The 60948-nt window shown below is 42.7% G+C and overlaps 1 protein-coding gene across 1 annotated transcript; it reads right to left on the bottom strand.

Moving 5' to 3' along the window:
• Positions 1 to 3280: 3280 nt before the first annotated feature.
• LOC126116695 (uncharacterized) lies at positions 3281 to 28586 on the bottom strand. The gene is made up of 3 exons (XM_049915037.1): positions 28485 to 28586; positions 6708 to 6914; positions 3281 to 3569 (listed from the first exon to the last, which is right to left on the bottom strand). The coding sequence occupies exons 1-3, from the start codon at positions 28584 to 28586 to the stop codon at positions 3354 to 3356; spliced, it is 525 nt and encodes a 174-aa protein (XP_049770994.1). The 3' UTR covers positions 3281 to 3353.
• Positions 28587 to 60948: the final 32362 nt, after the last annotated feature.

The raw sequence follows: 60948 nt of genomic DNA, 5'->3' as shown, positions 1-60948 counted from the left end.
GTGTGTCAGACCCACCATACTTGCTCCGGACACTGCGAGAGGACTGTACAAGCAATGATCACACGCACGGCACAGCGGACACACCAGGAACCGCGGGGTTGGCCGTCGAATGGCGCTAGCTGCGCAGCATTTGTGCACCGCCGCCGTCAGTGTCAGCCAGTTTGCCGTGGCATACGGAGCTCCATCGCAGTCTTTAACACTGGTAGCATGCCGCGACAGCGTGGACGTGAACTGTATGTGCAGTTGACGGACTTTGAGCGAGGGCGTATAGTGGGCATGCGGGAGGCCGGGTGGACGTACCGCCGAATTGCTCAACACGTGGCGCGTGAGGTCTCCACAGTACATCGATGTTGTCGCCAGTGGTCGGCGGAAGGTGCACGTGCCCGTCGACCTGGGACCGGACCGCAGCGACGCACGGATGCACGCCAAGACCGTAGGATCCTACGCAGTGCCGTAGGGGACCGCACCGCCACTTCCCAGCAAATTAGGGACACTGTTGCTCCTGGGGTATCGGCGAGGACCATTCGCAACCGTCTCCATGAAGCTGGGCTACGGTCCCGCACACCGTTAGGCCGTCTTCCGCTCACGCCCCAACATCGTGCAGCCCGCCTCCAGTGGTGTCGCGACAGGCGTGAATGGGGGGACGAATGGAGACCCGTCGTCTTCAGCGATGAGAGTCGCTTCTGCCTTGGTGTCAATGATGGTCGTATGCGTGTTTGGCGCCGTGCAGGTGAGCGCCACAATCAGGACTGCATACGACCGAGGCACACAGGGCCAACACCCGGCATCATGGTGTGGGGAGCGATCTCCTACACTGGCCGTACACCACTGGTGATCGTCGAGGGGACACTGAATAGTGCACGGTACATCCAAACCGTCACCGAACCCATCGTTCTACCATTCCTAGACCGGCAAGGGAACTTGCTGTTCCAACAGGACAATGCACGTCCGCATGTATCCCGTGCCACCCAACGTGCTCTAGAAGGTGTAAGTTAACTACCCTGGCCAGCAAGATCTCCGGATCTGTCCCCCATTGAGCATGTTTGGAACTGGATGAAGCGTCGTCTCACGCGGTCTGCACGTCCAGCACGAACGCTGGTCCAACTGAGGCGCCAGGTGGAAATGGCATGGCAAGCCGTTCCACAGGACTACATCCAGCATCTCTACGATCGTCTCCATGGGAGAATAGCAGCCTGTATTGCTGCGAAAGGTGGATATACACTGTACTAGTGCCGACATTGTGCATGCTCTGTTGCCTGTGTCTATGTGCCTGTGGTTCTGTCAGTGTGATCATGTGATGTATCTGACCCCAGGAATGTGTCAATAAAGTTTCCCCTTCCTGGGACAATGAATTCACGGTGTTCTTATTTCAATTTCCAGGAGTGTAATAACACTAACCAGAAGTTACCATTGTCAGAATTTGTCACTTGCATTTATTTATGAAGAAAACTCACAGGAGACAATCTTGCAGACGGAAATATGTATTGCTAAGGATTGTGAATCAGAGACATTATTTGCTATCCATTGACGTCTTATAATTTACTGACATCTTTACTCTGAAGAGCATATACTTTAAATATTGCAGTTCACCCAAAATGTACAAAGGTCCAAATTATTACTGGTTTAGCGATCGGACTGTTCCTGCTAAATCATGTATCTTCAACGTTACACAGTATGAGGTGGATCATAGGTCCGATTATCAACGTAAATGTTTACAGAACTGATATTGAAATCTGAGTTTCACGTAAGTAGTATTAACTTAAAAATGGGGTTGAAGAGCGTTTAACGGTAGTCGAGCAAAGACTTCTTGATAATTTCCGAGGAACTGCATAAATTAGTTGAAAATAAATTATGATATGCAAGAACAAATGATTTTATATCTTTGACGAAAACTGTAGCCATTTTGCAAGGCGCGTACATCATTGAGCCTTTTAATGTACAGCGCAAAGGATGTGCGATGTCAGGTGACAGAATGAAGCAAATATACTTTTATATTTATAAACAAGTTGCTATGTCCTGTCTGAAATGGTGAGGGTAATGTAGTTTTTTCCTTGATGCAGTATTGCCTTATGGTTAGCTCGAAAAAAAAATCGCACATGTTTACCCCTAAAATAGTTACGAAAGTGATGGCCTCGACCTGGTGATGAAGTACGTAATAGAAAAAGGAAAACATTTTGATTGGTACATAATTGTAACTTTTTCACTGTGATTAGCTGTCGTAATTCTCGTAACACAGTTCCTAAAATTTAATTATTGATAACATTTCTCGTGTAGAAACAGCGGTCTGGCTAACAGTAATTTAAAAATGGATGACAATAACCCCTGCTCTGTTCACCGCTACCACCTCCCATAAGGGTCTGAGAATGATCACATAGTGAGCGAAACGCGTAACCATTGAAACAAATGTTTTATTGCGGTCGAGACTGTTTGTAATCCATTGTACAGTACCTAATAAATGAAACTGTTAGATACAAAATCATATAATATGAATAAATTTTATCAGTACTGCATCTGTGCCAGTTTATATTGATAGAGTATGTTACACCAGGTCCACTTCAATGGGTGAAGTTGTTTGAAGATTGGTAAATGAACCGACATCGGTATACTACAATTATAGCACCTTGGACAGTTTTATTATTTTTATTACTCTCAATCGCAATGTAAGCATTATTTCTTAAACTGTTGATCTTCAGCAATATGTTATTAAGCGTTTTCATGTTACAAAGAGCAGCGGAGATAGGGTAATGAGCCTGTATAGATTCTGTAGTTCCCCACATTATATCTGTTTTTAAAATTTTCGCAGTTTCTTCTATGTACGAATACAAATTTACAGCAACCAAGAAAAAACTTCTATAGTGCTGAATGAACATCTCTTTGACGATATCTTTTATGTTAGAGCCCTGAATAACGAAAGTATCCATACTAGACGCCTTTTCTTCAGCGCCGTACACTGCCATATGAAATATTATAAGACATCGTCCTCGCCTTTAAGGGTGAAAGTTAACTATCTATGGAATACGTAGCCAAAGCTAAAGCTATTGTCCACTTTAAAATTGTACACGGAGAAAGTTTCGTGCTTCGGGACAAGTAAATCTTTAAGTGAAAATTATGTGCATAAAGAACAGATGTTACAGATGTTGGCGCTCAGATTTCTATAGACGAGGAAGAGCCAGATGGGCGCTAGTGCGAGGGAAAAAATATGCAGAAGATTAAGAATAAAAAATGCAGTAGGATTTATGAAAAGAAATGGTGTAGGATATTTCGTAACAGAAAACACCAGTGAGGCTACAGGCACTTTATTTAGGAACACGCAGTAAATATACACAGTCACAAAGTAATTAGCATGAAGCTGTTCAGCCGATGATGGGGTGACCCAGGCCGAGGCCCAGGGGGGCGTGGGCGATGGCGGGGGCGGCGACGAGGGGGGCGGCGGCTATGGCGGGGGCGGCGAGGATGCGCGGCGCCAGCACAGCGCCGGGGGCGGCCAGCACTCCCGCCCCCAGGAGGCCGCGCTTCTCTCGCGTCTCCTGGCAGCAGGCAACGGCCACGCAGGCGGCCAAGACAATCACCTGTGGAAATACATTCCTTTTTTAAATTCTAAGTCGCTAGGTTTTCTAATCATTTCGTTTCGTCCTGTGTACAAACGTTCTCTAGAATAATCTTTTCACCTTTAGATCTACCATCGCAAATAATCTCCCTTTCGAGTTCTTATCTTTGGCTGCCCTGATGGCTATTTCCCTTGACTGCTCTTTTCATCACGGTGTTACTTATTTCATAAAATCAAATAGCTCTGAGCACTATGCGACTTAACTTCTGAGGTCATCAGTCGCCTAGAACTTAGAACTACTTAAACCTAACTAACCTAAGGACAACATCCATGCCCGAGGCAGGATTTGAACCTGCGACGGTAGCGGTCGCTCGGCTCCAGGCTGTAGCGTCTAGAATCGCACGGCCACCCCGGCCAGCTGCATAAAATCGTCAAATAATTTATAAAACCTGCCTTTTTCTCTGTCAAATCATTTTTACAGAGCCCTCTTCTCTCACTTATTCCCACTAATTAACATAGTACTTCTTGTATCCCTGATTAACAACTTTTCTCTCGCCTGCAACTCTTGTGACTTACGGTATGCGATATAATTCATAAATACCCATATAGTATTCTGGAGCGGTATAAACGCGTTGAGTTATTAGTCAAATGAACCTGTAACGAGTCACTAAATTTTAAATTTATTAGTGTTGACGCATATCTGGAACATACGTTCATGTAGCATCCTTTAACGTTAGGTCTCCTGCTTAACTCTCATGCAACAACATCATCAAATATGTGTAGTGGTGACTCCCTTGTCAGGCGGCCTTCTATTATACTCGGGAGGAGTTGTTCTGTCCACCGCCCGACGTTTTTGAAACCTGAGGGGCTCTAGTTGTAATTACCGCCATGTGGGAACCAGCACAAACCAGGCGCCAAACTGAAACAATGTAAACCCGTGCACGAAAACGACAATTGTTAAACGTTTATAGGCTCCGACTTCACTTTTTCCCTTTTACTATGACTGATCAAAAGAAGTCAGCTGCAGAGCCTTCCTATCGTAATCACACGTGAGAAAAATTCAAAGAAGTCAAGTAATTATCAACTTGCTCAGAATCAGTGAAATACAACTCGCGAACTAATCTTTATTTTCGCCATTATTATATAATTCAAAAGAGCATAACCGAAAAATACATACGTAACACACCAGACTGCTCATCCATTCTAATCAATACCGTCTTAACTACTGAATTACGTCCAACAACAGTTAACAATAGTACGCTTACATTTTTCTCGTAAGTATTCCCTGACACTGAAGATCGGTAATCGCAGTCAAAGTTCAGTTGGCAAGCTTTCTAGGTGCTATTAAAACATTACAGTAGTAATGACGTAACAGTTCAGCTACTATTTTTTTATGTTTTATACACATTTTTAGCGGCGGCCAGCGATCTGACAGCTATGCCCACTTATATCCCATCACTCTGTAACATATTTTACATACTTTAATACATGGAAATTCTGTCTCATGTCTGTAGTCCCGGCTGTACATCCATCAACTACACCACCGTTCAAATTAGAAAGTCACCTGGAATGCAATAATATTACGGATATGGGCCGACCCTTAACGTGTTACGCTGTCGAAGTGACCTGAGAATGGAACTGAAGACCCTGAAAGATAAAGTGAATATAAATATAAAAATCTTGACCTCTTAAGAATTGTTTGATAAATAATGCCCTAAACCGAACAGCCTCTCTGATCGTAGACCAACATTCTTCCATACAGCGTTGTCAAAAAGAGTGCTTTATACCACAGCATGAGCTGATTATTTCACTCGTGTCTGATCCTCAGAAACGTTACAGCATTACGGTCACCACGATAAAAGTGACGGCGATTTTAAACTGGCTTGTAGTCGGCAAGGCGTAAGTGTTTCGATACTTCTTAAGTTGAATACATCTTTCCAGAATGAGATTTTCACTCTGCAGTGGAGTGTGCGCTAATATGAAACTTCCTGGCAGATTAAAACTGTGTGCCGGACCGAGACTCGAACTCGGGACCTTTGCCTTTCGCGGGAAAGTGTTCTACCAACTTTATCTTTATTTTTCTTTTCTTGTTTTTCTTTTTTTTTTTTCGTTGTTGATCGTTGTGTTTGGTCGTTGCGGACGTCACATGACATCCGGTCAAGTTCGTTTGTTGATCCTTCCACTCAGTTTTTTATTACAGAGGCCAACCAGCTCTCTGACCGAACACGCTGAGCTACCGTGCACGCGATCAACTGAGCTACCCAAGCACGACTCACGCTCCGTCCTCACAGCTTTACTTCTGCCAGTACCTCGTCTCCTACCTTGCAAACTTTACAGAAGCTCTCCTGCCAACCTTGCAGAACTAGAACTCCTGAATGAAAGGATAATGCGGAGACATGGCTTAGCCACAGCCTAGGGAATAAGCTCTTCTTAGTATGACATCATACAGTAGTAGAAAGCCGCAGTAACTATCGATGGTTAAACGTGCAGATATTGCTGCATGATCTATATAGACTATATTTCTTTTTAGATTGCATTATCATTCCCTGTAGTGAAATTTGCCGGTTGAATGTAACCCAAACGCAGACCATCACAAACTATGCAACGAAATTTGTCTTACTTTATTTTATTTTATTTCATTTTATTTTTAACAGGTATGTTACTGATCTCGGATCGTAGTACAGTTTAGATTCCAGTAATCTCCGAGTGTGTAACGTTTGATTTAGTAATTCAAAGTCACTAATACTTTTCACCCATTATTCATGCTAATACTCTTTACATCAAATGTTCGAAGCGCTCTGTTATGTAAATACCAGCGTCATTATAATACAATAATAATAATAATCTCCCGTTCTGCCCAGTCATAAAGAATTTGCCTGCTTTTTCTTGAATTAACTGTCCAGTATTTATGTATATCTCACTGAGTTACCAGTTTCTACAGTCGTTCGCAATTTGTTGTCCAGTCTCTTTATTGCTTCTTTACATGCTGTTGTTCCGGCACAACTACTGCAAAATTCAATTTTCATAAACTCACAGGCAGCATTAATAGTTATGCAAAGTACGTACACATTCGCTGACAAACGTACGGTGACTGAGGGCATTTAATAGATGGTACAGAGGCCGTCCTCTATTTAATGTGATATGAGAGACTGCAACTTACCAGAAATTTCATGTTGTGAGCTGAGAGAAAGAAGCAAGTCGAGTGACGGTGCTGCTGTGCACTGTGAGGGGCCAGGCCCGTGTTTATATACAGTAGCGGCGGCGGCGGCAGCGGCCACCACTCGGCGCAGGGCGTCGGCCGCCTGAGCTGTCGGCCTTCACCAGCTGACCGCGTGCCTGCCACGAGCAGCTGATCCGTGCCCGGAACCTGCCATTGTGCGCGAAACGGCGCGGTATGATGAAAGTAGTGTGTACTGATCAACAGTTTCATCTCGTTTGACTCTTGCTCTGATGATGGTCAATTTGACACTGCTTCCTAAGCACTCCTTTGCTGTTGATCCACGAGCTCGGCTGACGAGTGTTTCATACGAGACGTTTTCGATTCACCGAATTTCTTACGTATGAAAAACCGTATTTAAAATGTTTACTTCCCGATGCCGCACCATATGTCGCACTCCAGGAGACAGCGTCTGTCATGTCATCGGCTCCACGGACGACCATGCATTGGTAAGATCGGCCATCAATTAAGAGGCCTGTTGATTACTGCTGCGGGCCACACAGGAAAGATTCCAGTGCTAGAGCATTAGGCACCACAGATAAAGGACAAACTGGCGCCCCGAATGGTTACTGTGGAAGGTACCCGTCAATGGCCATTGACAAGTACTCCATGATGATGTACAGGCGCATGAACACAACAATAAAGGTATCTAGATACTGAGTACCGCGCAGCACTGCAGTGAGATAGGAGACGTCGACAGGATCGAACCATAACTAAAACGCGGTGAGGCGAATGTACGTGGGAGGCGCTGGATTCCAACTAGGGAGATTAAGTCAGTGTATTGGCACAGAGCAGACGTGATATTTTATAGAGAGTCTAGTGAAGTTTGATCCTTGGAGACGACATGGCGAATTAACCATCGCATGTGGTTTACCAGTAGCCATGTGAAAATTTTCGTGTCACTGTTAAGCACCGTCGAAGGTCTATAGTCTCGTATTCGGTTTCCACATTTAGGTTTGAATATTGATAGTAAGAGATCTTCGAAGAAAGCCTCAGGCAAGCACTTCTTGGTGAACAGTAATTATCTACAAATTTCGGTCCAAGATGGTATCAACAGCCGTTGAGAAGTTCTCTAAAACTCCAATAAGAGTCCATCAGGTCCTGATGATCTGTTAGCGTCTCTTTACAGATAACGTCGTGAACTTCATCCTCCGTCGCGTCCTGCAACAACTCCGTTGCCACGTCCAGTGGAGCTGCACCACGGAGTAATCTGGGAACGGTTGCTACCGGCACGGGATGTGCTCGCTGTGCCGTGTAGTCACTCGTATAGCGCGTGGAAGGCTCCAACAATGTCCCTTTGCACGGCTACACGTTGGCCGTCGTTAGTAACCAAATTAGAACGGTGAACCATAGGTCATTCCTGAGGTATCCCGTCATCACATCGCGCCTTTCTGCAGTTGATCATTGCCTGGCGATCTGGTGTGTTTCGTATGATATCAAACTCTCATTGGATGATACACTCCTGGAAATGGAAAAAAGAACACATTGACACCGGTGTGTCAGACCCACCATACTTGCTCCAGACACTGCGAGAGGGCTGTACAAGCAATGATCACACGCACGGCACAGCGGACACACCAGGAACCGCGGTGTTGGCCGTCGAATGGCGCTAGCTGCGCAGCATTTGTGCACCGCCGCCGTCAGTGTCAGCCAGTTTGCCGTGGCATACGGAGCTCCATCGCAGTCTTTAACACTGGTAGCATACCGCGACAGCGTGGACGTGAACCGTATGTGCAGTCTTCCGCTCACGCCCCAACATCGTGCAGCCCGCCTCCAGTGGTGTCGCGACAGGCGTGAATGGAGGGACGAATGGAGACGTGTCGTCTTCAGCGATGAGAGTCGCTTTTGCCTTGGTGCCAATGATGGTCGTATGCGTGTTTGGCGCCGTGCAGGTGAGCGCCACAATCAGGACTGCATACGACCGAGGCACACAGGGCCAACACCCGGCATCATGGTGTGGGGAGCGATCTCCTACACTGGCCGTACACCACTGGTGATCGTCGAGGGAACACTGAATAGTGCACGGTACATCCAAACCGTCATCGAACCCATCGTTCTACCATTCCTAGACCGGCAAGGGAACTTTCTGTTCCAACAGGACAATGCACGTCCGCATGTATCCCGTGCCACCCAACGTGCTCTAGAAGGTGTAAGTCAACTACCCTGGCCAGCAAGATCTCCGGATCTGTCCCCCATTGAGCATGTTTGGGACTGGATGAAGCGACGTCTCACGCGGTCTGCACGTCCAGCACGAATGCTGGTCCAACTGAGGCGCCAGGTGGAAATGGCATGGCAAGCCGTTCCACAGGACTACATCCAGCATCTCTACGATCGTCTCCATGGGAGAATAGCAGCCTGCATTGCTGCGAAAGGTGGATATACACTGTACTAGTGCCGACATTGTGCATGCTCTGTTGCCTGTGTCTATGTGCCTGTGGTTCTGTCAGTGTGATCATGTGATGTATCTGACCCCAGGAATGTGTCAATAAAGTTTCCTCTTCCTGGGACTATGAATTCACGGTGTTCTTATTTCAATTTCCAGGAGTGTATTATAAAAGTCGACCGTGTGTTTTCTCTGTGTTGCTGCATCCCTACTATACACCATCAGTGTCTGCCAGAGAGCAGGCTCTGCATATTTGATCCACCAAGTTAACGCTCATCCGAAGTGAGCGCGATGGTTGACGGCTTGGTACAACGTAGTCTCCACCCCTAACCTGCGTACCTGTGAGTCGAAATGGTCAGTGTTCATTTTACAAAGCATACCAGTAGCGGACGGAGGGTAGCAGCACAGATATATGTCATGTGGTCGTTGGAGGTCGGAGGTCGTATTTCCGCGCTATTTATAACCGCTTTAGGGTATGTGTGTCGTAAAACCAATCTATCCTCCTAGGTGGATGAATCCAGGTACATAACCGTATATACGTCGACAAGTGTCGACCAGATCAAGATACTGTACCAGACTTTCGAGTATTGGGCAAAGTGAATGGCACACGCCTGCCAACAACTGAAGTCACCAACTATCACCATGTCATCCAGTCGACCCTGGCAGAGTTGCACTACATCCTCCTTGGTGAAACCCAGGCATTCTCCCCATAGTACCGAGCCAGAAGGAGCACAGATATTAACGAGCTGCATAGTATTGACTGTAACAGCCACGCCACTCACATTCAGGAGGTATCGCAGGTTGGTGGCTGTCAAACCCTCACGGACAAGGATTGCAACTCCTCTGCCTGTGGGGGCGCTTGTGAGGCACAAGCCGTATATCAAAAGAAGTCTGGTAAACTGGCTACAGGGACTTGTTGTAAGAAGGAAGCTTCGACATTCGCTGCAGTGAGCATTTGTCGGAGCAAGATCAGCTTATGTTGCGTCCAGACTGTACAGATGATAGTTGTGGGTAGACAGAAGGTCTGTAGTCTACCGCCGCTGGCTGGAGGTGTCGTCATAGCAGACGGAGAGAGAGAATCGCTGAACTTCACAGCTCGCGATCTCAGTTAACAAGGCTGGTAAAATGGTTGGATATGGCAGACGAAATGCCACGGCTATCCACCACTCCCATCGCCACATCATTGACAACTTCAAGGGCATCAGCCTACGGAAAAAGAGCTGGTATTAATCTAATGGGTGACTCGCGATTTCCTTCATCTCAGGCTGCTGTGTCATTGATTGGCGCTCTAGGATGACCATCCTGTTCGTCTGACGCCGGTATCTGGCTCCGGATTGATGTGATATTTGTATCATGACCAACGTGGAGAACCGGACGTCTAGTATCGGCGTTCGGTGTATATTCAAATTCACATCATCATCGCCGTTCTCTTCTAGGCCAGATGTGTGAACGAGGCATCCTTCAGAAGGAGCTCACTGCCGTTTCTTGCTGTCCAAAGGTGAACATTGTTTATGCACACGTGTGTGGTGGAATTTCGTCGGTACCTCGTTATCTGTGAAGCAAGGCCGATTTTGGTACGATCCTTCGTCCATCTTCTCCTCAGGTACAACTACAGGCAGCTGGTGGTCTGTGGTCACAGTGGACATCGTCGGCGTCGTCAAGAGCTCTGCCGCTGTGGAATCCTGCCTTCCTGCAGCTACTGTTTCCTTCAGTATGTCGCTCCTCTCGTTGCTCAGAGAGGGAGATGTGGAAGGCTTGACAAAATGGACGGGGAGAATAGTAGTTTCTGCGGGTACGACAACATCCTGTGTTGGAGATTTCGTAAGATGATCTAACGTGGTTTCCTTGTCTACAGCCAGAACATGTTCCAGGTTGGCGCGTATGATGACGGTGCGACATCCACCTATGTTTAGGTATGATGAGATATATTTTAAGAGGTCGATTTTTACCTGACTTAGTCCACAGAAGGCTTCGAAAGTTTGCCATTTCTCCGCCATATGGCCGGTGACATTGCCATATGGTTGAAAAGCTGCCTTGATAGCACATTCTGGCACCTCAAGTGGAAGCTCAAATACTCGCAGAGTCTGCGGGCCAAGCCCAGCATGGTCCATGTTGACGGCTCCGACATGAGTTTCTGAACTTAGTGACGTTGGTGTACTTATTGGCCACGACAGTGCACGGAGCGACAGATGTCACCTTTATATAAACGATACTGGCTTCGATGGAAAAATGCATATCCACAATGAGGGACAGTTGCAGTCTGGGTTGGTCTCAGAGGTACTGCTCAACTTGGTAAGAAGGTGTCTTACGAAGTCCGGTTGGAAAGTGATCTTCAGTGCGTCCTGGCTATAGGATTTTGCCATAGCAAGCTGAACGTAAGAAGACAATTAACCTGTAAGAGATGAGGAAGTTAACAGAAACCACTCATACGCAGCTTTTCTGGTGGGACACAGCAAATGTCCTTGCGTCGCTACTGCTAAAAGTAGACGTACAATTAGGCTATCCAAACACATCTCCCATACGGGATGCTTATTTTAACTGGAAGTCGCTTGCCCTAGTTTGGCAGATAAATACGATATTCCACTGCTATTGCTGCTCAGAAATATTATGGAAGGTTCCTTAGGACATGCATGCATCCAGGTTTTAATGCCAGTCTGGCATAAATTTTGATTGTCATCATTCTATTACACATCTGACGGTTGTCCACATTTGCAACTACTAATATATTTCATGTATGATAAACAAGAGGTTGACAAAGGCAATACACTTGACACATTCTTCTACCAAAAAACGTAACAACATGGCAAAATTTGCTCACATTGGAGATAGTAAATACTATAGTAATAACAATAAGAGTAATAATGATAATAAAATAGTACATTGATGCACATATGCATTCAGTCTACCTTACTAATCATGTAAAGCCAACTCTGCTTCTATAATAATAGATACTTTGCAGGTAATGAAATCTACTGTATTACTGCTATGGATGATGATTTTTCGTGAAGCGAATTTAAAAGACTCCATATGCGAAACTTACTATTGCTTGATGGTGTTTGGCGCTAGAGTAAATTAAAGCGGGTGCATTACATTATCTTTCAAAGAAATTATGTTGAACGAAGCATAGAAACAGTGAGTGAGAATATGCACTATACATTTTTTTTTGAAGTGGTCCGACGCATTGTTGACAAAAACGTCGCTTACTTTATTACTGTCTCTGTGGCAGTTTGTATCTCGTCGTGTAATGGAATACATCTGCCTTTCTTTCTGTACTGTATCCGCACAGCAGAATTATGACAAACCACGCTATCCTTGCAGATAGCACATTTTCATATCACTGCATCCCAAGCAAACTCATACCGCCACACTGCCAGCCGCAGACAACTACCACTCGATGGTTGAACAATAGATAAAGTCTTTGCCTAACACATAATAAAAATATTACGTACCTATGTTCTATCAGTACACATTTGACTCCTCCTGTATTGTTTAACTTTGTATTAAACATATCACAATAATAAAGAAGTTTCTAATCACAGCCTTTCCCAGAAAGATTATGAAACATTTACATAAACTGATACCTACGCCACTAACAGGTGGCACTATCTGTGAGGTTCATAACCAGTTGGCGTACATGTTCTAATATCCCAGATCACTTATTTAAAATTTGGTAGATTAAACGAGGAAAGATATATTACTCAGTACAGTATGGAATGTATCTGTCATTACAAATAAAAGAATGCTAGCTACCGCTAACAGAGTAAATGCATACTCTTAGTAATACAGACACTAGATAGTTTGTAATATTTACGTGCTAGCTATGAACGTAATGTCGCCCTTGAACTGAATTAAACTTATCCCTCTTGCTCTAGTTGAATATGGAAAAAATGCGACTTCTAGGGGACGACTTTTGTTCAGAATAAACTTGAAAACATACAAGTTTGGGCATATCAGAAATATAACTGTATGTTCGAGATTATTATTCCTTTCTATCGACATTGAAAGGCATATGTAAAGCACGAAAAAAATTCTACGGCGGATGTGCCCTTTACACAGCACCACTGTACTTGCAGACCTTGTGACCGTAACTGACGCAACACTGCTCCGTAGTGTCGCCAGAACATTGCTCTGTTGCGCAAACTCGCGAAAATAAGACGTACGCTCCAGAACGAGACTGAACTGGGTGCTCGTTTTGGCACACATGTCGTGACATGGTGAATAAAGCATCCTCTGCAAACAGAAGTGGAAACATCCTTTCTGTATGGAAGAAGTGTATCCAGAGGAGAGGATTAGCATTCGGGAGGAATCACTTCAAACTCCCGACCGACTATCTGCATTTAGGCTTTCCGTGATTTCCCTAAATCTATTAAAGACAATGATGAAATTATTGCTACGGGGAAAGCAAGGCCAATTTCCTCCCTAGCCCGACCAATTCCAGCTTCTGCTCCGTCTCTCATCTTGTCGTCGACGAGACGTCAAGCCCTCTTTCCCTTTCTGACTGGGCAGAAGTATCGTCACAGAAAATGTTTAACACTATGTCAGCCCTCAGGAAGAATTTCAGAGTTCAAAAGATACAATGGTATAAAACAGCATTATAAAGTGAATGTGTCAACTGAAAAACGAGAGGAAATGAGTCCAATGTTACAAAAATCCTTGAGATGGACTAGATACTGCACACAATTCTTCTAGCCATCCTTCAACAACATAACACACTTGTATCCAACAGCACCGCATCGACGCTGTTTCATCTTATACGAAAACTTGGATAGAAATTTGTGTACATTGTTATGAAACGAAGATATTTCTGACTAAAAAAGACATTAATTGTGAGAAATAAAAAAATTCCATTCGTGGGGTAGCTGGTTTCCAATCAGCATAGGCTTACCTTGATTTAAGGTTTCAGTGATTTTTAATATTTATCTCACTCGAGTATTGCGACTGCACTTTCATCAAAGCTTCTGTAGACTGTACCGTAGATCTACATGTAAGTAAATATTAGTTTCATTACATATTGCTATCAGGGAGTTCTCAAACCGTAATTACAGAACATAATAAGACAACGACATCTGTTAACACCAGTTTCCGATAAGGTACAGCATATTCATTTTCAGTGCATCGAAACCAACATCGACTCTGTAAGTCTCCACTGTGATCGTGCTCATTGCCATTATTACACTGCGAACCTTTAGGTTGAAGCCTATTGTTTAGCCAGCCGCGTTGATCTCGCGGTTAAGGCGCTCAGTCCGGAACCGCGCGACTGCTACGGTCGCAGGTTCGAATCCTGCCTCGGGCATGGATGTGTGTGATGTCCTTAGGTTAGTTAGGTTTAAGTAGTAGTTAGGTTTAAGTCCCATAGTGCTCAGAGCCATTTTTGAACCTATTGTTTCCTTAGTTGCTAGTTTCAAATAAGCTTTTACTAATGCATTTTATGACTAATTAAACACGAAAAGGCCAATTTTATAGCACTTAAAATTGCCTATTTCGACGCTAACGCCTATTTTTCCCTCTTTTAGGTTTAAAACTAACTTCTATTATGTAACCTTCAATTCCTGTATTTTCAAAACAGTGGAAATGCTTCCAAGAATGGCGTAATATCCTGGACAACTGCCTGTTTCCACAAACAAAGATATTCGTACGTCTCCAACTGAGCTGAGATGAACAAAATAAAAACGCATACACAAAGGAAGAGTTCAAGCTGCCAAGTCACAGAAAAAAAATGTCGAATTTGGGATAACCACCGACCAAATTAAACTAGGACTTGGTGTATCGACGGACTTACAAACTGCAACATGTCCAGTGATCAAATTCGATTCTAGTTTCAGTGCGCGAATAGTACAATAAAAGAAAATGCCGATAAAAGCCAGTTCCGAATGTATTAGTATATGATTATCTTCTGCCAAGCACGCAACAATGAGGTCAGTGGTTATATTTTCATGCTCCTTATTTTTTCCTGCCACTTCGAAATTGTGGATTTCTTGAGACATCTTTTGAACCAGAGCATTTGTGAAGCCGATTATTTAGTAAATATTGTTTAAAATAACTCTAATGTTTCCTTTTATTATAAATTTTATATTTCTGGGTTCAATTTCGATATAAAAGTAAGGTAAGCACTGTGGAAATATTAAACCTACACGACAAAGAATAAATGTTCTGAAGATGTCGCACGAAGTGTAGAATTTTTTGAGCTCTGAGCTATAACAAAATTTATTAAGTAACATGATGGTTGGAAAACTAAAATTGCTAAACTGGGTTATATTTCTGTTATTTTATTTTTTTAAATTTTGTTAAGATTGGATACCAGTGTCCATTAACATTACCAAATATTATGCGCCCTTCTATATATCACCTTGTTTCTTTCTTGTATTACGTTTCAAGTGATAAAAAAATTTCACTTCATTCAGCATTCAGATGGAGCATTACATGAGGTACATGTTGAACGAAAATCAAAATTGAAGCAAACGCTTTTAACAAAGACATGTGATGAATTATTAATTCTGCAGTGACTTGTTCACGCTATTGTGGCAAAAATTCCTTTCCGAAAACTTGAAAACACTGTTTTCAAAAGTTTTCTTCATAAGTTCTGCCATCAGTCTGTTTCTGCAGAGCCAACTTTGCATAAAAAATATGTGGAATCAACTGACACTGACGCATTCCACAGAATCCGAGAAGATATTCTGGATTCTTACACATGGTTTGCTGCGGACGAAACTACTGACAGACTTGGCCGGTATACTGAAAATCTGATTATTTGCAACTTGGGCTCATATGCGCCATCTAATGCTATTCTTTCACCTGAGAATATTTAACTCTCTCATAACGCCAAGTGACTTACTTCTTTTCGCAGCAGATGACCTTCAGAACTGAAGACATTCCTTACTTGCATCCAAACGCGTGAACTATTAACTATTTTTTCTTTTCTTTTCTTTTATAAGTGATTCAGGCTAGGCTCTCCTTTAAAGGTAAGTGCAGATTACAGATATCCCACAACATCATTGTCACTACTCATAAAATGTTGCCATGCTGCAAGATTACACTGGTCTTGCAGTATAGATTTGAAAGGCCACAGGCGACTATAAGTTTATGCCAAGACAGCAGTTACTTTAATCAGGAAGCCTTCCACTGGTTTGCCTGGTCCATGCGACTGCTAAATTGATTTTGCCGTTTGACAGTTGTTGTTACTGTTAGCCTGCATTAGACGTTATCACTTGAAAGCTGAAATAATTGAATGAAATAAGGCCCTATCATTATTGTTGTCAATTATTGACTGGTGATTAATATATCAACACGGGATTTATCTTATATAAAAAGCTCATTGATCATGAAATAGGACAAATAGTACAAGTTAAACATGATGAAATATAAGTCACGGACTGTTTCCGACAAAAACAGAAGCAACCAATAAATAACTCTCCACAGGGTGGCGATTGGCTGGCAAAGACTAACGTTTGTCTGAAATTATCTAACTATGAAGAAATTTTGATGGATTTATTCTACCTAGAAACTATACTACGTTTGTGCAGCTGAGAACAATTGGCGAGCCTATGATTCTATTTGTCCAAGCAAGCTAGAGTAGCTATACTACACACAATACTATACGCCTTTCTCGTTATTTAGAGCTGCCCCAGTTTAAAGTGCTGGTGCGAGCGTCAGCAGAGTAGTGATGTGTGGCGCCTGCAAATCATTCTCATGGGCACGAAGTAATCGATGTCCCAGCTGGCGACCTGTTACACAGACCGCAATTACTCTCTAATGGAGCCCTGAAATCTAAGCAGATTCCAGTGAGTGGCACTCCCATTTGACGGTCATACTACTGACCGGTGTGACTCACTGATACGGCAGTGCACACAGAGAGATCAAACTTCGAGATGGCAGACCTGACACAAATAAGACTGCCCTCAGAACAACGAGTTGACCAAGATGCATGAGGTCTAAACTGTCAGCCTATCTGCCAATCCCAATCAAAGTTAACAATATTCTTCCCCTTTCTGGAGAAGCAGCAAATAACTGGCTCGAAATTCCCGTGCAGAGAGGAGAAGATATTGTGGTTTGACTTGTTTCTTTCGCAGCAACTTTAGGGAGAATGTTTTGAGTTTCTGTTTAGCCCTAAAGTGAACGACACATTTATCGCAGAGATCAATATCTGGATGGGCTGAACGTTACAGAGTGTCTGACCCAGGACCTTGGCTAAACTAAAAGAGGTGTTTTGGAGTACCAAAAAAGGCAATTTCAGAGCCATCCTAAATGTTGCGTTCCATTCTAAAATTCCTTAGAAGACCTGAGGCTTTCCAAAAAATTCAGCCGGCAGAGGGACTACACCGTTTGATGGCTTCCTTTATAGCATCTGGTCCACAGTGAACATGGAAACTAGCGAAGTTTTAATGCCCGCCATCATTGTTCACAAAGAGTTCTTATGACTCTGTCGAAACGCGTTGGCCAGACAACCTAAATTTCTCTTATGTCCGTGCCCCTGCCGTGTCTAGAGGGGCCTAACAGGTAGATCTAGAAAGGCAGTCTTTTCATCTCTTCAGCCGAAAGTATTGTCGCACACTCATACTTGAAATTCTTGGTACCAGCATTCTGTCCCCGGCAAGTGCTTCAGGATGTTCCTTTTCCTAATACCTATTCGTGGCTGCCAAGTCCCAAATCTCCACTGCAAGATTTACTGTTAAATAATCAAGCTTACCTGTTTTCAACTCCAGAAAATATTATTCGATGGAGAACCCTCATCAAGATCCTGCATGAATTAACATCGTATATGGTCTCAGTCGTCGAATGAAAATGATGTCTTGGTGTAAGATCTACATTAAAGAGTAACCTTGGATAGAAAAATAGTGAGACACTGATTCATCCTCTCTCACCACCACCCCGCCACCCCCACCTTCAAAATGTCATAATGTGACATTGAACAGAGGAAATCATCTGATAGTATTAAGATCTCTCAATGACGATATATGCGGTGGGGCGACCTTTGCAACCAAGAGCGCACATAAGAAACCATCCAAACTTTACCTCATTCACTACATTGGTCACTCATTCACACAAAACTGCATTTCTGCAAGAAGTACATACACTCCTGGAAATTGAAATAAGAACACCGTGAATTCATTGTCCCAGGAAGGGGAAACTTTATTGACACATTCCTGGGGTCAGATACATCACATGATCACACTGACAGAACCACTGGCACATAGACACAGGCAACAGAGCATGCACAATGTCGGCACTAGTACAGTGTATATCCACCTTTCGCAGCAATGCAGGCTGCTATTCTCCCATGGAGACGATCGTAGAGATGCTGGATGTAGTCCTGTGGAAAGGCTTGCCATGCCATTTCCACATGGCGCCTCAGTTGGACCAGCGTTCGTGCTGGACGTGCAGACCGCGTGAGACGACGCTTCATCCAGTCCCAAACATGCTCAATGGGGGACAGATCCGGAGATCTTGCTGGCCAGGGTAGTTGACTTACACCTTCTAGAGCACGTTGGGTGGCACGGGATACATGCGGACGTGCATTTTCCTGTTGGAACAGCAAGTTCCCTTGCCGGTCTAGGAATGGTAGAACGATGGGTTCGATGACGGTTTGGATGTACTGTGCACTATTCAGTGTCCCCTCGACGATCACCAGTGGTGTACGGCCAGTGTAGGAGATCGCTCCCCACACCATGATGCCGGGTGTTGGCCCTGTGTGCCTCGGTCGTATGCAGTCCTGATTGTGGCGCTCACCTGCACGGCGTCAAACATGCATACGACCATCATTGGCACCAAGGCAGAAGCGACTCTCATCGCTGACGACGACACGTCTCCATTCGTCCCTCCATTCACGCCTGTCGCGACACCACTGGAGGCGGGCTGCACGATGTTGGGGCGTGAGCGGAAGACGGCCTAACGGTGTGCGGGACCGTAGCCCAGCTTCATGGAGACGGTTGCGAATGGTCCTCGCCGATACCCCAGGAGCAACAGTGTCCCTAATTTGGTGGGAAGTGGCGGTGCGGTCCCCTACGGCACTGCGTAGGATCCTACGGTCTTGGCGTGCATCCGTGCGTCGCTGCGGTCCGGTCCCAGGTCGACGGGCACGTGCACCTTCCGCCGACCACTGGCGACAACATCGATGTACTGTGGAGACCTCACGCCCCACGTGTTGAGCAATTCGGCGGTACGTCCACCCGGCCTCCCGCATGCCCACTATACGCCCTCGCTCAAAGTCCGTCAACTGCACATACGGTTCACATCCACGCTGTCGCGGCATGCTACCAGTGTTAAAGACTGCGATGGAGCTCCGTATGCCACGGCAAACTGGCTGACACTGACGGCGGCGGTGCACAAATGCTGCGCAGCTAGCGCCATTCGACGGCCAACACCGCGGTTCCTGGTGTGTCCGCTGTGCCGTGCGTGTGATCATTGCTTGTACAGCCCTCTCGCAGTGTCCGGAGCAAGTATGGTGGGTCTGACACACCGGTGTCAATGTGTTCTTTTTTCCATTTCCAGGAGTGTATGAACATTACTTAGTGCAGTACAATTCTTGTGGACCCTGGAGTTGTTGCTATGTCACAATCTTCACATCTTCTAAGGGGCCGAAAAGGTTTTGCAGCAGTATTTTTACTCACTCATACAATTTCTGAGGTCAGAGATGACTAATTTCCTTAATCACATTACAGTTCCAAAGATTTTGAACCGTTCGATGTCCCACTTATATACCCCTGCTCAGTCATTCACCAGGTTCAGTCATCCATAATGCATAAATGGACGATAACTATAACTTAAGAAACACACTTATTCTTAAAACCTAAACAAGCAAGCAACATGTGTCATCTGTTGTGCTTATTTCCTAGGACAGTTTAATTTTGTGTCTACTACCTACAAGACACTTGCAAATCACACTTTTATGTATAATGTACATACATAATTGACAAATTATCTTCAGTAGAGCAGCAATAATTGTAATTTAGGAACCGCACCCAAAATATAAACAAGCAAGTAATATGTTTCGTTCGGCAGTGTAATATTGTTTCTTCTACCAGCATGACATATGAAAATCACACTTTTAAAGTATGATTTACATAAACGATTGACAAATTATCTTCACTAGAGCAATTGCATCCAAAATTAAATCTTTCACTAGAAAACATGCAGAATTACACGATAGTTGGAGTGATGAAGCATCCTGTACTTCCCTTCACACGGGTCTCCGTGGGGACAATTTATATTTACAGTCACGCAGATAGAACATGGCACTAAACACACACAAATGGTGTCTTCTGGATGGAGCACCAGGCGCAGCGAGGATAGCCCTTCACTCCGCACTCGATGTAGGAGCAGCAGTAGATGTCTCTGCCCCCCATTTCCTACATGGAAGAATCAGTAAGGCAGCTGGACTGTTGGCATCATCTCGAACTGGCAGCAATTGGCAGTCTGGCGCACTGTCTGGTGCGAGAGATACGGCTTTTGCGAGGGAATGAGATACCAGTGTAGCTGTATGCCATACAAAATCTCCAACTCAGGTAGTGATGTCTCTGCTTCTGTCCTGTTTTACGATCCAATACCTGAAAGAGTGCAGTCTTCCCTTGTATTACATGGTGACACAGCGTTACATCTGGTGTGCAACCCGTTCATAGAGTTGATTTCCTCTCTCTTACTCTGCCAGTGGATAGCTTGTTATGTCTCCAGAGTCGCCAGAGCCCATCTGCGCCACAGTGTTCGACTGCAGCATTAACTTGTTCAGATCATAGCCACCTGATTCCGCGCGCCATCTGTAGAGGGATGTGCCCGCCCTGAGGATCCTTCTAGGCCTTATGGTGGCACCAGTTCATCTGCGAGTCCTTTGGGGGCGTGACGTGACGTCAGGGCTGAGCCTACAGTCCAGCAGTCACATTCACAACCATTCTGTGGGTGATAGCCGTCGGCTGCAATTTACCCGGCGCCAGGACGGCAGCCAGGCGGTTGAGGAAGTGACGTGACATCAATAGCAGGCCACCCTTGTCTGGCGTGCTTCCTCCATTTATAGCCACTCGGGATAGACTAGTTTATGGCAGCCTCCGGCCGTGGCAGAGCTCACGCTACAGTTACGTTCTCGTTGGGCTGTCAAGGCGGCAGGTAGACCTCAGATGCTCCAGCATTCCTTCAGCGCTGACGACCGGCCTTCCACTCGGCAGATTTCTGAGTCGCCCACCATAGGCGTTCTCTCCAAGCTGGTCCTTTTCGCCGGCCAGAGAATAATGCCTTGCAACACCCCACTGGATGCATCGATAGGGGTTTAACAGCTCCCAAAATGTCCTCATAGTATGTTTCAGTGCTAATTTTACATCGATGTTTACAAGAAGTTTCCTATGAATAGAACAACATCTAATAAATAAACTCTTTGAATAAATACAGTATTGAGTGATTGTAATAAATATTAAAAGAAGAAATATGTGTTATCGCATTGACTAAACATGACATCCTTACAACAACAATTGTCTTACTAATATGGTGTGAAGGGTCTCTGGTCTATGTGTGAGAGTTGTGTTAGTACCACTTTCTACGCTACATACACATATGATAGGTTGGAACCGTATCTAGTCTTCGCCTAATATGCTTATTCCATACAACACTTAGTACACAATCAAAAAATGTTTTGCATCACCTCGGTCCAGAGAATTCCTGAACTGGAATAGAGATCAAGATAAACATCATTTATGCCCATTTTATTGCTCATGAAAACCACACATTGCATGTTGTACCAACACACAGCGAGATCTTCAGATGTGATAGTCCAGCTTGCTGTACACGCCGGTACCTTTAATACCCAGTAGCACGTCCTGTAGCATTGATGTTAGCCTGTATTCGTCGTGGCATACTATCCACAAGTTCGTCAAGGCACTGTTGGTCCAGATTGTCCCTATCCTCAACAGAGATTCGACGTAGAACCCTCAGAGTGGCTGGTGGGTCACGTCGTCCATAAACAGCTCTTTTCAATCCATCCCAAGCATGTTCAATAGGGTTCACTTCTAGAGAACATTCTGGCCACTCTAGTCGAGCCATTTCGTTATGATGAAAGCAGTCATTCACAAGATGTGCACGATGGGGGCGCGAATTGTCGTCCGTCAAGTAGAACGCGTCGCCGTTATGCTGCAGATATGGTTGCACTATCGGTCGGAGGATGGCATTCACATATTGTACAGCCGTTAAGGCGCCTTCCATGACCACTAGCGGTGTACGTCGGCCCCCGTTAATGCCACCCCAAAAAAGCAGGGAACCTCCGCCTTGCTGTTCTCGCTGGACCGTGTGTCTAAGGCGTTCAACCTGACCAGTTGCTTCCAAACACGTCTCCGACTATTGTCTTGTTGAAGGTATATGCGATACTCATCGGTGAAGAGAACGTAATGCCAATCCCGACCGCTCCATTCGGCACGTTGTTGGGTCAATCTGTACCGCATTGCATGGTGTCGTGGTTGCAAAGATGGACCTCGCCATGGACGTTGCGGATCAAGCAGCCTATTGCGCACAGTGGCTGCACGAAAAGCATTATTCAACATGGTGGAGTTGCTGCCTGGGTTCCTCCGAGCCATAATCCGTAGGTAGCGGTCATCCACCGCCCTTGGGCGGCCTGAGCGACAGATGTCATCGACAGTTCCTGTCACTCTGTATATCCTCCATGTCCGAACAACATCGCTTTGGTTCACTCCGAGACGCCTAGACACTTCCCTTGTTGAGAGCCCTCCCTGACACAAAGTAACAATGTGGACGCGATCGAATCGCGGTATTGGCCGTCTAGGCTTGGTTAAACTACAGACAACACGAGCCGTTTACCTCCTTCCTGGTGTAATGATGGAACTGACCGGCTGTCGGACCCCCTCCGTCTAATAGGCGCTGCTCATGCATGGTTGTTTACATCTTTGGGCGGGTTTAGTGACACCTCTGAACACAGGGACAGTGTCTGAGATACAATATCCACAGTCAGTGCCTATCTTCAGGAGTTCTCGGAACCGGGGTGATGCAAAACTTTTTTTTTCATGTGTGTACTAACTCATTTTCTTTACCCAACGCCTGTCAACTTTAGGCACACTCTACTCTTAGATTGTGACTACACTATGTATATTCTTCCTATTCTTAGAGCTTCCGGCAGCGTTGTTAGAGAATTCCGAAGTGGCCTGAAACAACGCTCCCATTCGTCTGCGTAAATGCTTTGTCTCATGACAATTGCTCCTGCATTCGCACATCTGAAACGTGTAAATCCCATTTTTTGCCGATTACTTGTTGCTTGACATGTTAGAAAAATGGCTCCAATTTCCTTTTGTGGACAGCCGCTGTAAAAAGAAAATACTAAAAAGTAAATTAGTTCTCTGATGTAGGCTGATCCTTATCCTCACCAATGGTCCCCTTCCTACTACTGTCCTCCTTTTCCTGAACCTGATGTGCGACACATCACCGTGACTCGCACTACATATGCTCATGCCTCATAATGTATTTTGCTCATGGCACTCTCATGGCGTCAGAAAATTACGAATACCTCGAGAAAGGCTTCGTTGCACAACTGGCGATGGTCCAGAATCACTGCGGATTTAGCGTCTCCACGGACGTATGTATGGGCAGCTAATACCACTGATAACACACCCGAAAATCGTGACAAATATGCGTAGTGGCATGACCGCAATCTCATCATCGATAAACACAGAAATTCTCTGTCAGGCCATACCGATGTTATGAAAGACACTACTACGGGAATTATACAGCCGAATAAGATGTCCATAATGCGATCGTTTCCAAACATTCTTATACTCCTTGGAGCGTGATAACGGACAAAGTGTAGTCCAAAGACATAATGGCCATTCGTCACATAGGCAAGTGCTGGTTAAAACCTCAGCTTCGTTCAGTGAATGTGCAGGGGTTTCATACCACAAAAAATATGTCACTTTCGACGAATTTCTATTCTACCCGGTCTTTGGTTTTCAAGCAGGCAGTGAAGGTGTTGATAAGATGATCTAACAACCACGCTACTCACTTGACCACGTTCCTCAGGGAGTCTTACTGAATGCTACTAAACGACAATTACAAATACATCAATTACATAAATTCAGTAAAAGGATAATGTAGATTACGCTACATAATATCACCAGGAATTTGCTAATCCACTGAAGTTACATGTACAAATTGATTCTAACCTAACAGATCTACTATAAAAACCTATTCTACAAATGGTTTCACATGACAGATATGGTGAATACTAAGAGATTTCCTTGATTTCAAAATTTCGAGTCCTAGTATGTTCATGTGCTAATTCGGATAGGTCCTCTGTAGATACGGAAGAATTTGTGGCACAGTTGTTTCTGCTTGTTAAACAGAGGGAAACGTTTCACCAACACCTTTTGACCAACGCGGAATTTTCTTACACGTGCCTTTGTATTACAGATCTCATTTCGTTTCACTCCCGCCTCACGCAGATTCTTGAGTGCCATGTCAACAATTTTCTCGGGTTCGCGGGAGAGGTGGCCAAAGTCCACGACTTCACGGATTAGATATCTGGGTTACCTGTTCCTGAGAACAGTCACTGGCGCTATCTTAGTGACTACACGTGGCAACTCGTTCATCACGCCCTGGAAGTCGCGTAAGAAAACATCGAAGGTGGCGTTTCGTTTCGTGCAGTATATATGGCATAGGGTTCCCAGGCTTTTCATTGTCTTTCTTGCCAAGGATGGTTGAGGATGCCGTACAGATATAGTTTAATCCAGTGATTTGTTAACATTTCTTTCCATCTCTCTTACCGGAACTGGAGTCCATTGTCGGAGATAAACCTCACTTCATGACCTGCCTGGGTGAGGAAATCTTTACAGATGGCTCTGCTTTGCCTTTTTCTGGTGGGGTTAAAGTGGCATACTTACCTGTCACCTCCACTACTACCAACATGTAACTGTGAGTACATCTACCTGTGCGCGCAATATGACCCACTAAATCGATTACAGCGAGGTGTTTTACTTTAGATTGAATTATGAGATGCAGAGGTGCCGATGTTGTCACCACAACATGCACTCATTTCTTAGTTGTTAGTGTTACTCATTTTGCTATCGTCTCAAACTTTCCTGGGTCTGGTGAGATTTCTTCCACGGTGATGATGTTGCCGAGGAAGTTTACTCGTGAGGTCCCAAAGTATGACTTCGTGATGTTGGCAGTTGTGTCGCATTCCATGAAGGCCTACAGTATTTCCCTTAGGATCACACTGTGTTCATTCCACGACGTTTCTGCGATTAAGAGGTCGTCTATGTAAGTGGTGTTTCATTCTTCCACGGAATACCTTAAGTTACTAACGAGTCCCCTAAAAGAGGCAGCTGAGCACACGCTCTACCCGAATGGTAGCCATTTGAATTTGGAACATCTACCGAAAGAAAGGAGTGCAGTGAATTCTGTTGTTTGGTTGAAGTGTTATTTTCCAGAAATTGGACCGCAAGTCGAAGGATGAGAGTACTATTGCACCATGGAAGTTTTGTAGTAGATCCTCCAGCTTTTCGGGACAATCTTTTCCTGGTTATACGTATGATGGTACTAAATTGGCTTGAATCTAGCACCAAACGCATTGATCGTCGGACTTTCAACGACTGGGGGAGGGGGGGGGGGAGGGGGATTGTTGTTGTACGTGGAGGCTGCTGGTTCAATGACGTCATCATCTAGCATCCTCTTGATCTCTAAGAAAACTGTGTGACGGTAGGCAAGTGGAATATGCTAAGGTGGCACGAAGAATTTTATGTGCTCGTGCACTCGGAATGCTTATTCAAAATTACGGATAGCTCCAGTTTCTGGCAGAAATACTTCCACGTTTCCAAGTAAGATTTGTTCCATATCCTCCTTGTCATTCATTAAAATGTTTCCTAAGTTCCTTAACATGTTATCAATAGCACAGTGCACCTCTCGTCGAGTTCGTCCTCCTTCTTACGTGGTGCAACAACGTTCATGATGTCACGATTGATTTCTATCTCCCTCTCATTTTGTGATGTAATTTAGGTTGAGGCATTCGGCAGGAATTTGCTTAGCTATTGCGTGATCGGCAAACCTAATTTTTCTGACAATACCTTTTTGCAGTGTGAACTCTCATTGTCCCACGTTCAATAGGGCCTGAAGATGAATCAGTAAATCCATGCCGAAATCATTTCAATTTCCAGCGAAGGGACGATCAGGGAGGGACGATCGGGAAGTTCGTTTCCAAGGTGTGCCCCTGGCAGCTGACCATCAACTGGGTTTGTATCCACTCATCCGTGTGCTTTCCTCTCAGTGCTCCAGTGATTTTCGTTTTCTTCAGCATGAGTGCTGGCACTAGATGATTCGCAATACATCTCAGATTCCGATATTGCCGTAACGTAGCCGCCACTTTCCAGTCAGACTGATGTTCCTTACGGTAACGTGAATAATAAGATTTATATCCGGACGTGTGATGACTTCTTTTCCCTCGCGCAAAAGTTCTCTTGTGTCTTCACTATTCTAACACGTTGCTGTAGCTCGCTCCGATAGTTACGCGGCCTAGGTGTGCGCTGTGTCGCAGGAGCCGAACGTCAGTTTCTCTTCTGCTGCGTTTACTCTGAGACAGGTTGTGTAGTCTAATTTGGTTATGATTTTCTTGTTGATTTTCTTGCTGCCATTGCCTGTTGCTCTCCCAGTTGTTTCTTTGCTGTTGTAATATCCCTCTGGTACTGGTTTGGCTTTCGTTGTTCTCTCTAGTTTCCGTTTTGCCGTTCGTTGTACTTATTGTTGTAATTGCTTCGTCTATCTCTGTTCTCCCACGGAGGCTGGTTACTCTCTCTATAGTTTGAGCTGCTGTTTTCCTGTGATCGATAATTTACTCCATTTCGTCTGTTGTCATTTCTTTCTGACGAGCCTTGCTAGCTGCCGTCATTGTTTCGGTTCCTGCATCTTGCGTTTTGTATTTCGGTGACATAGTGTAATCCACGTAGCGCCCTCTTGAATGATTCAGTGGAATCGTTGTACGTGCCGGTGAGGATTGGTTGGTAGCGCAGAGGTAATTTGACGTAAGAGTGCCTCATAATTTCCTTGGTCTGTACGGCTGGTTCAAAAAGCAAATCTTCTTAATAACTGACGCAAAGAACGTCACGGACTTCAGAATCCTGACGCTCCTAGGTCTTTGCCCGGCATAATATCCTGTTTGATCCTTTCTTGCGTTTCTTGCGACCGATAAGTGTTAAGGAACGCGTCCTTGAATTCTTTATATGAGCGACAGCTCTCAGCAACACTGCACATATGTTACGCAATCGACCACTCTAAAAATCCACAGACAAATTCCAACTTGTATTTCAGTGGCCACGAATACGGTAAAACTTTATCGTTATGAGCTATCCACCATTTTGTATGTGATGTATTGTTATTCTCTTTGTAAATTTGAATGAATATGAAATGTTTGTGGCCGAATGGTTCGACAGTTCCTGCGAAGAAATTTTCCCTCGTTTTTGCAACACGCGTCTCTGTAAATCGGTGTCCAAACGATCCTTGTACACTGTTAAGGCCTCTTTTTGCGTCGTCAGATTCACAAAGTAATGTTTTCGTCTGCCGCAGACGTAAAAAACTGTGTTCTTATTCGGTTTCTGCCATACTTCGCGGCACCGGCGGCGGGCGCTCTGTGGTTCGCCCTATGGCGGCTACTGTGCCGGAGTTGTCGACGTAATACCTGGTACGTGTTCTCCTATCCTTCCCTGATCCTGCAGGAGTGCTGTCGTACCAGACCATGATTTTAACTGCTCTACCGTCTGACGTGCTTGCCAGACGTCTTTTGCTAGCTCGTTCTTTTGTGAGGTGATCCGAGTCGGTCTTTCTTTAATCTCTGGTGTTTATACCTGTTTGTTCTCGATCTGTTCGATGCGCTTTACTTTCTCGCTAATTTTTTATTGCGTTTCTTCGGCTATCCTTTTCCCCCTTTTGGAGCGTTTTGGTTTCCCACATTTCAATTGGCCTGTTTTGCTTGTTCTTTAGCTAATAAAGTGTCCTTGCGTGCATCTTGGGCTACTAATCTTGTCACCATGCCATAGCGTTTCGCTACTTTCGCAACGTTTTGCGTCTATGTCCGTATTTTCGTGATGATTTCCACCTCTTCTTTAGCACCAGCGACTTCCTTCTGAACTTTCTCTATACTTTCAAGAAGTTGTTCAGCTACCATCCGTATCTCCTTCGTCTCTTCGGTAATTAGGCTCCTCATCTCCTTTGTGGCTATCTTCTCTCTCTCCGGCCTCTTCTTCTCCGCTTCGCATGAGGGCCTCTAATTGAGATCCTCCACTAATACTTCCAGGGCTAGACAAACGCGATTCCAACGTTTTGCGACGTTTTATTCGTGAACCTGATCTGCCACTCTCACTAACGGTACGTCTTGCCTTTCCTGCAAATTCAAAATAGTACTCTGCTGCTGTTCTACCTTCGAGCTCGTTGTCTGACTGAATTTCTTCGTCGTAATCAGAAAAAGCTGCGTTCTTCATATCCGCAAGGTCAGCTACCACATTTGATTCAGAATTCTCCGCAACTTTCTCTACCAATCTGACATCGATCCATTTATGATGATATTCGAATATTCTCACTTCTTTTGAGCAAACGTGCCTTGCTTCTCCTGAGCTTGCATTCAGGTTTCTGATCCCGAGAGATTTCAATTGCTGCTTGTAGCAAAGTTAGACAATTCTACCCTGAAATCTGCTCTGACCAGTCACTAGTTCCAAATTCCTGACAACACATATCAAATAAAAGTGACCCTAATATACGCTAACACGCAAGAGTAGTATCCCACACGTTAACGCAACGCCGTTCTCCGTCAGGAACAATCAACAAGTAACACAGAAATCACAACAACAAATGAACGAAAATACAAACAAACAACACAAACAAATTTAGAAATGAACAATGTATATAGTGCCAGTAATTCTCATCGTTAAGCGAAACTAATTTAGCTCAGTGAACCAACTGAATTTCAACACGGGAAAACAAAAACTATGTAGCAGAAATAGCACGTCACGGAAGCTGCAATCAATGTCCGATCCTGGGAGCAGTCGGCATATTCAAAGACTTCTCTTGTCTTTCGCATGATTTGAAAATCTACAGGCCATGACAACAGCCACTTTAAATAATAACCGTTCCACTGGTCTACCTGGCCCATGCATCTGCTAAATTGATTTTGCCCTTTGACAGTAGTTGTTGTTGTTAGTCTGCATTGGAAGTTATCACTTTTATCAAAATCTAAATGAACTTGAATGCTAAAATAATTTAATTAAATAGAGGCCTTGTCGTAATTGTAGACAATTATTGATGGGAGGTTAGTATATGAACACAGCATTGATCTTATATAAAAAATCAAGGCAAAATTTCATTGGTCATAAAATATGACAAACGGTACAAGTTAAGCGTCATGACAGATAAATGTTGAAGTGTTGGCAACACAAATAGACATAACAAATAAGTAACACTCCATTGGGTGGTAGCTGGTTGGCGAAGGCTAAGATTTGTCCGATTAAGGTATTTATTATGATTCAAAACATGGATAATGCATTCTGAAATTATCTAACATTGAATATACTTTGATGGATTTGCATGTGCAAAAAGAAGTGCACTCGTCGACCACGCACGTCTGATGAAAATGCTGAGCATATACCCTCGGAGCCCTCGGGAGTCCGCATGACTTGCAGGTCAGGACTTCAACTTCCTCAAACAACGGAGTAGCGTGTTCTGTAACGACGCTGGCATATGAAGCCTTACAAGTTTCAATTTAGTACAGCAATTGCGCTCCGGTGACCAGAACAAAAGGTACAGGCTAAAAATTATTGAACTATATGAAATTAAATCGTTATAACTTTTGAACGATTTGCGCTGGGGCATTCAAACTTCACGGTTGGCTGCGGAGTATGAAGGGGATTAATATGGTTTGATTTGGTTTGGTTTAGCGACGAAGCCCATTTTAATTTTGATACTTGGGGGACTGAGAATCCGCAATTCGCGATCGAGAAATCTCTTCACCCTCAACGGGTGACTGTAGTGTGCAACGACCAGTCACGGGATAATCGGTCCGATATTCCTTGATAGGACGGTGACTACCGAAGAGTACGTGAAGGTTTGAAAAATGATTTCATCTCCATTATCCAAAGTGACCCCGATTTTGACAAGATGCGATTCATGCAAGACGGAGTTCGACCCCATCGAAGCAGGAGACTGGTGTCCTGGAAGAGCACTTTGGGGACCGCATTCTTGCTGTGTGCTACCCAGAGGCCACTGACATGGGCCTCGATTGGCCGCTACATTCTCCGGATCTGAACACATGCGGCTGCTTCTTGTGGGGCTACATTAAATACAAAGTTTACAGCAATAATCCCAAAACCACTACTGAGATGAAAACAGCCATTCGGGATCCCATCGACAGCATCGGTGTTCCGACATTTCAGGATCATGCAGAATTTCGCTATTTGTCTGCGCCACATCATCGCCAATGATGGCAGGCATATCGAACAAGTCATAACCAAAATTCTAATGTCTGTAGTGACGTTTACATGTCGAATAAAGTGTATACACAACGTAGTTTGTTACTAACTTACGTTTCCTTCATATAATTCAATAATTGTCACAGTGTATGAATTTTCCATTTCAGTTCTCCAGGATATGACAGAGGACACTCCTTTCGGAGCGACTCATGTTTTCAGACGAATCGACAACTATCAGGTAAAGTAAATCGCCAGAATGTAAGAATTTGACAGTCACAAAATTACGGCGTCATCGTCTAACATCAATGAGACTCACTGAAACTGAATCTGTTTTGTGCTATTTCTGTTCACAAAATTTGTGGGCATTTCTTTTTCGATAAGCAGACTGTGACAAGAATGTCATACCTGGACATGCTACAAAACTGGTTGTTTGCTCAACTTCACGAAGATTCCACTGATTTCGTTTTTATTCATGACGGCGCCCACCTCATATTAACCTTGAGGTGCAGCACGATCTTAACAACACAGTTCCACACTTTTGATTGGAAGAGGTTGACAATAAGATTTTGTTCATTGCTTTTGGATTCCTCCTAGTTCAACAGATCTCACGTCTTGCGATTTTCTTCTGTGGGGGGTAGGTAAAAATTATTCTAAAGACTCTAAGTACTATGGGACTTAATATCTGAGGTCGTCAGTCCTCTAAAACTTAGAACTAATTAAAGCTAACTAACCTAAGGACATCACACACATCCTTGCCCGAGGCACGAATCGAACCTGCGACCGTAGCAGCAGCGCGGTTCCGGACTGAAGCGCCTAGAACCGCCTGGCCACAACGGCTGGCTGGTAGATAAAAGACAGAATCCTTGTTCCACCTACGGCAGCTATCTTTCAAGAGATGCCAAATCGGAGTGTTAAAGCTGTCGATTCAATAAACAAGGACCGGTTGTTGCGTGTATGGAATGAAATGGATTATCGTTTCGATGTTTCTCGAACAACGCATATCATGTTGATATTATGGTAAAGCGTCTGTGCGGACACAGAACTTTGTATTTTCTTGTCTCCAGTGGCATGTTTAATGTGTTTCATCTTGCAGAATTTGTAATAAACGATTGAATTCTCTTCTTTCTTTTTGAATCACCCTCTACTTACAGGAGCGCGAATGAAACGTGGTGCTCTCACAATATTGGCGGATATGTTTGCATGTTGAAGCATCCTTCGTGATATGAATCCGTAGGTAGATGAATCCGTATGTTAAATGCGGTGTTATGAATGATTGCCCCGAGTAAAATATGGTCGGCAGCCAAATGAAGATCCACGACCAAAATGGCCATTGGGCTTGAACTGGTGGCGCTCGCATTCAGGAAAATGGACGGGTTTATGTGCATGAAATGTCATCTGTCTCGAATGAATCTTTCACACTGCACTGATCTTGAAATTTCTTGGCAGATTAAAACTGTGTTCCGACCGGGACTCAAACGCATAATATTCGCCGGCTATGCTCTTTATCACTGAATTATTTAGGCGCGACTCAAGAACTTTCCAAACAGCTTCGACTCTCCCCTTACCTCACTTCTACTGTTCAAATTTCACACGCGGGATTAGCCAAGCGGTCTAAGACGCTGCAGTCATAGACTGTGCGGCTGGTCCAGGCGGAGATTCGAGTCCTCCCTCGGGCATGGGTGCGTGTGTTTGTCCTTAGGATAATTTAGGGACTGATGACCTTATCAGTTAAGTCCCATAACATTTCACACACATTTTTTCAAATTCCACAGATGCACTCCTGCGTACCTTGCACACTAAGAGCCCTGGAAGAAAACATATGCATGAGAAACTGTTTACTCACAGCCTGGTAGTTACTCCGAGGTTGAATCATTCACATTGTGGAGAAAGTTTGCAACCAATCCTAATAACAATTTAGCAATATTTAAATTTTCATGGAATCGATCATCACAAGTGAAATGTGTTGGGTTTTTGGCTGTTTCATTGAGGATATCCTGTGGATACACGTTATGTGTTTTTTAATACACTGATTTCCATTGCCTTCTGCGTCCTCTTGTCGTTGATCACTGCTGATTTTTCCACCTTTAGGCTCAGTTTCCCACCTGAAGGACAAAAGAAAGTCCTGAACCTCTGTCACCTCCTCTGCTCTCTTGAACAACGCCGTTGGCAGAATGAGCGTGACTTCTTACGCCAGAAGTCTTCGGCCGCCAATGTTGTTTATTAATCAAAAATTTAGCGGTGGCATGTTTCAAACCCGGGACCGAAAACGTTTTGACTAAAAATCAAAGACGCTACTCCTAGGTCATGGGTGCATCCTATACTCAGAGTTATTGGCTGTTATAAACAGAAGGAAAAACAGCATATGAAACTGAGGTGCGTGATAGTGAAGGTGCCACATTTGATTTAGAGATGACGCATGTGTGGCACGTTTAACGTTTCTTAAAGTAAACTGAAAGTCTGTAAGTTTCAAGATCTTCATCTCAGCCTCATTTCAAAATCTCCATTCGTTGTTCGTTATTAATTAGAAGAAACGCTATTTTTAAGATAAAACACATTCGCCTCCGGTGGCTGCGTGGTCAGCGCTACAGACTGTCAATCTAAAGGGCCCGGGTTCGATTCCCGGCTGGGTCGGAGATTTTCTCCGGTCAGGGACTGGGTGTTGTGTTGTCCTAATCATCATCATTTCATCCCCATCGTCGAGCAAGTCACCGAAGTGGCGTCAAATCGAAAGAATTGCACCAGAGGAACGGTCTACCCGACGGGAGGCCCTCGTCACACGACACTTCATTTCATTTCATATGAACACATAAGTTGACTTAATTTAGTTTTATTTCCCCACAACGTGAATATTTTGCAACCTCTGCATTTTTGTATATTACAAATTCACTTGGAAGCAGCTGGCGATATTGTCGCATTCATAATATGTGTAGAATAATTATTCTTTCTGACAATTATTACAGCCAAGAGTATCAAAACTTGGCAATATTATTTTCAGTTCGACAGTATCTTTTTCCCATTGGCTAATTAGTAAATGTTATCACTAACAGTTTCTAACCATTTTAATTGTATTTAATTGTAACTAACCATAATTAAGCAGGTCGTCATCTCTCAGCACTAAAACTCGAAAACTCTGGCATCAGATTTGTTTTAATTTCATTTTATTTTAGCATATTAACGCCGTACATGTGAGGCTCAAGTTTTAAATTGTGCCGAGAACAATTAAATTGGTTAAATGCTACCAATTATTAGTGGATAATATTTAGCTACTAAATCGTAGATGAATCAGAATCGATGTCACAACCTAATTACTTACTGCAGTTAGCCTCGATAAGTGGCCGCGTGGTTTGAGGCACCCTGCACGGATTCCGCGGTCCCTGCCGCCGGAGGTTCGAGTCCTCCCTCGGGCAGGGATGTGTGTCTTGTTCTTAGCGTAAGTTAGATTAAGTAGTGTGTAAGTCTAGGTGCTGATGACCTCAGCAGTTTGGTCCCTAAGAATTCCACACACATTACATTACATTACTTGCTGTAGTACTGGAGTTAGTTGGCATAAGACGGAAGTTAGCACACAGCTTCCAATTCCTGCCGCCTTAGGCCCGAAGCACTATCATCACACTTATGGGAAGTGATCTAAAGATGCATGTCACGTAACCGTCTCCTTTAAAACATCACGAAGGATGGACCCTGTAACACCTTTTTTCTAAATGGGGAGTAAATTTTTTCATCGGAAACTTTTTTCTCACAGTGAACCTGAAGATCGAATTGAGGCGCCATTTATGGTGGTTTTGAAAAAGGTTTTAACTGTGGTTGCCTGCATTGATCTCAGTCATTTGCTTCTGATGTTTGGGTTTCGTTCAAATGGCTCTGAGCACTATGGGACTTAACTGCTGAGGTCATCAGTCCTCTAGAACTTAGAACTACATAAACCTAACTAACCTTTAGACATCACACATATCCATGTCCGAGGCACGCCGTCGCGCGGTTCCAGACTGCACCGCCTAGAACCGCTCGGCCACACAGGTCGGCGATGTTTGGGTTTGCGCGGTATCCATTTTGTTTTTGATATCCATGTGGAGGTAGTTGGCATAGTTAGGCATTAGGCCTGTTAGCACAACTACGACAAACTTTTGTCAATTAAAGCTTCTATTACTTCCTCTGACTGAAGCCCGACCACGACAACAATCCGACCTTGACCGAAACACAAGGTTTACAGCTATTCTAACGGATTCCCATCAAGACAGATTCGCGGCTGAAGTAAAAGACATGTAAATTCATGAATTGCCTCATGGGTAAGGTCAAAAGTTGAAGAAAAGAAAAGTTTTCAGAATACGTCGGTCTGAATTTCCTTCCACGGATTCTGAGACGGCATGTCAGACAATAGCCATGCCGAAAGTGACGACAGCTTTCTCTTCCTTAATGGTAGTTTAGGGGCTAAAGAACGTTTCCATAGGAAAGAGCTACCACCATCAGCCTCCAGCCAAGATGAAGGTGAGATTTCTCATTACAAAGTTTCCACGAACCCTATAGAAGCTCAAAAAGAGGCTAACGTCGAACAACAGCATCGACGAAACCCTCAGAATGTCAAGAGCCGCTCGATATCTCCTAAAACCATGTAGATGACTATGATTTCGTGAAATACCTTGCAGTCAGCACTCAGGTAAGATTATCGAAACCGATGGAAGCGCGTTCGCGTGTTCACTATGTTCAAAAAGGGGAAAAACTGAAGACGGCCAGACGAAGATGAGACTATTTGAAACGACCAAAGAAAATTGAGCGGAAATGGAGCCCACTTGTCTAACTAACGAATGCCCAATTGCTACATTCGCGGTTTATTTAAAACATTCAGCTAATTCTATTTGAATAACTATAGGTATCTATAATAATAAGTAGAATTTATTTTTCTTGAAGAGTTCATTGTTTATTCACACATTAATGGTCATACTTTTGTTTGGACACATTTAAGCAGAATTTAAGCACTTAAGCTGAATTTTTTTTGTCATAGTGTTATTCCATCAAGAGTAATTTATTCATTTAAGAACGTGTTCTTTCAATATGTTGACACCCCAAATGTTTTTATTCGAAAATTGTTATGTTCTTCCTACGTACACCCATGCATATTAGGTTATGCCAACTCGCCTGTAGGGCAAATAACCATACACCTAGGGTTAAGTAGTGTAGTTGCAAGCCTTAAGAAAAAGTGTTTTCGGGGTCACATAAATACGTATTTATTTAATGGGTCCTACGCAACCTTGTATTCAAAACGTTAATCTGTTCGTCGCATTCACAAGGATATATCTCGGAATTTCACAAACAATAGAAAAATCGAAACCAAAATATATGCTAAGTGACTCCGTTCTCCACTACAGGAATTCCGTTCAAAAGTTTTGCTTCGATGCTGGAGAGTTTACATTACATTACATTAAATATTGGTTATAGACTTTCAAAATATTAATATCTAATATTTTGACAAAAGTGAGAGAAAATTTAATTTACAGTAACGTTTCCGTGGCCATATAAAAATCCGGACATTTTCATGCTAAAATGGGTCATTAAGAAAAGAGTTTAAGGTACGTACAGTTAAGGCAAAGATTACAGCTTACAAAGGGAATGTACGTCTGTAACATGTAAATGGGAGAAACTGACCGACGTTTTTAAACTAAAGAGTGAGGCGAAGTTACGGGGAAGGTTGCTTAGGTAAACAAAAGAATAAATACCAATGAGGCTACAGAAACCATTTATTTGCGGAGACGCGGTACACATAGATACGTATAAATTAGTATGTAGTGGTTCAGCCGATGATGGGGTGACCCAAGCCCAGACCCAGAGGGGCGTGGGCAATTGCAGGAGCGGCGAGGATGGGGGCGGCGGCTACGGCGGGGGCGGCGAGGACGCGCGGCGCCAGCACAGCGGCGGGGGCGGCCAGCACTCCCGCCCCCAGGAGGCCGCGCTTCTCTCGCGTCTCCTGGCAGCAGGCGACGGCCACGCAGGCGGCCAAGACAATCACCTGTGGAAAACATCACCCACTTAAAAAAGTGTCACGTCACATAATAATATGCAGTAGTTTAATCTGTTCGTCGCACTTTATCACAGGATACATTGGTGAAATATTAACATTTGAAACAACATAAAATTCGTGATAGTGACACAAATCACACGTTTCGAGAGCAAGTTCTCACATCTAGGTAAGAATCTGGCCCTCTGATCTTACCCTGAATTTTATGTGGTTGACCCAAATATGACATAATAGTTTATTAATGTGACCGCCCTTCCAGCTAAAATGGGAAATTCTACATAATAAACATTTGTGTGCAATATTATTTAATTGCAAACCCTTAGAACGCTGCACAAAATTCATCATAAACAGAATATATGCCTTATGTGTTTCGACACCAGGATAGGATTAAAAAAAAAAACAGCAGATTACTTACGTAACAGAGTAGACAGATCTACTGTTAAGAGAAAATGTAAACTAAGAGAGTGTAGCCAGAACCGAAACGCATTACGCTCTGCAAGCAGTTCACAGAGAAAGAGAAAGAGGACGAGGAAAATGTTGTCTCATCTGTATTCCCCGATGTTAGGAAAGTAAAGTTCAAATTAGTAACCCTTAATATCATAAAATATCAATTCAAATTGGAAAATGAAAAAGTGAAAGAATGTGGTTGAGGGTTCCATATAATGAACTGGACATGGATTTGTAAAAACATGTTTTAGTTATTCAAATTACATGTATGAAAAAGTTTACGTAGTTCGACAAGCAATGTTCATAGATATTTATGAATTTTGATCCAAAAGATGAATTCATTTTCAGTTCTGGCAGACACTGCGTTGTTATGATGATCAGTATCTCATTATGTGGTTATTGTACTGTATTACTGATCCGACTTTCCAGAAATTTACATAAGTTCATTTCACTCCCTTTCCTCGTTTGTTAAATCGAAGTTGTATCTTTTTATTCGTGGTAGTTCTTATTTTGAGATCACAGTCGTCATTTAAGTCCACAGTACTCTTAGCAGAATCCGTATAACAGATATCTCCACATATAAATTCTGGAAATGATTTATAAACAAAAATGTGGTGACTTTATGATGCATGAGACAACTTGACCAGTTTCGTGTTTTTGCCTTTCATTCTATCGGAGACGATGGTCGGAACCTATTTTTATCTTTATAGAGAAATCAGAATTAATTTTCGTAAATTATATCCGATTACGGTAACACTATCTAATTTCTGTGCAAATGAGGTTATAGAAAATGGCACTACGATTCTGATAGATTAAATCCCATATTTTATGACTGGAAGATAATGAGATTCATTCTTATCAAAATGCTGTACGTTTGCGAATACCTCATAGTTTTCCAACATCTAATTTCGATGGAAACCCAACAAATTTAACTTAGTGCCAGTCGCTACGATGTTTAGGTAACCAGAGCCACTTTGGTACTGTTGCTAAAATTCTGAATACCGATAATTAAAGAAGTATCTCTCACTTGCACCACATGCATACAGAACATGATATGGTTGATGACTGTAGTTTTCCGACGACATCAAGATGTCTGGAAAAAGAGTTATCAGGTTTGATTCCATAGGGAAACAGTGCTGCGCAGCGACTGTTTTTTATTTCATGTTGTAAAGGATACAGAAACCAGTCGCAATGATGTTTATTGCATGTGCAGACGTCAGTCAATTTGTGGCCATCGTCAGTGAAGTAAATGTAAGTTAAAACACTAAAAACACTTGCATATGCACATAGTTCCAATTCGACCCTCCATGCCAGAGACACTTTGTTTTAACTTAAATTTATTGCATTCACCGAAATCTAGATATGCAGGAAGCATCATCGGAACTGACTACTGTGCCCTTTACTTTTTATCTGATACTTGATATTTTAGCAGAAAATTACAGTTTATGTGATAGGCAGTCGCAAGAAAATAGTTCCCGCAAACATAAATTTGGTGACATCGAATACACTTTTCTGCGTTAGAAAATGATCTCTGAAGTGGAACGTAGAATCGTACAAGCAGTGAAAGGAAGATTTTGAAATGCAGTGTTACAAATGAATGCTGATTAGGTGAGTGTATTGTATAGCAGGCGAACGGGAACTGAGTGGAATTGGGGTGAAGAGAAATTCCTGACAGAACTTGGCTAAAAGTAGCGATTGGTCGTTAAGAAAATCCTGAAGCATCAGGCTATTAAACTTTCTGGCAGATTGAAACTGTGTGCCGGATCGAGGCTCTATCTCGGGACCTTTGCCTTTCGCGGGCAAGTGCTCTACCAACTGAGCTACCCAAGCACGACTCACGCCCTGTCCTCACAGCTTTAATTCCACCAATACCTCGTCTCCTACCTTCCATACTTCACAGAAGCTCTCCTGCATACCTAGCAGAACTAGCACTCCTGGAAGAAAGGATATTGCGGAGAAATGACTTAGCCACAGCCTAGGGGATGTTTCCAGAATTAAATTTTCACTCTGCAACGGAGTGTGCGCTGATATGAAACTTCCTGGCAGATTAAAGCTGTGTGCGAGGCCGAGACTCGAACTCGGGACCTTTGCCATTCGCGGGCAAATGCTCTACCAACTTCTTCTTTCTTCCAGAAGTGCTAGTTCTGCGAGGTTTGCAGGAGAGCTTCTGTGAAGACTGGGAGGTAGGAGACGAGGTACTGGTTGAATTAAAGCTGTGAGGATGGGATGTAGGTCGAGCTTGCATAGCTCAGTTGGTAGAGCACTTGCCCGCGAAAGGCAAAGGTCCCGAGTTCGAGTCTCGGTCCGGCACACAGTTTCAATCTGCCAGGATGTTTCATATAAGAGCACACTCCACTGCAGAGTGAAAATTTCATTCTGGCATCCGGCTATTGTTAATTTTTGGTTATGGAGGGAGATGTGGGTGGTAAAAGTTTTAGAAGGGGGGCAAGGATTGACTAAAGTACTCAGGTTCAAATATATGTTAAAGAAGAGGTTTTGAGGGATAGATTAGCGTGGAGAGTTCCATCAAACCAGTCATCGCTTCGAGACAATAAGAGAAGCAACCTGAAGCCATCGCTTACCAGAAATTTCATGTTGTGAGTTGAGAAAGGTGAGTGGGTTGAATGCCTGTGAGACTGTGGTGACTGGTTGAGCAGTGCGCTGTTTATATAGTATCCGCCACACTGCAACGAAGGGCGTTGGCCGCCACTGCCGCTGGCCTTCGGTAGCCGGATCACCTGTGGTCCGTCGTTGTCGCCTTTGTGCGGACATGAAGCACCACGTCCTTGCTGCTAAGCGTGCAGAAACTATATACGCGTACAACTCTACACAATTCATTGACGGATTCATTCACTCTCATTTCGATAAAGTGATTTTCTCTTATTTTTCACGGGTTCATTTCGTTAGTTAAACTCGATTTAATAATTATTTTTACTTATCGTTGCTTTTACCACCGTCTTGTCAACTTTTGTCGGGAGTGATTCACTGGGCTGCAGTCGTTTCATGTGCAGCAAAGCGTTTTTCATACGTTTCATTCCCTACAACGAATATTCTGGCGGGCTATTCGATATTCGATTCGTTGAAAAGCTCGATTGCTTTCAGAAAAATCCGAGCAAGCTGTTAGTGGAAGAGAAGAGTCCCCATTTGAGAATATACAGGGTGGTCCATTTATAGTGCCCGGGACAAATATCTCACGAAATATGCATCAAACGAAAAAACTACAAAGAACGAAACTTGTCTAGCTTGAAGGGGGAAAAGGGCCCGCTAGATGGCGCTGCCATAGGTCAAACGGATATCAACTGCATTTTTTTAAAACAGGAACTCCCATTTTTTATTACACATTCGTATAGTACGTAATTAAACATGAATGTTTTAGTTGGACCATTTTTTTCGCTTTGTGATATTCAGTGGTATGCTGTTCCTCGTCCTCCTCGCCTCCCAAGAAACGTACTCTGACGCAAGTCAAGACTAAAACGATACCAAAGACTTGATCGACCATGAATTTCTACTCCTTTTCTTGGTTTTTAGAAATGAATAATAAAAAGTGATACATTAATTACGCCAAATGCGTCATATTACTGGATCGCACACGCATTTAAGACCACAATAACATCTGAAAATGCCGGCGACGGTTATTTACGAATGTACTACAACATTTATTATTTGAAATACCTCCTGCGTATGCACGAGAGAAATGAAGAACAACAAGTAACTGCAAATAGTCTTCTGCTGATATTTTGGGGATTACAAAATAACATGTCAGAGACCCCTTCCACTGGCTTCAAAGCAACGCACAGCGCAAGTTTGTACAGAAACATCCCCTTATTATACCTCCCTGAAGTTTCTGACTGCCTGCCCTGCACTGATCAGCCAGAAGACCATGACCGCCGGCTTACTATCGATATAAACCCATCCAGGCGATAGAAGCGTCACCTGGCGAGGAACGACTGCTAGTCATACACACGCACGGTGCATGTAGCATCTTATGTAGAAAAGCTAAGGCCCGTGTTCCATCGGAGTTTCATCAAGGGTGGATTGTGACGGTCCGGAGGCTCCACACGAACATTTCGGAAACTGGCGATGTGTCGTGTGTTCTAGAAGTGCTGTGTTGAGTGTCATCAACACGCCCAGCGGTCGTGGGATTGGGCGGCCGCCCTTCATTACAGAACACACCTAATTATGGTTCTCTGCAGCCGACGGCCAATATATGTGCCAATGTTAACAGCACAGCAGCGGCAATCACTACTGAAATGGGCTTGTGGCCATCAGCATTGGACATTGGCACAATGGTAGAGCGTTGCAAGGTCTGCTGAATCCCGATACCTTCTTCACCACGCCGATGGGAGGTCGCAAATCCATCGTCTTCCATGGGAACAGCTCCTGGCCACCTATATTGGAACATTCACGTGGGCATTTATGGGCCCAGTACAGCTCGTGCAAGACATCTTGGGGGCCTAGGATTATCGTACACTGGTTGCAGACACATACACCACATCATAACGGTTATTTACCCGACGGTTGTGGAATTTTTCAACAGGATAATACGCCATGTGATAACGCAATGTACGCCGGCCGCTGTGACCAAGCAATTCTAGGTGCTTCAGTCCGGAACCGCGCTGCTGCTACGTCGCAGGTTCGAAACCTGCCTCGGCCATAGACGTGTGTGATGTCCTTAGGTTAGTTAGGTTTAAGTAGTTCTAAGTTTAGGGGACTGATGACCTCAGATGTTAAGTCCCATAGTGCTTAGAGCCATTTGAACCATAAAGCCATGCCTGAGCACAGTGGTGAGTTACAACTGATGTGCTGGTCCATCAACTTGTCATATCTGAACCCGATCGAACACATCTGGGATGTGACTGAACGTGACGTCAGAACTCAGTGGCCCCCTACCCGGAATTTATGGGTGTCAGGTGACTTTTATGGTCAGATGTGGTGTCAGTTCCCTCCTGCGACCTGCCAAGGCCTCATTGTTTGCACGACACGGCGCGTCGCCGACGTTATCCGTGTCAAAGGCTGACATACCGGCTGTTAGATAGGTGTTCATAATGTTCTGGCTGAACAGTGTATATCACTCAGCTATGCACACGGGATATAGGCCTATGTACCCTGTGCAGGTCAGGAATTTCACCTTGTGATAATGATTCAGGTGTCTTGGTGGGGATTTTCAGTGAGAGGAAAGACTGTCCTGGCCGGAACGTAACTCTGGTTCACGCTTCGGTATGACACTGCAGTGGATGCTCGTTTGTAGGTTATCAGGTGGCTTAAGATATTTAGGTGCGATTGCTACGTACTCGTGGCTTAAGTCGTACTTACCATGCGTGTTTCGCTTTTGTATCTTAAGGGATGTATTGTTTTTCGAATCATGTTCATTCCACGTAAAATCAAATGATGCGTTTGCTCAATTTCAAACGAAGCTTAGCATTGGTTTGTGGTAGGTTCGGAAACGTGGGCCCATATAAAGTGTGTGTATTGTAAAAATACGTATTTGGTGGCTTTCATTCAATACTTGAGAGGATTTGTAATCTTATAATTAAAGTTCTTGAATATTGCATCGCCTTTACAAAAGATTCAGTAATAGTCTTTCCATTACTGCAAAATTTACACTTATTTGGCTATGAAACCACATTGCTTCGCATATTCACGACGTGCACTGGTTTTTTCACAATATTTGGTCTTATTTAACGGATCTTTTGCAACGAGATGTAAACTCGCTTTGTATGGCCTTGCTTTATTCCTTCGGCTGATGTAGAATTTTCAGGTTTACTGTAAGCGTGGGTGTAGGACTCTACTGATGCGCGCAATTCCATCGACAGCATCACCGTCAGGTCAGTCAGCTACGAAACATTGTCGATAACAGTAAGGTTTTTCTTTGATACTTAGATCGTACAGACGACAAATACATTTACATCAACGAGCGTTCACCTACAACTTGAGACTGATTACATGAATGATTCATTATCTGTGCAGAATTCGCTGTTAAAATTACTAATCTCTTTCCCTCAGAAATACCTCAAAGGAGATGACGTTGCGCTTGCGAAAGTTTAATCGTTTTCACTGAATATTTCGAGTCATATAACGTTATCAGAAGATGGCGCCTGAAAAACGTCAGTATATTAGTTTAAGAGTTGCTTCAAAAATTTTAATGAGTATTTGAGTATAGTCATAAAACAGTTATGTTTTTTAACCAGACTTCTCCATGTGATTCTTCCGTATTCCAAAAATTAAGATCAGTGCTGAAAGGTCGCAGTTTCGTAACCATTTATTATGTGAAGTAAAATACGTCACGGATGACGGAGACATTCGTAGAGAGGCTTTTTATTACGGCATGAGGTAAAATTTCATATGGCCTTTAAAATATGTCGTAATCCATATGGCAGACGCAACTGACGCAATGCTGCCCTGTTGTGACATAAGAATGCCTCTTCATGTGGCAACATTCGCCTAAGCGAAACAGCATTCGCTTAAGGAGGAGAGTTGAAAGTGTGTCAAGAATATTTTACAAACCATTCACGTGTAAATCGCTGGTTTTAATTTTTCACAGACCACAGAGATTTACAAGTTTTAATGAGTGCTGAGTTAACTCACGCATATTTATCCAAATGGGTGCTATACTTGAAAGCATTTGATTTTACTGTTGTTAATATTCCTGAAATTGAAAACACTGTTGCTGATACATTCTTTAGAACACCTCTAGTGTTGAACAATGGGGTCAAGCATGATCCTGACGAGAATAATATTAGTGGCTTCTATTCTATCGCTTTTGAAAATGTCATCATGTATTTGATTATGAATATTGGCAAATAACAAAGCAAGGACTCTTCCTGGACGGAAGTGATGTGGAAATACCGTTCAGTGTTACACTTGGGCAACATAGCATTGTTAGAAACTGTCGTTTTGATTTTAGATAAAGGATGCTGAATATTCACAGTGACTTGTATGGGTACCAGAAGACATAATTAATATTGTTTTGGCATACTCACCTCTGTTATATGCATGTTGTTGTTGTTGTTGTGGTCTTCAGTCCTGAGATTGGTTTGATGCAGCTCTCCATGCTACCCTATCCTGTGCAAGCTTCTTCATCTCCCAGTACTTACTGCAACCCACATCCTTCTTAGTGTATTCATCTCTTGGTCTCCCTCTGCGATTTTTACCCTCCACGCTGCCGTCCAATGCAAAATTTGTGACCCCTTGATGCCTCAGAGCATGTCCTACCAACCGGTCCCAGTTATATGCATAGAGAAAACAATTCGTAGGAACTAGGTGTATAGACTATAGGACAGAAGGAAAAACCACTGACAATGTCTCATACCACTACATTGTTTCCTATTATTACGTAAAATCTGAATGAACTTGCTGCAGTTGATTTATTCAGTCAGCTGCTAATAATAACTAAGTGTTTCTCACAAATATTTAGAAGTAGAACTGATGTTGTAGGCAGTTCTTTTCACGTCTATTGTCATCATTGTCTTGGGTCTGCAATTCTTATAACGACCATTCTCGACAGTTTTTACAAGAATTCAAAAAGTGGCTCTGAGCACTATGGGACTTAACTTCTGAGGTCATCAGTCCCCTAGAACTTAGAACTACTTAAACCTAACTAACCTAAGGATGTCACACACATCCATGCCCGAGGCGGGATTCGAACCTGCGACCGTAACGGTTGCGCGGTTCCTGACTATAGCGCTTGGAACCGCTCGGCCACTCCGGCCGGCTATAAATGAATTGCCAAATGATTATACTTCATCACAATTAGTGCTTGTACTGAGGAATGAGCACCCACCAGATGAAATATGAGAGGATGCCTCTTCAAAAGTATGTCACAATAATGGAATAAATTCTGAGCGCTGCTAATAAACGCAAAACATTTGAGATTAAGAGGACAGAAAAGTCACTCACCTTGGGGTAAAAGGTGCTGCTGAAATCCCATAAATCATAAAGTAAAATAAATTAATGTACTCATAAGTTTTCTCAGTTTATGTGGGTCCAATAAGGATAACACAAACAGTACAGCAGAATGCAGTGGAGACGGAGACAGAACAACAGCTCAAAAGTTCTGCATCATATGTCCAGTGTTAAGGTTTTCTGTGAGTGAGGCTAGTGAGTCATGGCTGTGAATTATTTGACATAAAATTTATACAGGGTGTTACAAAAAGGTACGGCCAAACTTTCAGGAAACATTCCTCACACACAAAGAAAGAAAATATGTTATGTGGACATGTGTCCGGAAACGCTTACTTTCCATGTTAGAGCTCATTTTATTACTTCTCTTCAAATCACATTAACCATGGAATGGAAACACACAGCAACAGAACGTACCAGCGTGACTTCAAACACTTTGTTACAGGAAATGTTCAAAATGTCCTCCGTTAGCGAGGATACATGTATCCACCCTTCGACGCATGGAATTCCTGATGCGCTGATGCAACCCTGGAGAATAGCGTATTGTATCACAGCCGTCCACGATACGAGCACGAAGAGTCTCTTCGTTTGGGACCGGGGTTGCGTAGACAAGAGCTTTCAAATGCTCCCATAAATGAAATTCAAGAGGGTTTAGATCAGGAGATCGTGGAGGCCATGGAATTGGTCCGCCTCTACCAATTCATCGGTCACCGAATCTGTTCTTGAGAAGCGTACGAACACTTCGACTGAAATGTGCAGGAGCTCCATCGTGCATGAACCACATGTTGTGTCGTACTTGTAAAGGCACATGTTCTAGCAGCACACGTAGAGTATCTTGTATGAAATCATGATGACGTGCTCCATTGAGCGTAGGTGGAAGAACAAATTAAATGAGCTCTAACATGGAAATTAAGCGTTTCCGGACACATGTCCACATAACATCTTTACTTTATTTGTGTGTGAGGAATGTTTCCTGAAAGTTTGGCCGTACCTTTTGTAACACCCTGTATATGGATGACAACTGATTATACAGGGTGTTTCAAAAATGACCGGTATATTTGAAACGGCAATAAAAACTAAACGAGCAGCGATAGAAATACACCGTTTGTTGCAATATGCTTGGGACAACAGTACATTTTCAGGCAGACAAACTTTCGAAATTACAGTAGTTACAATTTTCAACAACAGATGGCGCTGCTGTCTGGGAAAGTCTATAGTACGATATTTTCCACATATCCACCATGCGTAGCAATAATATGACGTAGTCTCTGAATGAAATTACCCGAAACTTTTGACAACGTGTATGGCGGAAAGGCTTCACATGCAGATGAGATGTACTGTTTCAGCTGTTCAATTGTTTCTGGATTCTGGCGGTACACCTGGTCTTTCAAGTGTCCCCACAGAAAGAAGTCACAGAGGTTCATGTCTGGCGAATAGGGAGGCCAATCCACGCCGCCTCCTGTATGTTTCGGATAGCCCAAAGCAATCACACGATCATCGAAATATTCATTCAGGAAATTAAAGACGTCGGCCGTGCGATGTGGCCGGGCACCATCTTGCATAAACCACGAGGTGTTCGCAGTGTCGTCTAAGGCAGTTTGTACCGCCACAAATTCACGAAGAATGTCCAGATAGCGTGATGCAGTAATCGTTTCGGATCTGAAAAATGGGCCAATGATTCCTTTGGAAGAAATGGCGGCCCACACCAGTACTTTTTGAGGATGCAGGGACGATGGGACTGCAACATGGGGCTTTTCGGTTCCCCATATGCGCCAGTTCTGTTTATTGACGAAGCCGTCCAGGTAAAAATAAGCTTCGTCAGTAAACCAAATGCTGCCCACATGCATATCGCCGTCATCAATCCTGTGCACTATATCGTTAGCGAATGTCTCTCGTGCAGCAATGGTAGCGGCGCTGAGGGGTTGCCGCGTTTGAATTTTGTATGGATAGAGGTGTAAACTCTGGCGCATGAGACGATACGTGGACGTTGGCGTCATTTGGGTCGCAGCTGCAACACGGCGAACGGAAACCCGAGGCCGCTGTTGGATCACCTGCTGCACTAGCTGCGCGTTGCCCTCTGTGGTTGCCGTACGCGGTCGCCCTACCTTTCCAGCACGTTCATCCATCACGTTCCCAGTCCGTTGAAATTTTTCAAACAGATCCTTTATTGTATCGCTTTTCGGTCCTTTGGTTACATTAAACCTCCGTTGAAAACTTCGTCTTGTTGCAACAACACTGTGTTCTAGGCGGTGGAATTCCAACACCAGAAAAATCCTCTGTTCTAAGGAATAAACCATGTTGTCTACAGCACACTTGCACGTTGTGAACAGCACACGCTTACAGCAGAAAGACGACGTACAGAATGGCGCACCCACAGACAACGTTGTCTTCTATATCGTTCACATCACTTGCAGCGCCATCTGTTGTTGAAAATTGTAACTACTGTAATTTCGAAAGTTTTTCCGCCTGAAAATGTACTGTTGTCCCAAGCATATTGCAACAAACGGTGTATTTCAATCGCTGCTCGTTTAGTTTTTATTGCCGTTTCAAATATACCGGTCATTTTTGAAACACTTATGTTACTAATACTTTGACTTCAGATGAGCATGTTGTAGCATAATAAGTGATTTATATGTACGTACTTCATGGCTGGCTGAAAGACTGTCGAGTGTACTAAAGAAACAGAATTTGAAGCAACATTCAGCTGTACATCTATGGGTCCGGTGAAACTCGTTCAAGACACCTTGAGGGCCAAGGATTATCGTACACTTGTTGTAGGCACGTACACCCCTCCGTAACGAATATGTTACCCGACGGCAGTGGCATTTTTCAACAGTATAATCAGTTACAACTGATGTGCTGGCCCCTCAACTTGTCATATCTGAGCCCGATCGAACACATCTTGGATGTGACTGAATGTGGCGTCAGAGCTTAAAGGCTCACTACCCGGAATTTATGGGTGTCAGGTGAATTGTGTGGTCAGATATGATGTCAGTTCCCTCCTGCTACCTGCCAAAGCCTCATTTTGTGCACGACAAGGCACGTCGCCGACGATATCTGCGTCGCAGGCTAACATACTGGCTGTTAGATAGGTGTTCATAATGTCCTGGCTGAACAGTGTATATCACTGAGCTATGCACATGGGAGATAGGCCGATGTATCCTGTGCAGCTCAGGAACTTCGCCTTGTGATAATGGGTCAGGTGTCTTGCTGCGGTTTTTTAATGAGAGGACAGAGTAACCTGGCCGGAACACAAGTCTGGTTCATGTTTTGGTAAGACAAATGTTTAAATGGGTGTGAAATTAATGGGATTTAACTGCTAAGGTCATCAGTCCCTAAGCTTACACACCACTTAACCTAAATTATCCTAAGGACAAACACACACACCCATGCCCGAGGGAGGATTCGAACCTCCGCCGGGACCAGCCGCACAGTCCATGACTGCAGCGCCTCAGTCCGCTCGGCTAATCCCGTGCGGCTTTGGTAAGACACTGACAATGAATGCTGGTCTATTATTTTCATCGGTTGGCTACACGTATTTAGGAGTGATCACTACGTATTCATAGCTTAAGTCGTATTTACCGTGCGTGTTTCGCTCGTGTTTCTTACAGGGCATATTGTGATTCGAATCATGTTTACTCAGAGTAAATTCTAATGTTGTGCGTTTGTTCGATTTCAAATGAAACTTAAAATTCCTTTGTGATACGTTCCGAAATGCGGGCCCATGTAAACATTTTGTACTGTGAAGCTATGCATTTGACGATTTTCATCCAATACTTGAGAGGATTTGTAATCTTATAATTAAAGTTCTCGAATATTGCAGCGCCTTTACAAAAGATTCGGTAATCGTCCTTCCATTACTGCAAAATTAACTCCTTTTTGGCTATGAAACCAGGGTGCTTTGCATATTCACGACATGCACTGTTCTTTTCGCAATATTTGGTCTCTTTTGACGGCTCTTTTGCAAAGAGATATGAACTCGCTTTGTGTCGTCATGCTTTATTCTCTCAGCTGATGTGTTAATTTGAGCTCTACGGTAAGCGAAGTTGTAGTATTCTACTGAAGCACGCATTTCCGCTAACAGCACCGCCTTCAGATTAGTCGTCTAAGAAACATCGTCGATAAACATGAGGTTTTTTTTATATTAAGACAAATCCTATTGACAAAAAACACATTATAATTCCACGAGCGTTCCTCTACCACTTGAGAGTCATTAAATGAATCATTCATTAGCTGTGCAGAATTCCTTGTTAATATAACTAATCTCTTTCCTTCAGAAACACCTCAAAGAAATTTATGTAGTGCTTGTGAAAATTTAATCGTTGTCAGTGAATATTTCGAGTCATATAGCGTTATTACAGGACTGCGCCTGAAAAATGGCAGAAAATTACTTTAACAGTAGCTTCAAATATTTCAATAAGCATTTAAGTAAAGTTACAAAATTGGTGTTAACTTCCAAAGTCTGTGACTTGCTCGGCTTGCGTTGCAGTATACGTCATCATATCGTGAGGTATACTTTGTTATCTCTTCTGATAAAACAGCCATTTAATTAGGCATGTGTTGGGGTATTTTCTTATATATCTTTTCAACATATAACATTATTTTCGTAGCAATTTACTGCCTTGACAATTTCACCGTGACAGCATGTAATCCCATTTTCTCACGGTACGAATATTTTATTTTATTCCCAAGTTATCATAATATATGTGAAATGTTATACAACGGTTATCGGGAAAAGCGCTGGAGGCAAAAACTAACTGAAACTGGAAGAAATACTTACTGCAGCTTCTGGAATTTTGAATCCGTCTTCTACAGATGATGCGATTCGTCAGATGCAGTATCACGAATAATTCCCCGGGATCGAAGGGAACTGATTCTGCCATTCAGAAAATTAAGGATCTCAGGTCAACCAGCTTTCGTCAGAGAACTTTCAGAAGTGATTGGTATCTCATTTGGCGAGTGATATGAGATATTATCCGATAAACTGAGCATGCATCCAATTGCAAGAACATCCCTCCAGCATTTGACACTGGAAGACCAGAGGAAACATCAAGAGAAATTTTGCAACCAGCTTCCTGAACAAAATGATGATGAAGAAAAACGCAAACGGCCGTCGCAAGAAGCGATTGTTGGTTTTATAGCTGCGACATAGATGAAAAACCAGTTATCACAGTGGAATATTTTAATATTTCCACTTGCAAAGAAACTTCGACCGACTCCATTCAGCGTCAAAGGAATATTCACTGTTTGTTTCTGTGAGAGTGGAATACTATGCAGTACTCAGCTGTTCCTCTATTTGATAACGGACATCTTGTTGTACAACATTAGCTACAATTCAAAAGTATAGAAATCTACCAATCCCGTGAACATATTTAAAAATTTAATTACAAAACTATACATAACCGCGCATACCTTACCATTGTAGTGTTTTTTTTTCTTTTCGTTTTTTTATGTAAAAACACTTTAAACTAAATTTCAGAAGACGTGCCTGTCAGGTGAAAAACTTACTTTCTGTATTCTATGTAAGGAAAATAATATTTTACACCTGACAGACGGTTGAAACATTTTTTACAATGAATTAATTTGTAATATTAATAGATATTTCACATATGACATGCCTGTCGTTTGATGTAAACTTGCATTGCATGTAAGTAACATTTTTTACTTAAGGATAAACAATGTAATTTGTGTAAGTGATATACGTAAGCATACATTTATTGTTATGTTCGCTGATACCGGCCTGGAAAATAAATTCTTTCGAAGTGCAGCTCGTGGTGTACAACATAATGTCCTGTATTCACGTGAAGATCTGCATTTAGAAGGCCAACAGCTCAACTGTCACTATTACGAAATTGTTCTGAAAAGGTATAATTAGACAATTAGCAAAAACGGAGACTACATGTAGCAAGGCAACGTGTAATTTCCTCACCATGACAATGCACCTTCCCACTATGCTCTGGTAATTTGCGAGTTTTGCTCGCAAATCCAGTTCTTCCCACCGCAACTATACATTTTACCCAGACTTCTCCATGTGATTCTTCAGTATTTCAAAAATTAAAATCAGTGCTGAAAGGTCGCCGTTTCGTAGCTTTTGATTAGGTGAAGGAAAATATGTTATGGTTAACAGAGACATTAGAAGAAATGCTTTTTATTACGGTATGGGGTTTATTTAATGTGGCCTTTAAAGTGGGTCGTAATCCATACGGCAGACGCAACTGACGCAATGCTGCAGTGTTGACATCAGATGGCCTTTCCGTTGTGGTAACATATGCCTAAGCAAAACAGCATTCGCTTCAGGAGGAGAAATGAAAGTGTATCAGGATTATTTTAGAAACCATGCAAGTGTAAATCGCTATTTTTAATGATAGTTTTTGGTTTTATCTGTTACAAAATGGAGGAAGTCAGTCACAGGCTGAGATAATGCTCTTTTAGATTTTTTTATCCATTCAAAATATCGTTAGTTTAAACGATACATAACCTACAATTGCTGAAAGCACTTCATGTAAGTCAAAACGTAGATTGTTTCAAAACAGCAGATACATAGAGTGAGGGTAGAAACTGAACAAAGGGAACTAAGAACTGGAGAAGACCATCTGAAAGGACAAATTCACTGTGGTTCGCCACGGCATAAGAGTGTTCCCAAAGGAATCTGAGTTAACAGAAATACCGTTGGTATAAGGCAAAGAGAAATCTGTAAATTTTTGAAAAGTTACTTACATTCCTAATTGCATTTGATTGGACATTGGTATCTATTTGGATGAAAAGTACAAAAAACTTATTTCATTCCATTTCGACGATGTTCGAAGTATATTCATCCAAAAATTATAGCGCAAGCTCGAAAGCTAGCAAATTTTTTTATCATACATTTTAGTAGTTCGACTTATATGACGTCTTAATTATAGTCCACACAGAAAAGACGAACATATATGATTTTCTGAACTGTAATTCTGCTTCATATTGTTAAAAAGTTTCATTATACGCAAATTTTTCACATTGTTGGATTATTACACTACTGGACATTAAAATTGCTACACCAAGAATAAATGCAGATGATAAACGGGTATTCATTGGACAAACATATTATACTAGAACTGACATGTGATTACATTATCACCCAATTTGGGTGCATAGATCCTGAGAAATTAGTACCCAGAACAACGACATCTGGCCTTAATAACGGCCTTGATACGCCTGGGCATTGACTCAAACAGAGCTTGGATGGCGTATACAGGTACAACTGCCCATGTGGCTTCAACGCGATACCACAGTTCATCAAGAGTAGTGACTGGCGTATTGTGACGAGCCAGTTGCTCGGCCACCATTGACCAGACGTTTTCAACTGGTCAGAGATCTGGAGAATGTGCTGGCCAGTGCAGCAGTCGAACTTTTTCTGTATCCAGAAAGGCCCGCACAGGACCTGCAACATGCGGTCGTCCATTATCCTCCTGAAATGTAGGGTTTCGCAGGGATCGAATGAAGGGTAGAGCCACGGGTCGTTAGACATCTGAAATGTAACGTCCACTGTTCACAGTGCCGTCAATGCGAACAAGAGGTGACCGAGACGTGTAACCAATGGCACCCCATAGCATCACGCCAGGTGATACGCCAGTGTGGCGGTGACGAATACACGCTTCCAATGTGTTTTCACCGCGATGTCGCCAAACACGGATGCGACCATCATGATGCTGTAAGCAGAACCTGGATTCATCCGAAAAAATGACGTTTTGCCATTAGTACACTCAGGTTCGTCGTTGAGTACACCATCCCAGGCGCTCCTGTCTGTGATGCAGCGTCAAGTGTATCCGCAGTCATGGTCGCCGAGCTGATAGTCCATGGTGCTGCAAACGTCGTCGATCTGTTCATTCAGATGGTTGCTGTCTTGCAAACGTCCCCATCTGTTGACTCAGGGATGGACACTTGGCTGCACGATCCGTTACAGCCATGCGGATAAGATGCCTGTCATCTCGACCGCTAGTGATACGAGGCCGTTGGGATCCAGCACAGCGTTCCGTATTACCCTCCTGGACCCATCGATTCCATATTCTGCTAACAGTCATTGGATCTCGACCAATGCGAGCAGCAATGTCACGATACGATAAACCGGAATCGCGATAGGCTACAATCCAACCTTTATCAAAGTCGGAAGCGTGATGGTACGCATTTCTCCTCCTTACACGAGGCATAACAACAACGTTTCACCAGGCAACGCCGGTCAACTGCTGTTTGTGTATGAGAAATCGGTTGGAAACTTTCCCCATGTCAGCACGTTGCAGGTGTCACCACCGGCGCCAACCTTACGTGAATGCTCTGAAATGCTAATCATTTGCATATCACAGCATCTTCATCCTGTCGGTTAAATTTCGCGTCTGTAGCATGTCATCTTCGTGGTGTAGCAATTTTAATGGCCAGTAGTGTACATTATTTACTTCACACAGACCGTAAGTCTGGCATGAATGAAAAATGTTACTGTAGACTCAATTACCATGCAGCAAGCGTTTCTACTGTCGGCGCTGCCTCCAGTTTTTAGTGCAGTGGGCAACAGTCAGTCATTTTGCTGAAATGAATGGGAGCCATTAATCTCCTAGTTGCTGAGCCAGAATAATGAGAAAGACGTGTACCCGCTGGCAGACTCTGGGCGTCGGAAACATTAACTAGCGAAATTAAATTTAATTACAGGAGAAAGGAAGAACAGCAATGAAACAAGTTGTCAAATTAATTCAAGGACCGTAAACTAAGCAAGTAATCAGCGAAAAAAGGTCAGATTTAACCACAGGCTACAAATTTTAACACAACACTGTTTATTTAAAGAATGTAGCAGTAGCCTGCACCATGTAGCAGCGCATATGGGTTGTTTTCCGCAAGGAAAGCATACAACAGAGCAAGGTGCTACCGTGTTTACACCTCTGTATTCGTAACACCCATCTTGTAATTCTGTTTGCCTGCCATGGTTTCACTGAGATACTTCAGGTGAAACCAAGGGAAGTTCTTTAAACAGAATGTGGATGGCTTCCTCTAATCGCTTTTTCCTGTTAGAATCTTAATTCATTCTCTGTTATTTCATCATCAAATGTTTAATTAGAAATTAAATAATTCCGTGTTCAGGTAATATCTGAAAACTATCGCTATGGAAAACCAGCTGAGTGACAGTACAAAATTTGCCATGGAAAAGTAGCTCAGCTCTATACACAACATGATCACTACCTTCCGATCTTCTCTGATCACGGAAAGAAACACTGACGGCATCAACACACTATCAAAACACCTTGATTTTCACGAATGCAAGACTTGGAGCTGAATACCTATCACCATTAACATAAAATTTGTAAAAGCTGAGGATAAAAGAACTAAAATATGGTGTCCAGACTGTGGTCCTCTGTAGCCTTTGTCCCGAATGTAGATGGGGTGTGCATGGTTAGGAACAGATTCGGCATGTTTAAGTTAAGGTTTGGCTGGATGCGCTTCCTGTCACCATCACGCCGGTAATTAAAACAGTATGGAAGTGTGCATTTCTTAAATCGCTGCATGAGAGAAACTCTAACACTTGCTCTCTGGAACCGCTATTTCCAGTTCAACAATTAAGTTCAGATACTCTTTATCTTCGTATAGTTGCTAATCTTGGAAACAAACGTATAAATATACTGAAATATCTTGCATATTTCCATTCAGTAATATCGTACGGAATAATTTTCCGGAGTAACTCATCACTTACAAAGAAAGTATCGATTGCACGAAAGCGATCATTAAGGTTAATATGTGGTATTCACCCAAGGATGTCATGTAGCTGTCCTTTGAAGTTGCTAGGCATTGTAATCATGAGTTCGCTGTTGAAATTCGTCATAAATAATCCATCGCAAATTGAGGAAAACAGTGATGTACATACCTACAACACTAGATGGAAAAATGACCTTTATTAAGCATTATTCGAGCTGTCAATGGCTCAGAGAGGAGTTCAATATGTACCAATAAAATTTTTTTATCATTTACCAAGTAACATAAAATGTATGACAGATAGCGAAGCAGTGCAGCGATGCAGTCCTTCAACAAAGGACCCTAACCAGTCCCGCCTGATTCAAGAGACTGAGAAGGTCCAAAGAAGAGCAGCAAGATTCGTGACTGGTACGTTTAGAAATGGCGAGAGCTTTACAAATCTTGTAGAAAGTTTGAGGTGGGACACATTGGGAGATGGACGACGCCCTAAACGGAAGGGGCTGCCCACTAAATTCCAAAATCCGATCTTAGCTGAGGATGTAGAGCAATATTATTACCACCAACTTTCAAATCGCGCGATGATCAGCGTTCAAAGATAAGGGAAATTAGAACTCGTATTGAGGCGTTCAGACAGTCTTTCACCCTCGCGCGATTCGTGAATGGAACAGAAGGGGGGGGGGGGGGAATATGACTTTGACGCGAATTGTCCCCTCCGCACACAACGATTGGTGGATAGCTGCGTATATATGCAGATATGTAGATGTAGCAGTTTTAAATCAAATTTAGAGTTATTTCTCAAAAACAAAACAAAATTGATGCGTGAGTAGGAATAAAATGATAATGTGTCCATTTATGAGTTCTGTTACAAATATCCAGTAAAATTACTCATTCCACATCATTTCTACAAAAGAATCGTCCAAATGACCTGTGGAACATGTAACAAACAAGCTAATTAAGTAGTTGTTCTGTTATCACCTCTCATAGCAGTGCCACATTTAACTGCAGTCATTTGCTAAATGTATAGTTTTCACAACAAGTAGTTTTTCTATCTTGCACAGGTTTTTCAAGATCGTTTCTTAATTGTCTCTTCTCAGATTTTTGTTACCTTTCTAATTATTGCTATTAGACTTTCGTTCCCTTTCTAATATCATGCTGTTGAACTTAAGTCCTCTTTATAATCTACTATAGTTCATCTAATTCAACATTTACTGGAACCAACCTGGGGCTTTCACATCTCCCTAATCACAAGTCAGTCCTACTATACTCATCTTCCTAAGTTTCTACCGATGGTTTGTCAGTTTCAAATATATTACAGTTACCTTCCTTCCAGTCCGATAGTAATTCTGTTTAATCTGAAACTTTTACGTCTGACCATTCTTCTTCCACTGTATTACTACTTGTTAAGACTTAAAAAAGGTCTCGCAGCTTAATTTGTTATCTGCAGCTTTGGCAATAGTGCACAGGTAAATGAATAATTCGAACAGTAAAACTGAAACATCCGTGGTCAGAGTTGAAAAGCGTCTTGCCTGCGGGACTGCTTTCAAAATTCAGTGCATATCAATTGAGAACGGATCTAGTAACTGAAGTCTTGTAAAATAAAAGATAACTGAAAAAGTCGAAATAGTGGGAAAACATACTTGGATAAAATAAATCCTGTTTAGAGGTTTTTTTTATATAAGATCAAAAAAGTACATTCTGTACTGAATTAGAATGCAGCCGCGAGGGTTTAGCCGAGTGGTCCAAGGCGCTACTGTCATGAACTGTGCGGCTGATCCCGGCGGAGGTACGAATCCTCCCTCGGTCATCGGTGTGTGGGTTTGTCCTTAGGATAATTTAGGTTAAGTAGTGGGTAAGCTTAGGGACTGAAGACCTTAGCAGTTAAGTCCCATAAGATTTCACACACATTTGAACATTTTCTTAGAATGCAAATGTAATGGAAAATAATGTAACTACTTTGGACAGGATAATGTCCCAAACCAAGCATTGTGTAACTAAAGAATTAAATGGAGTAAGAGAACAAATAAAGGAAATATGATTTATAAGGTTGGTCAGAGGGAAGAAAAATCAGAACGTTGTGGGCTGTCTGATAAGAGAAGCTTCTGATTGGGGATTTATGACAATTATAACACATGTGATGAATTCCAGGTAGTTTTCAAAAACCGATTGTTGTTGGAAAGTGTTCAGAGTAGTTTAAGTTTAGAATTCTGAGTCTAGTTAAATATATTAACCAAGTTTTGAAACTTATTTGATTCTGAACGAGTAACTGAATTATACTTACATTCAGGACACCTTGTATATAATTTAGTAAATCGATTGCCTTTCTCAGTCTATTTGCTGTATTTTAATTGATGTTAGAAGAGTTCGGTTATTCTATATGAAGTCGCACCTTGATCTTATTTGTACGTTACCGCTGGTCAAGTACGAAACAGGAAATATTAAAGATCAATGGCATTATCTGAGTTAAGTCCTGAAACAAAACAAGTTACTTGCGGCCACAGAAAAATAAATAAGTATGAAAGGACAGATTATTGCACAATTTAAGAAGAATAAAACTTTTTTAAATAAGCAATTCAGGCATGGTGGCGAATCGATAATGTACAGATTCCAAGACATGTTGATTTTAAGTTGTGAAACTGGCTATTGTTAAGATCCCTCTCTTGTCATGTTCTCATATAGCTGAAGAATTTTGTCCTACCTAGGGCAGGTCTAAAACAAGCCTTGGTTCAGAGCTCCATCAGGAATTGTATGTATGTCGCCTTATGTGTCTTAGAACTACAGCTTTTGCGAGTCATTTACTTACAAAATATGGATAAAACTAGTCTGTCACTGAATTGTAGGCTTTGGCTATTAAATGTGATTTGTTTCGCCATGTGATCAACGTCTTCACAGACCACAGACATTTCCAAATTTTAATGAATGCTGAGTTAACTTATGCACATTTATCCATATGGTTGCTCTACTTGAAAGTATTTGATTTTACTGTTGTTAATATTCCTGAAAATAGAAACACTGTTGCTTATAATCTCTTTAGAGCACCTGTAATGTTGAACAACAGTATCAAAGATGTTCCTGACGAGAATAATATTATTGGCCTCTGTTTGAATCCTGTCGCTTTTGAAAATGTCATCATATATTTCCTTGTGAATATTGGCAATAAAAAGAGCAAGGATTCTTCCTGAAAGTAAGTGATGTGGGAAGACCGCTCGATTATTCCAGTTGGGCAACATAATATTGTTAGATGAAGGATGCTGAATATTCACAATGACTTGTGTGCATACCAGAAGATATAATTAACATTATTTTGGCATACTCACCTCTGTTATATGCATTTCAGATCTAAAAAGTGTTATTACAATCTTTGTATTACATGGAGAAGACAATTCGTAGGTATTAGGTGAATAGACTCCTAGGCAGACGGCAAAACTACTGATGATGTCTCATACAACTACATTATTTCCTATCATCCCTTAAAAGCTGAATGAACTTCCTGCAGTTGATTTATTTAGGCAACTGCTGAGAATAATTTAAGGTTTCTCACACATATTTGTAGAAGTAGAACTGATGTCGTAGACAGCTCTCAGGAAAGCCACTAGTAGGTCTATCATTCGGCCTTTTGTGAGACGATTTCTAGAAGTAATTTTGGGTCACTTAAAATAAATTCAGACAATCGTCCACAGGTTTGGTGGCATCTGTGGAAATAGTCTTTGTATTGAAAATATTCAAAAAGATTTTATGTTATCATATCTTCATGCTTCTAACCCATCAGCAAGTATTACGACAGAACTTGGGATAATATGCCACCTCTTTTGTCAACATTGTCTTGGTTCTGTATTTCTTATAACCACTATTCTGAACAGATTATAAATGAATCGCCAAATTTTTATACGTCGTTACCATTAGTGCCTGTAATGAGGAATGAGTATCCACCAGATAAGATATGAGAGGTTGCTTCCCCAAAATTATGTCACAGTGATGGAATAAGTTCTGAGGGCTGCTAATAAACGCCAAACATAAGATATTTAGAGGACAGAAAGGTCACTCACCTTGGGGTAAACGTGATGGTGAAATCCCATAAATTATAAAGTAAAATAAATTAATGTACTCATAAGTTTTCCCAGTTTATGTGGGTACATTAAGGATAACACAAATAGTAAATCAGACTGCAGCGGAAATGGAGAAACTCAGAAATAACTGTTCAAAAGATCTGAATCATGTGTCCAGTGTGAAGATTTTCTGTGAGTGAAGCTAGTGTGTCATGTATATGGACAATTTGATGTAAGATGTTTATGTGGATAACAACTGATCAATGAAACCAGGTTGTTAGGTACTCAGAGATAAGGTTATGATTGTGGATGGGGTCGTAAACAGTTACTGTGAGTTGCTCAATCAAACACACACCTTTATTTTTCTAAGAAGCAATCATTTACACATTGCTTTAAAAGGTGACAAGTAAACAATACTGCTGAAGTCCTAGTTAAAGAACTTGAGATGCTTTCTGAGATGAAGGCTAAAAACCACTGAAAAAACAAGAACGACTGAAGGCCTAGCTTAGAAATCAAAAGCCATTAAAAACAGAAGGTAATTTTTTCCTTAAAAGAAAAAATAACATGCAATTGAAAACATTTAGCGGCGCCTACACTACACGTCTCAAGGACAGCTATAATTAAAACACATTATTAAACAATTCTTCCAGCCAAAAAATTTCTTTTTAAACTTACAACAGAATGGCCAAAAGCCTAATTAAAGAAGTATTAACTTATTGCACAGCTGGAGGCCAGAAACAAAACTGAAACAACGGCTGAAACAACGGCTGAAGGCCTGAACAACAAGTCAGGCAAACAATTTAAAATAAACCCCTTTCCGTCTTATAAAAAATTTTCCTTTAAAGAATACACATTGCTGAAGGCCTTATTAAAAGGAGTTCAAGTGAATACTCAGCTGAAGGCCAGACATAACACATCGAACAACTAATGGATTAGGACCTGGATTACAAACAATTTCTGATAGGACCCATTTTAAGGAATTTTTTTTCTTTCTTAAAATAAAATAATCTCCAAAACTTTAAATTAACACAGCTGAAGGCCTTTATGTAAAATTTAAAAAGAACTGAATTAATATATGGCCGAAGGCATTGCACAATACTTCAAACTAAAATGAAAATCGCAAACTAAAACAAACAGAACAAGTGGTGCTCGGAAGTTTTCCAAGGGTTGGCCTGAGAAGGTAGCTCAAACATAAGGTGAGATGAGACATGCAGCCAAGAGTTGAAGTTAAATAATTAGATGTCAACCCGAACTAGGGACAGCCGAAGGACCAACCAACAATTTAACCAATTCCCTTCCATCCGACCAATGGCATAACGATGGAAAATATTGGCCGAGGACGAGGATACGAACAGCACTATGTCTTCAGAAGTTGGCGTTTAAAACAGCCAACAGACCAATAACCACTCTAAGCAAATATGAACCAAACAACATAAAGGCTGACAAACTACACGCCGTGCTGGACAGCACAAACACGGTGGGGAAAGGTGCACTGCCGGAAAAGTACGCTAACGACCAGAGAAGGTAATTGGGGCATTAACGGCCACTGGGCGGAAAATACTGTTGGTGCACTTCACTGATAAGTAACAGTCAATTTAATAATTAATCACAATATAGGAGGACAGCTGCAAGATTTCGCTGATCCCAAACTTCGTACATTGCTGCTAGCCCGAATGGGCCAGGGAGAAACAAGCCGCAAATGAACAAAGTGAAGTCACAGTAGTTGAGGTTTCATAACAGGTTAACTGATCACTCAACTTCAGCGTTCAGGTTCGGTGGGCAACGAACTTTGTCACTCTCGCAGCTACCGCTTCACAATCCGACAGCACGTGCACGCCACCAGTGGTCCCCGCCTGGTCTCGCGCAGCGGAGACTTCCTCGCTGCTCCATCCCAACTGACTGACCACAATACACACCACCACCACCCGGAAATACTAGCGGTCACACCAAAGATAGTACGACAGTACTAGTATTGATAAGCGCTGCTGCTGCTGCCACTCAAGGGGGAAAGCCAGCAATTTCATTACGCCAGTATGTAAGGAAGAAACAAGACACTACTCGATGTGCCTAAATGCCAAAGAACAAATGGCATGAACACGAGCCGCACACGGCTCAATCACATGTTGCTAATACTTTGACTTCAGATGAGCATGTTGTGACAGAATCAGTGATTTATATGAATGTACCTTATGGCTGGTTGGAAGACTGTCGAATGTACTAAAGAACCCTCATTTGATGCAAATATATGGTAGCACATAGATGAATGTTGATGGAG

The sequence above is a fragment of the Schistocerca cancellata genome, chromosome 1 (assembly GCF_023864275.1).
Source record: "Schistocerca cancellata isolate TAMUIC-IGC-003103 chromosome 1, iqSchCanc2.1, whole genome shotgun sequence".
Classification (NCBI taxonomy): domain Eukaryota; kingdom Metazoa; phylum Arthropoda; class Insecta; order Orthoptera; family Acrididae; genus Schistocerca; species Schistocerca cancellata.
Note: the sequence above shows the minus strand (reverse complement) of the source record. Positions and strands in the feature narration are given on the sequence as shown.

Excerpts from the sequence above, each read along its gene's own strand:
- LOC126116695 (XM_049915037.1), bottom strand. The coding sequence starts at position 28,586 with ATGAAGAACGCAGCTTTTTCTGATTACGACGAAGAAATTCAGTCAGAC. Across the intron at positions 6,915-28,484 it reads ATTTTGAATTTGCAGGAAAG|GTTCCGGGCACGGATCAGCT; the intron begins GCAAGACGTACC and ends GCACAATGGCAG. Across the intron at positions 3,570-6,707 it reads CTCACAACATGAAATTTCTG|GTGATTGTCTTGGCCGCCTG; the intron begins GTAAGTTGCAGT and ends GTATTTCCACAG.